Source organism: Mytilus trossulus, chromosome 9 (assembly GCF_036588685.1).
Source record: "Mytilus trossulus isolate FHL-02 chromosome 9, PNRI_Mtr1.1.1.hap1, whole genome shotgun sequence".
Taxonomy (NCBI): domain Eukaryota; kingdom Metazoa; phylum Mollusca; class Bivalvia; order Mytilida; family Mytilidae; genus Mytilus; species Mytilus trossulus.
This window is the reverse complement of record NC_086381.1, coordinates 37,673,155-37,726,090: the sequence shown is the minus strand read 5'-3', so window position 1 is coordinate 37,726,090 and position 52,936 is coordinate 37,673,155. Positions and strand designations below refer to the sequence as shown.

Sequence of the window (52,936 nt, the reverse complement as noted above, 5' to 3'; positions counted from 1 at the left end):
ACTGAAAGTTTGCCATTTCGTCGTATCTGACAGCATTTTCGAATTAAGCGTAAAGCAACTCCGTTGCATTTAGATAATTTGTTGGTGACGAAAAAACAAAATAGAGGAACATAAATTTATACAGAAATTTCGTTCTATAATTATTCACAAGAACAAATTGCAGCCTTTAAAGCTATTCGAGCAAATAAACATTTGGTTATTTTATCAAGTGACTATGTTAACACTATGCAGTTGAGTGCAACAACCTACCAAATACTTTAAGATCTTGGAAGACGCTTTTAGTTATATCATTAAAACGTATTAGAGAACAATTCTGTATTAAAATGACTGTAAACACACTTTAATTAGTTTCTCCTAATTCTGTTAAAATGACATTAACAATTTTAAAAGATGTTTTATGTCTATTGTCTAACTATAATGTATTATTAATGGTGAGACGTAAATGAACTACTATGGTTTTTTTTATGTTCGCTCATTAAATTAATATCGTCAAATTGATATCTTTCATGTAACATTTTTTTTCTCCTCCTCTATTAACGTTTTGTCTGTCCATTAATGTGTGAATCTTTTTGTAACTGAGAAGTAATGTTATCGACTACAATCGATACATCATATAAAAAGAAGATGTGGTATGATCGCCAGCTGTCCACAAGAGATCAAAATGACACAAAATTGACAACTATAGGTCACCGTACTGCCTTCAGCAATTAGCAAAGCCCATACCGCATAGTCAGCTACAAAAGGACCATAAATGAAAATGTAAAACAATTCAAACGAGAAAACCAACAGCCTTATTTATGTACAAAATATTAATCATACCTGAACGTTGAACCCTCCACAACCAATGAAACAGGAACATTGTACTGATGTGTACGAATTTAAAACGCGTTCAAGGACAGAGAGGTAGCCTGATCCCGAAACACCAAATGTTTTATATAAAAGAGTTTTAAATACTCAACATGCTTAAAGTCTACAGTTTGAGTATAACTCTTTTTCCAGCTGTAATCAAAATGGTACTTAATAAGAAAATTAGATAGATTATAATAAACTCTAACAAGACGATATGATTCACATGTTCAAATGTCCCTTACTCTTTTACTCTTACTATACAAGTGACAAGGGGTTGAATAAATAATACGTATCAATTTAACGTTTGTCAAGATGGTTTTTGTTAAATAATCGCAATATTTGAAGTACCATCATGATAGAATCTGTTTCACATTAGGGCTTATCAAACTTATAAAACCAAGAACGCCCAAATCCTAATATTTGCAAGCCAGCGTTTTATAATAACCAAAAACAGTAGACGAGCTATATAACCAAGAAGAATCTAAGAAAACGTCCAAATCAATATGAATCCAAATTTGATACAGAGCGTTAGCAGATCTTTCAATTTGTGTTTCCTGTATTATATAAAGAAAGATAGTGTATGCTTGTAGATAAATAGTACCAGTACTACTTTGTTTGCAGGTATCCTCTGAAAAAAGTAAAAACCCAATACGACATATGTATACTAAGTATTGTGATATTGCATTTGATCCAGCACAAACATTTACAAGTACTGAATAGTAAAAAGTATTCTATAATATCAATACACAACTTATTAGATATTTATGAGCTTTCAGCCCTACTCAAACTTTGTCAAACGTCGCCAGTGTCTTCGCAGAAAGTTGATGAACCAGGGGTATGTCAAAGAAAACCACGTCCTTTTCATAAAAAAAATCATCAGAAGGAACCACGACCTTGTTGATAAAAATTCCTAATGAACTTCACGAAGTGAATATATTCTGCGTACTGACGTTGTTTATCATCTTAACAACGTGTTGTATTGCTCTTTTATTTGTCTTTCTTCTATTATTGATATTACTTTTACTGTTTTGTCTGTTTTTTCTGTGATATCCATCTGACGTGGCTCGATACTTATAAACCCCGTCAATGTGTTTCATTCATTTTTGCTGGTGTGTTTTGTGTGTGCGACATATTGTGTTTCTTTTGTTCATATGAAGTGACTCTGTACTTTTGAAGATCCATTCGTTATGTTATTGTTCTTTTATATGTCATAATGATATTGTTTGAAACTTGAAAATGCTTTGAACTACAAAATTGTTTTACTCGCGTAGTGGTATTAACTATATGTCAATTGTGTTTAAAATATAAAAAACTTCTCGATAATTTTTAATCTAGGTTTGTTTCTGAAATTAGTTCTAACATTACTTTTGATTTTTTAACCCTGTATACCACCATTCCCCATGTGAAATTATACTTTTTTTTAAAATGCTTTGAACGACAAAATTATCATATATTTTTTCCTATGTGAGATTTATATTTCTTTACGTCATACACGAGAAACAAAGCATGTGGTTTTTAAATTGATAAACATTTCATGTTCATTTTAGTTAAATTTTGTTTGTTTTGAGATATTGTGACACAATGATGACTGCTGTACCCATTCTGTGACACCTTTACCTATTATGTCTGTTTTTTCACACATCGTTGTAAATTTAATGGAATTTGATGCGACTGTCATACAAGTGAGATGTTCAAAACCAGGTTCAATCCACCATTTTCTACATAAGATAGTGCCTGTTTCAAATCAGGCATATGGCAGTTGATCTCCATTCGTTTGATTTTTTTTAGCTTTTGATTTTGTTAACATGTTAACTATGTTAACATTGAATTTAACAAACAAAAGTTTTTTCTTGGTTTAATAGAAGAAAGCTTATTTTTAAATTGTCTTGTAATTTTTGCCAAAAAAATACATCTATAAATACAAGCTAGAAGAAAAGCTTCCAAATGCAATTGAATTAAAAAATAGACTGAAAAACTTTTATAACTTAGAGTTATAAACAGCAAGAAAATACAACAAAGTATTTGAACTTGAAAAACTTTGGGCCCCTGTGCTAATTATTTATCCTGAATGGTAATCTTAAACAACAAAATGTATATCAATATATATATCTTTTTCACCTATTTATGGAACAGAGCAAACAACATGTAATATATGCATAGCACATGTAAATCTTTTTTTTCTATTATATAATCTATAGATATTTCTATATGAAGAGATTGTGAAAAGAGAGAGAGAGAGAAACAGAGAGAGAAACAGAGATAAAAAAGAGATTTAAAAAAATATATTTTAGATTGTGTAATAGTCCTTTGTTGTTAAATATTTAAAAACCTGTAACACATTAGTCAAGGTGGTGCTGTAAGGGTGATGTTAAATCCTGATTATTGAAAAAAAAAAGAAAAAAAAAAAAAAAAATGATTCAGAAAGAGATTTATTCAAGAGAACAAAAAAGTTATATCGTTATAATTTGACTGGAAATAATTTTGGGTTTCAAATAAAATTTGTTGATGTAGCTATATGTATCAAGTTGTAATTCCTCTTGGAATACCAGAGAACATTTATTACACAATATTGTTTAGAGTTGTTCTCCTCTTATATTTAATGCGTTTCCCTCGGTTTTGGTTTGTTGCCCCGATTTTGTTTTTTGTCCATGGATTTATGAGTTTTGAACAGCGGTATACTACTGTTGCCTTTATTTAACATAAGACTCTATTAGCACATACCAGAATATATTTTCTACTTCTTTAATTATGTTTTTATATCGAATAGACTTTTGAAGTTGAATAAATATTTCAGTAAACTTTCCATTAAGTAAAAGCTGAAAACTTGTTTTTAATTTTTCAACGCTATTTCAATGAATAAATTGCATATTTATGCACATATTTTTTATTGATCCAACAGTTAACAATGGCATTTCCGACGGCAGAACCTTGTCTTATATTTTTAGATTATTGATGTTTTATTCAAAAAGAGAGGACGTTTCTAAGATCTTAGCCGAAACATATTCTCGAGTTTGAAAGATCAGTGATAATTTATTTATCACTATTTTTCTATACGACGTCGTTTACGGTAAACATGACAACATTACGTGCGGCCTTAGTTGCGGACGATAATTTTCATCTGAAGCAAGTAGCATGATTATTTAAAAGACAATAACAGCTGTAAGTCACTTACGGGGCAGTAAGGGCTTATAAAGCTGAGTTAACATTTGCAGAATTCAGTACAGATAAAAAAGAAAAAGACTCATAGGCAAATTATGTTCTCTCGTTGTACAAAAAACTTTTATGCCAATAGTTTGTGGTATTTAATTGATATTGCAGCCTATCTAAAAGCTAATAATGCTTAATTTACAAAAATAAATCAATTCAAGCTCATTATGCAATGCGATACGGCAACTAATAAAACCTGGTATCCTTTATTTCAAAACAAATATATTACTCACATTAATTTAATTAAGATGCTACTGTTATAATTAAGAGGGTTTGGCCCTTGAAATTTGAAGTTTCATTGTCAAAGAATTTTAAACTTGACATTGTACAGCAGTAGCTTAATTAAACATAGTGCAGATATGCAACAAAGCTACAATTAATATTCATTCCCGGAATTAGGATTTAAACGAAAAATGTTATTGAAGGTTCCATACATTGTATATTGCCCTTTTAAACGAGAAAAAATAAATAGGAGGACAACTTAATCACAAGTGAAGGGATATATTTTGGAATTTATTGTCTTCATCAATAATGCGATACGGCAATTTATGTAATTGATGTAAACTAAGAATCCATTACAGAAGATTCGTATATATCCTTTTTATTGAAATAGACATGCGTATAATAAATGTGAGTTCCAAGAATGCCATCTGAAATTTGTGATATTATTTAAGGAATGTTGCATTCTTTAAATGTAAACTTTAAATATGACAACATGACCTACATATACTGGGATATTTATTATGTCTCATGGAATTTATTTTTTTAATTCCTGTACAAATTCGTTTATAGAAAAGACAAGTTTGCATATTTACATCTCTTTAAGAATCTAAGAGAATGTATGAAGAAGCTATATTTTAGCCCCGTCATTTAGAAACCAAAACTATATTATAAGTTCACCAAAAAGCCTTTTTCAAATGTCCATAGGGCAACAATTGGCCAGACAGCAGTAATTATATAATTGAATAATGCAAAACATATTGGAAAATAGGTTTTAAATCTATCATATTTAGTGCAAAAATGCAATAGTTTGCTTTATACTGAGCTCTTGATATTTATAATTAGATATAAACAACAGGTTTATCCAAAACTGTATTTGCTATAAAAAAAATACATATTATTTGACAACGACGTTAATGCATGTAATATTGCTTTGTGTCTTAAGCTGTTGTTCACAAACACTTGTCTTTGATTTAACTGCTCGGTCTGTAATAACGTAATCCGATTATATTTACCATTTCATGTTTTAATGAAACAAACATATTTTGAAAAGGGTCGAATATGCTTATCATTCTTTCAATTTCAGGGGCCATTGTACCTTCTCTTAGCACTGGATTTGCCTGTGAATACTTGATTCTTGTTATAACATATTAATGGTTGTCTTAAGAAAATCAGAAGATGGAACTCATAAATAAAGTCAACAGTAGTATGCCGCTGTAAAATAGTATTAATCGATCAAGAGAAAACAAATTCGGGTCTAAAAAAAACCCACAAAAGAGGACAATTATATTATCTAAACCAAAATATATATAATCATGTTTTTTAGCTAAGTGTATATAGACGAACATAAGTACTAAATATAGGTCAGGTATGAAAACGTTGTTAGTTCTAAACTATTGAAAACTGAGAACTTTTACTGCAACATTTCAATAATAAACAATAAAACGAGAATAATAACAAAATGGATAGAAAAGAAAAGATAAATTTGATTAAAATCCTAGCTCGTCGTGGAATTTCAAATAAATTGAAATTTATTTGTGTCTGGCTTAAATTTCACATGTCAATTTGTACCATTAGTCATCTCACTCAACTCATGATTAAATCCTGCATTCAAAAAACTGCATGTGATACTAACCTATCCATTAATGATGAATAAACGGCAAACATTACTCAAATGATACAATTGTATTACTTAACAATATATATTTGAAGCTTTATAAATACAAATTTGCATCTCCAATTGATTATCCCATTGCACAAATTGGAATATTTAATATGCATAACCTTGGATATAACTATGCAGCATTACAACTATGAACTTGTTGAGAGTGCAAAGATCTATTCACACAAGTGATCTTTTTGACGTGCCCCAGTATGTGTCACATGTATTTTATTCAGATTACTAGTATACAGTTATAGAACTTTAACACTTTAGAGCGCTATCATATGAAAATAATCACAATGAAAAACTACACCAAATAAATCTTTGTAGATTTGTCTCCGTCTAAAGTAAGGTTAGTATTGTATAAAAATCTTAATTAAGTGACATTTTTTTTCCCAGAAAAAGAAACATGAATAAATACTACTCTGTCGAAACGGACATGGATTTAATTTCCTTTTGCAACCAGTAATTGTCAGAGGTTGTTTTTCTTCCGTTATGATACCTTCTTTTTCCAACTGAAAGGTTATTGATTCACACTACTTATTTGCTAAACACTTTCTAAATATGTTTATGTTTTCACAAATGCCTGTTAAAAATAAATGCTCAAAATGGAGATTTAATCTACTGCTTATAATGGTTCTCGACCTTGACAAGCAATGAGAGTCTCGTGCAGTCCATTATTTCTTATTTTAGCAATGGACTAAGATGCACATATTGACATTTTTTTTAATAATTTATACTTTGCAATACCAGTGTCGTCAAGGACATTGGCAATTATCATCTGCAGATTACCAAAGAAAATATAAAAACGCTGGTGACAATATTTTAGGTAGATTCATAGCTTCGTGTTTTCATCGCCTATAATAGTACGAATCACTCCATACCATTTAAGAAACGCAAATTTTGTTTAGGTTTTTTAAATTGAGAAAAAGAAGAGTAATGCTATGTTTAAAAGATCCATAAAATACCGTGCATATGTCGAAATGTTAGGCAACTTGTGTGGAGAAGTCATAATACGTTTTGATATCTAAAGATTGTGGATTCAACTCATATTTAAAATCAATATTCGAAAATTATGTTACTTACGAAAGATAGGAAAATATTAATTACAGTATAGGTATTTCAGATTCACACAAGTTTTATAACTATGGTTAATTATTGTGAAATGTTTCAACAAATTGTAATAACGGTTCTAGGAGTATACACAATACGTACACCCAAATAACCTAAGGACAAATTCCATGATTTGGTAAGGGTGACATTAAATGATTCTTTAATTTGGATAACTTAGAATCACTCTCGTTATTAATATACATTTTTACAAAATTGAATCACACCTCACATAAACAGGTTCTTCAAAATCAAATTAATCTTTTACCTTTTGACAAACATATCATCAAATAATATCATTAAAAAAACGATCCTAGATTCCGTCCGTAAGATTCGTATTTCTGTTCAACCTAAGAGTAATAACAACAAAAGCCAATTAAAAAGGAGAAGTATCAAACAAGTCAATACTATAGGTTGAGTTTAGAATGCAATTAAATAAAGGTATAATTATATTGTCGAGGCTTACCATATACAAATTTTAACTAAAGTTTTTAAAAAGTTGTTCGTGAGAATCAATAAAACGCATACATTAATCAGTACAACTGATCAATCAGCTTTTACGGCTTTCAATAGAAGGTTAAGGCCAATTATCACAAAGTTTTATTCATAATAAACAGGTACGGACAAACCCGTACACTTTCCGTTATCATGAAACAATATTTTTTTCTTTCAAATGTATGTCTCAGATGTATGTAACACCTGTGAATTGTAAAACTAACAAACTTCCTATAGATATGAATTCACAGGGATACTCGGCCAACTGCTGTAGGTCGAGTAATTTGTCAAAACAGCAAAGAAAAGTGTAATAAAGATATAATTTTAGAAAAAAAAGAGTTGAGAATACATCCTTATTGTTTTAACATTATCTACATTCAATAGTTTAAAACATGTAAACCTGCAAAATTGGCTGCAAAATAACAAACAAAAAAATAGTCTATATATGTGTGTCATTTGGTTGCCGTCTTATCAATAATGTTAGCATTATTCAACCTACAAAATTATAGTTTTTGATCGCATTGTTAGATTGATATTGGATACGCTCTGTGTACCTGTATGCTAATTAGTAGTATTTGATAGCAAGGAATTGATTGAGAAATGTTTGATGTTTCTGAAGACACAAGACATTGACGAATAATTTGAATTAATGTGTAGATGAAGATTACATAAGATTTGGTTATTAGCTGTCACTATATCTACTCTGAGGAAATATGGAGTAAAAGACAATGTCAAGCATTAATAAGGTTTAAAAGATATAGACGTTATGTCAGTAATAGATATAACAGTTCTTTAATTCTGACTATTTGTTCCATATGGCAAGATACACTGCAAATGATCTATAGAAAGTATCAACGTATTACAGTTAAGATAAAAGTATTGGATACAATGTACATCTTGTAACTCGAAAATTCCAATATTGAATCTTACGTTAACAAGTTCATTTGGGAGAAGACATATCACCTATAGCTAAAGACATATATTGTCGTCTGAATCAATTATAGATCACTTAAGTCAAAGTCGTTTTACTTTAGCATATAATTCAAAGAAAGAGGCTGAAGATTAATGATATAGATATAAACCATCACCATGATTTCTTTTTACTTTTTTCTGTTTTTTAAAATAAACCCTTGAAGCAACGTAATTTCTATTTCTGTACTTCAAGAGGCATAAAAACATGTCAATATATGATTTTAAACTGTCTGTATATTTCGGTAGTAATTTGATATGTCATTTCTTACTTCCATGAGACATTTGTCATTGGAATTGATACCGTCAGAGGAAGTTGTTTTGGAAGTATTTTTCTATAATTGCAATATCAATTACGTTAATTTAAGAATATTCATTTCTTTATCCTATGGTTATAAAATTGGTTGTCCAGAATTATTCACAGAAATAATTGTATTTCTAAAATATAAAACGGAAATTAAGGTCGGGATGAAGCATTTCTCTTAGCATTTACGTTTGAAACATCCTTGTCAACGTTAATTAAGGCTGTATCCAAAGGGGGAAATCATTTTTATCCATTTATATTTTCAATACAAATAATGGTAATTGTAATTGTGTATGTAAGAAAAGTTTATGTGGGTTATTTGCCTAATTGCTAATTATTCCATTTATAACATATTTATTTTTCTTGATAGAATTAACCGCCTTGTTTGTCTCGTGAAAGTGTGTACATCTGAAAAATATGTCTGATCCTGTCAAATCAAAAGCATTTCATTGGTTTTGTTGCTTCTCCTAAAAGTAGGAGTAATTAATTAGCCAAAGCAACGGGCGCACGTTTTTCTTATTCAAATTGTTTTACATTTGTAAATTCGGGGCCTTTTATAGCTGTATATGTTGTATAGGATTTTCTCATTCTTGAAGATTAAATGGTGTCAAATAGTCGTTAATTTTTGCATTTGGTCGTCTTTGGAGAGTTGTCTCGTTGATAATTATACCACATCTTCTTATTGGTATAATCTACAGTTTAGTGTGACCGTTATTTTGACCAATCAACCAAAACTGTGTAACCCTACATCACAGACATACAAAACAACTGATTTGAAAATTCAAACTTACATAGAAATAAACTAACAAAGACTTCAACAAAGAATTTAAGTAGTTTATAGCAAATTTGACAAAGACACCAACAAAAATGTTATGGAGTTATCAGTAAGACTTAGAAAAATATGAAGTACACACTTTCTCAATTAAGTGCAAAATAGTAAAATATAAGTACATAGGTGAATGAAATGAAAACAACACTGCTAAAAAAGATATGGTAAGAACGCTAATGAGACAAATATCAAAAAGTAACAGAGGATAAAGCGGTGAAGTATTAAAGTTCACTTCACTGCTTTCGATCATCAACAATACCAACGACATTTAGTAAGCTACAACAGCCCCCGTACGACAAAAAAAGAAGGATCTGATTTATGTTTTAAATACAACGCATACCATTATAGCTCACAACAACAACTTGATTAAAGGTTCATGTATTTTAACAGGCAGACAAAGAGTATAGGAGAATTGAGCAATTTTGTGATCGGTCAACATTAAGCACAGTCTGTCAAAAAGCAAGGTTGGGAAGATTTTGGTTCACCAATTCACCTTTAAGCAACAACAACAGAAAATTGAAAAACAAACACAAATACTGATATAATAGTTCTCCCAGTAAGTTAAAGCTAGTGCAAAGCAATTTCATGTAACCATTTTCCCTCAGACTAAAATGTCAATCAGTACACACACAACAGATTAAGTGTAAAGACGTCATAAGCAGTCTGAGTAAAACATGACCATGTACAATTATCGACTGGACGTACAAATGTATGACCATACGTGTTAAAATCTGGACAGCATTTAATGTTTACAATCGGACTAACATCTATCAAACTTATAAAACTGTTAATACCTTAGAATTGATAAAGACAACATCCTAAGAACTTACAACAATGATTAACTGTTCGTGTTTTTTATATATACACATGAAAAAAAGTATTGCAACACCAAATTGAAAATGAAATTAAAAAAACACTTTTCATTTTTTTGTGATATAATTTGGTAAAATAGAACTAGTTAAACATCATTTAAGCATCACCTGAATTTAATCAATAAATATCGACTCGATAAGTTTTTTCTGCACATGCAGCTACTGTACCCGTAAACAGCAAAACAGATGTGTGTATCCTTATTGTTTCCAACACTTTAAATAACTAAGTTTTTAAAGTTATGTGATGGGCCCTCGACAACTCTTAACTGCAGCAAGATGGTAGATTATCCGCATGAGAGAAGCAGATATGTCGCTGTAACAACTGCACGTATTGTTGGTCATACCCATTCCACTATAAGTCGTTTGGAGATGAAAACCAGGCAATGAACGATGTTAAAGACCTTCCTGGATAAAGAAGACCTCCTATACCATTTGCTAGGGAAAATCAAGCATAATTAAGGTTGGTCAGAAGGAAATCTATTGCATACAGTACAATCCTAAAGAGAGAGTGATGGGCATAGAAGAGCCTTTAAACAAGAACTGTTCGAGATCGTCTCATCGCTACTGGTTATCGTGTGATAATACTATTTCGGAGATCTTTGCTTACGAACAGGCACAGAGTTTTCCGTGTCCAATTTAGTGCAGAGCTCGCCAAAGTTAGAAATTAGCATCGTGAAGGAAATCCATTGTTCCAATGGAATTCGGTTCATCTTCCTTGGCCCGATTGTAGCCCGGATTTGAACCATATCGAGCATATATGGGACACTATTGGGCGGTAGGTGCGCGAAAGGACACCCCTGTTCAAACACATCATGAAATAAACAATGCCCTTCATGATAAATGGTTATTGCTGCCTTAGCAACAAAGTAGTCGATTTATGGCAGGAATCAAAAGACGTTTAGATGCGGTTATCCGTTTGAATAGAGGCTGCGCACAAAGTACTAATTCTTTGGCGTAAAAACGATCAACCATGATGTGAACAGTCATCTGAAGATTAATTTTAAAATGTCTGACATTGTAACGTTCGACTACAGTAAAAGTTGTAAAATGCATTTTTTGGTACAAAAAACACTTCATTTGTTATTAAAATTGTCGTTATATAAATCATTTTTTTTCAAACATTTTTTGTTTCTTTCAATGCCAATGTTATCATAAACTATGTTTCGATGATATTATACAAATATTTTATCATATTTCATCCAAAAAAAGAGGCTGATTTTTCAAGTTTTAAAAAATCAAGGTGTTGCAATACTTTTTCCATGTGTATATATACAAAATGTAATATTACAAAAATACTGAACTCCGAGGAAAATTCAAAACGGAAAGTCCCCAATCAAATAGCAAAATAAAATGATAAAACACATCGAACGAATGAACAACAAATGTCATATTCCTGACTTGGTACAGGAATTTTCAAATGTAGAAAATAGTGGATTGAACCTGGTTTCATAGTAACGTATCATTTACAAAATTAAAATATTAAAGTTTCAAAATACATATGCTGCCAGATATGCATATTTCAACAGATCACATTAGAAATGGTTGACTGCTGACTGGACATTGTCGATGAAAATAAAATAAATTGTTAAATAACACTAAAATGCTCAGGATGATATTGAACAAAGATATCAAATAGAGAAATACTATATACTTTACATATAATGCATCTATATTATTGTCTACGCCAACATAGAATCAACATGTATAAGACAACTTAAAACTCATAATGGATTCTGCCTAGGATCATATAGAAAAGTGGAGTCAATATGAAATAGAGAAATGTGGAATTTAATGCGACTGTCATACACGTTGAGGGGTAGCTATAAACCAAGTTCAACCCACCATGTTCTACCTAAGATAATGTCTGTGCCAAATTAGAATATATATAGTTATCAAAGGTACCAGAATTACAATTTAGTACGCCAGACGCACGTTTCATCTACATAAGACTCATCAGTGACGCTCATATCAAAATAGTTATAAAACCAAACAGTTACAAAGTGATATAAGAGTTGTTATTCATTCGTTCGATGTGTTTAAGCTTATGATTGTGCCATTTCATCACGGACTTCGTTATTTTTTATTATTTTACTTTTTACCTTATATTCACACATAGCATATGTAACTTTCCATTCTAAGAATTCAGGCAGTAGTTCGTGTATGTGTGTGTGTGTATAAATCACATGATTATTTAAAGAATATTGTACATATATTACCTTGGAACCAAACGTAAACTTTCATTGGATCGTTTGAATCATATATCTGTTGTTTGACAGCGAAAAACAAAATATATCTTTATTTGCTTTATGTACTCGATTGTAATTTTCTTGTATATCGCTCTGTCAAAGCTAATGCTTTTTATCGAACTGGTTAACTACTTGTAGGTATTCTTATAAACTTTTCAATGATGGAGTTGAGATCGAACACCACATTCTAAATGGTTCTTTCAGGAACATTAGCAGTTTAAAAGTTAATCGAAAATTGGATGTGCCAGTTCCTTTTTTTAATTCTATTTTATCTTTTTGTAATTTTTTGGTTGTCCCATCCGTAATCATTAGAAACATAATAATCTTTATGAAGGAACAAATATATATGCTATTTTTTTTTAGTTTTGAAGGCCGGCTTTTGGTGAACATGTTGACAACTCTATATAGACCTGAAATAAAGCATAACTGCGTGTGAAACCGTTAACAGGCAGGACATGTTATTATTAACCTAAAAACAAGTTAGGTTCATTAAAAGCATTATTTCATATTTATCAGTATAGCATTTTGCATACTAAGCCTGTGCTTCAGAATTGTCATTTTGTGCTTTATTTGATAGTCATTTTCTGCTTTATTTGATAGTCATTTTCTGCTTTATTTGATAGTCATTTTCTGCTTTATTTGATAGTCATTTTCTGCTTTATTTGATAGTCATTTTATACTAATGATTTATTGAAATATTCAATAAGTAAATATAGGAAGATGCGGTGTGAGTGCCGATGAGACAACACTCCATCCAAGTCATAATTTATAAAAGTAAATCATTATAGGTCAAGGTATGGTCTTCTTCACGGAGCCCTGGCTCACACCGAACAGCAAGCTATAAGTAGCCTAAAAGTAGGACAAGTGTAAAACCATTCAAACGGGAAAACCAACGGTCTAATCTACGTAATGAAAACGAGAAACGAAAACACTTCAGAATCGCATAAACAAACGACAATTACTGAACATCAGATTTCTGGCTTAGGAAAAGTGCAAACAATTGTAGCAGTTAAACGTTTTAATGGTACCAAATTAAACCTTTGACTTATCGGAAACAATAGTGAAACATCACAACAAAGAAAGACAAACTATAAAACATCCATTGGAATGGCTTGACTTAAACAAAAAACGTAGTAAAACAAAGAGCAGGGAACATACAATACTTTCATCTTATTGTTTTTTTTGTATCCACTAAGAAACTTTCAACTAGACGCTTTCGCGGCACACGTGTTGTGCACATGAAAGAGGGACGAAAGATACCAGCGGGACAGTCAAACTCATAAATCGAAAATAAACTGACAACGCCATGGCTAAAAATGACAAACAGACAAACAATTGTACACATGACACAACATAGAAAACTACTAAATAAACAACACGAACCTCACCAAAAACTAAGGGTGATATCAGGTGCTCCGGAAGGGTAAAGTGTTGCTTATGTGATAACAAATCCGGTAAATAGTCTAATTCGGTAGGTCACTCATATATTTATACATATATCTTTGTTAATTGGTTAAACACTTTTCTCTAGACTATTCAGTATACAACAATATTTAGTAACCCCTATATTGTTTTCAATAATTCAATTAAAGCTTTAGCATTTTAAAGTTTAACTTATTTTTATATTTTTCAATAGAATTAAACATTTTTAAATTGAAATGCTAGTGACATTTTTTTCTATCCATTGTTAGTTTTTTAATCGTTATATTTATTAAAAAAAATATAGACCTATCCATTCTTTCATCACTTTAAAGAGTTGTACATTTTCTATAGAAAAGACGTCACTTATGACCATGTTGTTATTCTGTGTGATATCCTTAAAAACAAATTGCAAGATAAAGTTAGTGTAATTGAAAAAGTGTATAAAACGTATTGTTATGCGTTTAATTTTCTACATTGGTTAGAGGTATAGGGGGAGGGTTGAGATCTCACAAACATGTTTAACCCCGCCGCATTTTTGCGCCTGTCCCAAGTTAGGAGCCTCTGGCCTTTGTTAGTCTTGTATTATTTTAATTTTATTTTCTTGTGTACAATTTGGAAATTAGTATGGCGTTCATTATCACTGAACTAGTATATATGTGTTAAGGGGCCAGCCGAAGGACGCCTCCGGGTGCGGGAATTTCTCGCTACATTGAAGACCTGTTGGTGACCTTCTGCTGTTGTTTTTTTATTTGGTCGGGTTGTTGTCTCTTTGACACATTCCCCATTTCCATTCTCAATTTTATTTAGATCAACCTTGGAAACTAAACACCGAGTTTAATTTCAGTGCCAATTTTGTTTTTGCAATAGCTACAAGGTCAGCAGTTCTTTTCTATGAGATATTTCGGTCTCTCAGTATTTTGTTTAAATAAGGCTCATCCAGGGAAAAACGAATGATGCATTGTGTATGATCACAAATGAAATCATCAATTGAAATAATTATTATCTTTTGTATTCTAGTCTTTCATTGTTGCTGTTGTGCTTTCTATGTATAGTGTCTACATTTCGTTTTGATTTGTTTTTTAATAGTGATAAACTTCTAACACGCGGTTGACTGCAGTTCCCATTTTTTGACATTTTTATGTATTATGCTCGTCTGTTCTCTCCACACATTGTTGTTAATTTTCATATTTGTAACCCGGATATGCCATATCTTATATGGTAAAATTGAAATCATTACTTTATAAATTTTACGGACGCCATCACGAGTTTGTTGACCGTTATGGAATAACCGTTTCACAGATGATATCGGATATGTTTCGTATGTCGTTACTACAATCCACTTTCCTTTTCATGAATGTGACTTACCAAATAAAACTAGTTACCGGGTTTGTAATAACATGCGCAACACGACGGGTGCCACCGGTGTAGCAGGATCTGCTTATTCATCTGGAGCACCTGCGATCACCCCAAGTTTTAAATGGAATTCGTGTTGCTCAGTCTTTAGTTTTTTATGTTGTTTCTTGTGTACTTGTTTTTGTCTGTTTATCTTTTTTCATATTAAGCCATGCCGTTGTCAGTTTATTTTCGATTTATGCGTTTGATTGTTCCTCTGGTATCTTTTGCCCTTCTTTTATAGAACAATCAATAACGATAATATCATAGAAGAAGTACAACACAAATTTTGATACATACATAATCTATTCTCAACTTCATACTTTATATTCTTTGAAATTACCCTGATTTGAATGTAATATGTGAGACTTTATCTGACCATTCGGTTCATTAGATGAGCTCCTACGAAGTTTAAGTACACTTGTGCCACAGGTAATTGAATGTCGTCTATCTTTCTGAAACTCGTTTGATTTTACTTTTAGATCATCAGTTTGAAGGTGGTCATGTTGACTATCATATCCCAAGTCTGTTGACAGGCTAAGCATTGATTTTCGAGGAGCACTACCAAAAATACCACTGGAAAAGTCAAATTCTTCGAATGATGAGGTTTTCTGTACATCATATAAAGAACCGCTAATTTTCCTCCTGGCTGCTTTCGTCTGAAATAGTATAAGGATTATTCAAATATACCATCGTTACTAAAACTATGCAAAGTTTAATAGTCTAAATGAAATCATTAATTTGTTTCTGCGGAGTGCATGTACTCATATATTTATACATATACAGATTTAAAATATAATGTTTTATAGATAACAAACGTACAAATATGGTATGCACATTTATTTAGAATAAGTAAACAAACAACAAAGCATTATATGCCGTTCATCTAGATTCACTTTCATATACTGAACGGAATTGCAACTCGAAAATCATTTAAATCCAAGTAATACACATGCAAGTTATCATACTTATTGCGCTGATCAAAAGATAGCAAATGGGACCTTCTTTAAAAATATATGTTCTTCATAAAGAAGTGTAAAGAAGTTAACCACTTCTGAAAAAAACAAAATAAGCACCTCTCCGAATCCGAATATAATACACACTAGTTAAGATATTTGAAATGATGTACATTAAAACGTTGTGATCGGTAAGCAACAACCAACGAGGTGAATATTATTTAATTTTGATACAAACAATAAAAATTGCCATAGTCTGAAAATTTTCAAATGTGATTCAGGATGCAAACAGAAAGATATTTGGGAAAAACAATTCAAATTGCCTAAACTAAAACGAGATTTAAAACGACTTATTGATAGGTTATACATGCAGGTATAATACAGGATAAATTAATGTTTGAAATCTAAGAATAGGTGAATGGAAAGGTAATTGTTCGATGACAGGGATACCTTTTATGATAAAGGTCATGTCTATATCTTTATTACTATTTGTAGTGGTTGCTTAAATCTCAGATTAGGAAAGGTAAGTTATAGAATACAGGTGTTAATAGTTGGAGGGTATATACCTGGAGAGGCGAATCAAACTCACTGTCAGGTAAAACATGAGACACTGTTTCTGTGTTTAAGTTTTCATTCTTGTGAGGCAGGTTCAAGGATCTTCTGAAATTTTAAATGTTGAATGAAACACAATGGTATACCGTATAGCGGGTTATTTTCGCGGGGTGTAAATTTTCGCTTATTTTCGCGGATAGAACAAAATCGCCAAAATAAATTCCGCTAATTTAAAAGTATACATGCAAAGGTAATGTTAAAAATGTTGAATCCGCCAAAATAATAACCGCCAAAAATTTTCGTATACCTTATTCAATGAAAATCGCGAAATTTTACACCCGCGAAAATAACCCGCTATACGGTATATTGGGCGATATATGTTTACCGCTATTCTAATCTCATAAACAAAATCGACTAACAATAGAAAGTTAAGCTAACAAACAGTAACCAGGGGATTTACATGAATCCGAAAAGAATAGAGATCAGCTCCATATGAATATTTATTATTTATCAACTATTATATTTTATTCACAAAGGTTTATTAGCAAATGCACTTAATACTCAGAAAATCAAATCAAGGAAGTCCTACTATTTAATTCGTGTCATTGTTAAACAATAATTTCCTTCCAATTATGTATTTGTTTAGCAATAATACATTCAAGCAAACAATAAAGTAATTTAATGCTCTAAACATAAATAACATATTATAATGTAATAACACTAATAAAATCCATGATTCCTTATTATCTGTATGATATTATATCGTACAACAGAAGCTGATTATCAGTATATTGGAGGATAAAATATTTATGCTTGTGAAAACATTAATTGAAGATTTTAATTTGGAGATTTCATGGTTGGTAAATAATACATCCATACCTATTTTTATACATACTAGCAATCCGAGTCACTGACTTCCGCTTAAAATTCTCTTGTGACTCTTCGGTTAATCTCTTGTTATCATCACTCTGAATATGATTATCAGTTTGTATAAATTCTTTATTTAAATCTTCACTTGTGTTTTCTTTTGGAAAACAATCGATGCTTCTTTCTCTCGAATGCTTATGAAATATAATGTAGGATCCTGAATTGGCTTGTAAGCTTTGAGTGTCGTCTACCTGATAGCTGGGACATTCTGGCGGGGTTTTTCTTCCATCAGACGAATCATGCATATTTTGTTGGGTCGTAATGAGTCGAGATGAACCTCCATCTGTTACTATTGAATCTATGCTTTCTTTTGAAGACATTTCGCTGGTTTCAGGAACATCACTAAACCCATGGCCATTTTTGATATATGCTCTACTTAAATGATGATCATTGGGGATATGAAACATGGACTTGGATTGATCTAATCTGTCTTGATGATTGTTGAATGAATCTAAATCTATATCAAGAATATTATCGAGGGATCGACATAAACGTCGATTTAGCTCGGATATTTCTTCAGCAGGTTTTTTGTCTGTCGCAGAACCTTTTCTTGATATCTTTCTAATGATTTTTGCTGAAGGTGAGTATCGTCTTCGTGACATTTTTGGGAGATGATTGCCATCATCATTGTCAAGTTCTAAATTAAGGATTAGTTCTGAGACATAGTGCAACTTTTTGTCACTGCTCATTGACCTTGAAGATGTTAACTTTTGAATAAACTGTACAACATTGTCAATATCAGTATTATTGACTTGTCGTGGTGAATGATTAAGCGAAAATTCACTTGAACATTTATATTTTGATTTCCCAAGCCCTTGACTGTCAAAAGAATTTAGTAACTGTTTATCGGCATCAGCTGATGACGTGCGACGCAACATATGATGCTGTTGTTGTGTTCTACGGTCCATTACTGAAGCTGCTTCACGTCGATGGAGTCTTGGTCTATCGAGATTACCATATACCTTGCCAGTACGTCTTTTCGGCACAATATTCCCATGTCGAAACTTTCTACCAGACATTATGTTCACACATTCTAACTGCTCATCCTCTTCTTCTGTTGTAAGTAATTCACCCGTGTTGGACATACTCTCTATTTTCCATTCATACACGTGACACAATAAATTAGCCTCAAGTCTGTTACCCCGTAATATTGATATCAACAAACGCAACCTGAAATAAAAGAAGTGATCACAATGATTACTACTAGTTTCAACATAGTTTTTTTGGATCTTACGACAAGGATTATACTTGTTTTTCAGTTTAAAAGCTTTTCTTTCTTAAATTAGTCATGATGCGATGGTGTAGACATGTATGGGTTTTTTTTTAACTCACAGTTCCACAAACCGACAATGCGATCGCTTGCACTCGTTTTGCGTAATTCTTTGTTAAATGCCATTTATCGTTTTATCATTGAACAATGCAAACCAACCGTAAAATTCATCAAAATTATTGTCAAATTTAATGCTAATTTCAATGTTAATACGGATCAGGACATTTGTCGAGACATTATCCCTTTGAATTTCAGAAACAATGTCTTAGTTCGAAAAAAAAAAAATTTTGAATGAATGGTTTTTAATTATGAAAAATCTAATTTTCTCAAATTAATTAGGCTGAAAACATGTCAAATTTAATCCTTTAATTATATAAATCAAGTTTTGTCCGAATTACAATATAACAGATCGATCAAAGTACATGAGATCTGATGGTCTTTATTAATTTATCTCGTAGATTATGTGTATGTTCTATTGTTGAAGAGTACCACGTGGTCTTTATCAATTTATCTCGTAGATTATGTGTATGTTCTGTTGTTGAAGAGTACCACGATAGAACACGACAACAGAAAATTTATCTGTCATTTCAGGTATTGATTTTCACAATTAAATTGAACTTGAAACATGAAAGATGTCTTTTCTTCAACTTGTTTCTTGGTGCAAGTTAATTGGATTATTTAAATATGAGTCTCTTATTAATATTTATGATTTATTCAAAAGCATCGGTTTATTCATAAAATCGCCGACAACAGTATAGATATTCTATTGTTTTATACAATACCTTGCGGCAATTTTCATATAAATTTCATTTGTTTGTGATTAAGATATAAAGTTCACAACGAATCACTTATTGGATGCTTTGCCATTTAATATCTAAATATCTGACCAGCGGGAAGATGTTCTAATAAACAATTCCCAGCTTACCCACAGGTGTATAACATAATTGTCAATATACATTGTACAAATGAACGATTGTATTTGAAAAAAAAATTAAAAAAACTTTTCCTTGTGTTATATATCTTTGTGATAGATACATTTGCATTTGCACACATTCGGCTCTCATTTGTTTGATTTGGAGACTTACAAAAATATACTTATGACACTAAAATTGAGATTGGAAATGGGGAATGGGTTAAAGAGACAACAACCCGACAAAAGAGTACAAATAAGCTGAATGCCACCAATGGGTCTTCAATATAGCGAGAAAAAATCCGCACCTAGAGGTGTGCTTCAGTTGGCCCCTACACAAAACTGTTACAATAAATATAAAATTGAGACATGGCCATGTACGATATATGGATGGGGTAGACTTTCGTAGTTTTACGTAAATACATAGTAACATTTATTGGTCACAATCCATGTTATATTCAGATTTAAAATTTACTCTTCATTTAAAGATGTTAATCATACTTTTAAATAAGATCATGTATATGAAAATGCTTCTGATTTCAAACATATGTATCGAAAACTAATATTCAGACAAAGTGTTTCCTCTCCTTCGACCATTTAAAGATACGTAGAGTGGTAGGTTAAATATCAAAATGGAAAGGACGTGTTGCAAAAAAAATATATATATTTTCTGAAATTCACTCGAAAACCAGTAACTTTAAAGAGAAGTTTCGGATACAACTTGGCTATCGTCTTATTTTATAAACAATACAGACTTTGTGCCACGTTTTTGTAAGACATTACTGGCCGAAAACTTCATCAAAACATTGACAATGATAACGAGGATACGGGAGATAGAGGGTTAGTGAATGTAAAGTTATCTATTAATCTTAGCGGATGCTCTTTAAAGTTAGGTACGGAATTGACATTCAATAATTCTTGTCGATTCTTTCACTTCATTATCAAAATTTCTTGCTTGATTGTTTTCTTCAATGAAAATTTATTTCTTGCCATTAAATGACAGCAGTTGTGATCTTTATGGGAAGTTTTTATCGTTAAAAATTTGTATCAAATAAAGGATTATTTGCATCATTTAAGTTGACTTAATGCCTATGTCTGCATACTCCGATCCTTTATTTGAACGAACAATTCTATGACTTCTATGTTTTATACACACTGTTGTCCGTAGTGTACCTGACGAGTATAATTAAAATAAGCATGTCAATTTTCTAAAATAGGTATTCCATTTTATCTCAGATTGAAAATAGAAAAACCTTCTTGATCTCGTAGAATTGAATATGTCTAAAACTGATTATTCTTTTTCTTTTCACTTGTTGACTCCGAAAATAATGTGGAGTGTTTCAATTAAAATGATTAATTATAAAAAAGAAGATGATTGCCAGTGAGACAATTCACCACAAAGAGATTGAAATGACACAGAAATTCACAACTATAGGTCACCGTTTCTTTACTTTCTTTGCAGGTTACTCGTACTATCACGTATACATTGAGTACATTCACATTGGTTTGCATTATACAATTTTTTAGTTAGCATTTCGTTTACAGTAAGACTAAGCCTTGCGAGACGGAGGTTGTACATTTAGGTGTAGGTTTACACACTATTAGATCAGACACGAAGTAAAGAAGTAAAATGTAACCGCATTACTGATTTAGAGTTACTGTTAAAAAAAACAAATATACTTATGATGTGTCTTTAAGATCCTGTCCCGAGCTGAGAGACAAGTTCTAATTAATTAATTAATTTTATGTCGATAGGATTAACAGTAGCAATCAATTTACTGGACAATTGATCTGTCAAATTAATAACCAAGATGACAATTTTTAAATAAAACCTAACTATTTAAGGATTTCAATACAATTTTACATAAAATCTGTCAAAATTGAAAAAAAAATCCGGTTAACCGGTTAACGATTTTTGTATTAGGTATTCGGTCGTTCGACCGATTAACCGGTTAACCGGTTAACCGTTGACAACACTAATGTTAATATAACTTTTTATACGCTTCAGAATGTATCAAAATTAAAAAAGCTTGTATTTCAATGATAGAATTGATTGATGTCTGTCATGTTTTCTATTCGTTATCATAACATAACACTATTCCCTGGTTGTTTTCATTTTTAATGTGCGTACCCTTTTTTTGGTAAACTTACAACCTTGTATATTTGAAACTATTACCTGTCAGCTAGTAGTTGCGCCTGGTTCACAGTTGTACGATCAACAATGTCAGGTATGTTTACATCAATATGCGCAATGTGATCATCACGTGGTGCAGGGTGTTTTCGTAGAAAAGCCTGTACTGAGTTTCTCCATCCAGGTGGCGTGCTTAAAATGTTACTGTCACCATTAGCAGCTCGACTACATAGCGATGTTGGAATGATATCCAAAGCTTTCTTGTACCATACAAGTGCCTGTGGAAGATACCAGTTTTATTAGAGCTGTGTTTTAATGAGAGTGGTAAAACAATTTTTGGTTAATATTTTTAAGCACCTTTGAGCTTGCTTTATGTAGCAAAAGATGTCTAAATGAAACCAATGTAAAACATATTGAACTGTTATTGATAAAAATGGAAATGTTAAATGCTGAAATGCTGAGATCATGCATATTTTTTAAAGTTTAAAAAGGAAATATTATAAGATAAGAAAATTAAAAAAATGAAGGTTTAATAATCAAAGCATTGACCAGAGTCTTAATTGTTAAAATAATACGCAATACATATAACAGTCATATATGCATCTTAATACTAGATGTAGTTGTTTGAAAAACATTGCTTCCATGCAATATATTTGTTATAATTTTGGTTCGTCTTGTCTCAGTCTGTAGTTTGCTATAGTATGTTTTGTGTACCAATGTTTGTCAGTTGGTATTTTTTTTCCTTTTTAGCCATGGCGTTGGCAGTTTTATTTTTACTTAAGTTTGAATGTCCAATATGCATCTCTCGTCTCTCTTTTGTGAACTTTCAAGACATGAAAAGTAGTATAATCTGTATTGTATTTAGTACCTGTATACCTAATAACGTAATAAAGTTTTCAAAAAATAAAGGAAACGTTTAGGTAAAAATTAAAATAAACAAGTGACTATTTTTGTCGTTTCATCAAATCACATTAATTTTTGAAATTGAAATTGGTGCCTAATTAGCAAAAAGGAATTTAATCATGAAGTCGGTTGACAAAGTTGTTCATGTTTAAATTTGTCACATGATCTGGTATAATTATGACTTCAAATGTTATCATATTATCCAACTTGCATCAATGAATACTTAACGCGTTCATTCTACAGCTGTAAGTGATGGCTTTGGTCATAATGTTATATGTAATTGATTATGAAATATAAATTATTAAACAATATAACATAGTCTAAGCTCTCGTGTTAACTTTTAAATGTCAATCGCAATAAAAGTCTCCCAAAAGAAGATGTTTATGGACAATTTATTGACGCAAATAAGTCGAAATCCTTAAAATAAATAATGAAGGTGCATTTTAAAATGATGAATTAGAATTTGTAGCGAAATCATGACGTACACCACAACGGTTTTTTTTTCAAATAGAAAGTAAAAGAGAGATGGAAGGTTTTTACGTGGAATTTCTTTTAGTTTTCAATAAGTTAATAGTCTTCTACAAATGAAATCCAACAGTCTTAATTAAAGATAAACATTAGTGTAGCATGTAAAAAGCGCATCATGTAAAAGTGCATCATGAAAACATAAGGGCAAGTAAGTTTCTTATCGGAGAAAAGTCGAAAGGTAGTAGACGAACATCACTTGAACTACTTTGTTGTCCTTTGACCAAATGAATGATAGTTGTTGTAAGGATAAGATAATTTTCAATAATTTTTCGGTTGATTATTTAATTTATATGTGTTGAACGTCTTTCGGGTATATGTGTTATTTCTTTGCGGTCGTTAGGTATTGATGGAGGACGCCAGAGTGCCCAGAGAGACCACTGAACATCGATAAAAAAAACTGGTAGTTCTTGCCAATTAAGATGGAAGTCCCACGTGCGGGATTCGAACTCACAACCTAATCTTACGACTTGTTTGTCATTTTGCACACGAGAGTAACTTTCTCACTCTTTGCTTTGCATCAAAACCAGCTTTTTTTACGTAATACCACATCAGAATGAAAAATAACTTTTCTCAAATATAAATCAACTTAATCAACAAAAACAATTTTATTTTTCTCTATCCTTAAGAATACTTTGACAACATTGAATATTCTTTCAGAAGTTGACAAAGCAAATATTAAAAGTAGACACACATGCAATCTTCCAATTTTAATATCGCTCATTGCGAGGGTGTCTGCAATAACTTTCATTAGTTCGATAAATATAAATAAAAAAACATTATTTAAAGTTTACTGTACTTGTCGTAAGTCAAGGATATTGTACGTGATTATGTGCGATAAATGTATTTGCTTGAAATAGTTCGTGTTAACGGCATATCCCTGTAAGTCTCTCTTAAATTATTTACAACCTGTTTAAAGTCGAGACATTTTAAAGGTTGTCATTGTGTTTTAAAATTTATGGATCCATAAAGTCATTTACTTAATGCAGTAATATAATTCCCGTTTGACTTTGTCAGGTTTTATAGATCTCATACTTTTCAAATGTACATAGGAGGTCGGTGTTTTTGTTAATATTTTTAATATGTATAAGTACATACCTTTTCATAAACTAGAAAAAAGACGTGCATTTCTACATAAATCTGATTTATTTCATTAAGCTGAGTGGCAAAGGGGTGAATTGTATTTGTCAGTCTCTCGACAATTGTTTTGATGCCATCTTGTTGGGCAATATCTCTAACGTCCATTCGTTGTAGTGTTTCCAAAATTCCTGTAGCATCTGCTATAATTTCCTGAAATGTCATTTTAACCATTGTATTGTATACCATCATGGTAGAAATTATCAAACTGCATGAACAAGTTCATATAACTAATAATGTTTGATTATTTTTCAAATATTCTTGGCTTACTGTTGTTTTTCAATTAGCGATGTATCGTGAATTTTACATCCTGATAAAAGGTATTTTTACCTTCTTTTTTTTTATATTTTCTTCATTTTTATATGTTTATACGGTCTAGATAAACACGAGGTGTTAGTTATTGGTGTAATGGTCGAACGACAGAATATGTTGGTGTTTACTGTTATTTTAAATTATAATTAAATAAACGATGTGTGTTTTGACAATATATACCACCAATGTCATTTGCAGCATAATGCATTTCAATATCAATAAAGGCAACAGTAGTATACTTCTATTCAAAACTCAAAAATCCATGGACAAAAAATAAAATCGGGGTAACAAACTAAAACTGAGGGAAACGCATTAAATATAAGAGGAGAACAACGACACAACATTAAAATGTAACACACAAACAGAAATGGACTAAGCATTAGATAAAATCCTATGAGAATAACAAATATAACATCAAAACCGAATACATGAATTTGGGATAGATAAGTAAGTCTTCAATTGAGTCATTACGAGACGGATGTATTAGCCGATATTATTATGGTCAATTTACAATGTCTCTCAAATGTTTAAGTCGACACGGCATACAGACCACGGTATACTTTTCATAGCTTATAAATGCTATTTATGTTTATCATTCTTACCTTGGCTGGGTCATACAGTAAGGATTTAAAATGCGTTCTGTAGAGTTCTGCTTGGCTTAGATTTGTGCCTATATTAGGATGTTGAGCCATCAAAGGCCAGTACCTCTCTGTTATTTCCATACATAACTAGAAAACAGAATTTCAATATAGCATATTTCATTCAAATAAACATTCCTTCTCCGTTATATAATACACCCCCCCCCCCCCCCAAAACCCCCAGTACGGATGTACGTTAAAAAATAGAAACTAAATTAAACAAAGAAGCAACCAGTTGGAGATATTTTCTATAAGAGGAAATTTCGAAAAGAAATATAAATGTTCAGTACTGATATCAACACGTCTGATCATAGTGATGACGTAAGCAAATACCATTAGAAAACACAATTATTACCTTGTCTGCTTCTTCTTTTTTTTCTTTTAAGCTGATTTGTTTTCTTATTCCTTCTTCAACAGATTTCCAAATGGCCTCTAATTCTATCTGGGTTGAAGAGAGATCAGTAAATGCATTTCTGATCTGTGTTACTATTTGTGTTCTTAGTGAAGGGTGAACATTTGCGATTGGACTTTCTTCGTCTGGGTCATCAAGATGGTGTAAAGTCTGCTTGCATTTTTCAACTGTTAAATCAATGTCACTGTGTCTGAAAAGAACAAAGACAACATCTTCAAAAACGTGTTAAAATAGCTTGTGAGGTCATTTTTATAAAATTTCAAGTAATAAGTTTTTTATTTATTATTTAAAGATAGCAACATTAATTACATGCTGTTTATTGGTTCAAGTTTTTTCTATAGCAGTCTTTTGTGTTTTGGTGTTTTTTGGATTTTATTTATTCTCCTTTTGTATAACCCTGATCACGAGGAATTTGAAAAGGAGTATACTTGTTTTGAACTGTCTGTCGGACCGGTACGTATTTTTGACAGAGCAACTTCAAACCATAACTTCTTGGAAATATGATAAAGATTCATCTGATTACTTAGTCACTAGTTGTTGTTCTTTCGATGTTCTAATTCCTGTTATCCGAAGCGTTATATTTTTAAAATATCGCGCATAAATGATTTTTTGTATCATTTTGGCAGCAACTAAAATTCATAGCTTCTTGGTATAATATAGCTCCATGCTTTATCTGTTCGTTCGTTGTTTTAAAACTAAGATACTGTGGATTCATTTATTTTCGTGGGTACTAAATTTCGTGGTTTAAGGGAAATTTACCTATTTGGGGATATTAAATTTCGTGGTTTTGGCAAAGTCTATATACATTCCTTTAGAATTTGCAATTCGTTCATTATTTGAATTTGTGGTTTCCTTGTACATATGAAAATGATATACAACGAATATTTATGAATCCGCAGTATATGGAAAGTTGTAAGTTTGTCCTGTAATATCAATATGTTGAAATGGTCGACTAGTTTGGATTCACTTCTGTTTTGCTGTTTTTATTATTTCATTTAGATCTTCTTTGTTCGTTTAGAATGTGTTGTTACTTTCAGATCAGTGATAACCGCTGTTGTGTTGTTTCACATGTCTAGCCAAGGTCAGATTTGTTTTTTAGTGTAATGTTTTAATGTCTTGTTGTGACCTATTAAAATATATCTAGTATTCTTATATATATGTATATTAATTGCTGTTGTTTCGATAAATGTTTACTGGTAACTTTCTGCTAATTCTTTAACAACCATTATATATCTTTCAATCTTTATATGGTATTTTATCAACCAGTATGACTAAACTTTCAGTAAACTCGGTGTTTTACGTGTTCTGTAATTGCAAAATGCATAAAGACATGTTATACTGAATGAATAACTAAATCAGCTTACGATAAAAACTAAATACGTTTAATACATATAACGGATGCGGAGTCTTGTATTTAATTCATTTTTTGATGAATAGCGTTTAATTATTTGAAAATTAATCTACTTGATTATTTTTATTGCTTAACTATGCCTGCATTGAATTGTTTTACAAGGATGGGTTTAGACTACTCTCATCAATTATATAGAGCAACATAATAACGCGGCACTATGATGTAGAATCCACACAAGCATGTACAATTTGCACCTACAGTCACAGGGTAAGGAAAGAAATCACAAAGCAAGTAAAAAGATATGGTTCAGATAGTCCCATTAGCAATGTGACGCAATGAAGTGGATTTACAGATTTACCAAGATTGATGCAACCATCCATTTAAGTCGACATTACTCTGGTGTTGTTAACTAATATCTGAGACTGCAATGATGGTTGGATGATCAGTTTCATTCGGAAGGTCTCCAATGGGGAAAAGGGGACGGGGCTGTAGCTGGTAATTTATATGTTGTCACCTGAAAACGGATGGTACATAACGGTCTCGGGGGAGGGTACGCTTCAATATTTAATTGAGATGGATGTTGCTGGGGTTCATTTACCACACCCTTTTCATGTTATTTTTATCTTTAAAATGTATACCTATTCTAAAGTGTATTGCCTTAGTAAAAATGTAACCTTTTCATAATTTTGGTTGGATTTGGTGTGGTTTGTTAGAAAAGCAGAAAAGCAGAATATTTAAAGCTAAGATTCTGTATGTAGTGTTTACTTACGGCGAGACTTGATACATTATTTTCAGAAAAAATAAAAGATTAATGCATAATTTTGTCGACTTTAATTTATATACCAAACAGCAAAATCGTACGCATACTTGTACCGGAATTTAATATAGCCCGTTTTACGTTTACCTTATTTATTTGTTTACTAGTATTTTAAATGTGTTTAAGACACGTAATAGTTTGCATATGGCCTGTAAACTACAAAGTTATGTTTTCTGAAACGTTTAACTAAGACATATGACAGGCAGATTAAGGTGGAAAACAAAATTAAACTTTCCAAAGAGGGCATGTTGTCATGGAACAATTACGGACAAAATAAACGGTCGTGGCAAAGATTATTTTACGCGTAGGAGGAGTGGTACTTTCCTAACACGAGACAGCAGATTATTTCACGCTTAGCAGGAGTGGTACTTTCCTCACACGAGACATCAGAATATTTCACGCTGAGGAGGAGTGGTACTTTTCTCAAACGAGACATCAGATTATTTCACGTTTAGGAGGACTGGTACTTTCCTCACACGAGACATCAGATTATTTCACGCTTAGGAGGACTGGTACTTTCCTCACACGAGACATCAGATTATTTCACGCTTAGGAGAGTGGTACTTTCCTCACACGAGATATCAGATTATTTCACGCTTAGCAGGTGTGGTACTTTCCTCACACGAGACATCAGATTATTTCACGCTTAGCAGGAGTGGTACTTTCCTCACACGAGACATCAAATTATTTCACGCTTAGGAGGAGTGGTACTTTCCCCACACGAGACATCATATTATTTCACGCTTAGGAGGAGTGGTACTTTCCTCACACGAGACATCTGATTATTTCACGCTTAGGAGGAGTGGTACTTTCGTCACACGAGACATCTGATTATTTCACGCTTAGGAGGAGTGGTAAGGAATGGTACTTTAATAATAATAATAATAATAATAATAATAGCTTTATTCAAAGAGAGTAACTTATTTGGATTAAACCAATTTTCAATAAGGCTCTCTATATATACATACAATGTTAACAATATGAATAAAACATAACTAATCTACTATTACACACTTGTAAAGAATAGACGTATAGAAAGTAATATAACAACAACAACAACACCTATGGTATACATTGTGGCTTAACTTAAAAATTTAACACTTTTCAAAATAAAATGACTTGTAAAAGTTTTTAAATGCAGATATCCTTTTTGATTTTTTAATTTCACTTGACAATGAATTCCACACTTTTGGACCACTAAAAGAAAAACTTGATTTGTATAATTCTGTATTCGATTTAGGGACAATGAAATTATCCGATGATGAAAGTTGAGTATTGTACGATTGTTTACTACTTGTAGGCACAATAAGATTTGATAAATACTTTCCACACACGAGACATCAAATTATTTCACGCTTAGAAGGAGTTGTTCTTTCTAAACACGAAACATCAGATTATGTCACGCTTAGAAGGAGTGGTACTTTCCTCACACGAGACAGCAGATTATTTCACGCTTAGGAGGAGTGGTACTTTCCTCACACGAGACAGCAGATTATTTCACGCTTAGGAGGAGTGGTACTTTCCTCACACGAGACATCAGATTATTTCACGCTCGGGAGGACTGGTACTTTCCCGACACGAGACATCAGATTATTTCATGCTTAGGAGGAGTGGTACTTTCCTCACACGAGACATCAGATTATTTTACGCTAAGGAGGAGTGGAACTTTCCTCACACGAGACATCTGATTATTTTACGCTTAGGAGGAGTGGTACTTTCCTCACACGAGACATCTGATTATTTCACACTTAGGAGGAGTGGTATTTTCCTCACACGAGACATCGGATTATTTCACGCTTAGCAGGAGTGGTACTTTCCTCACACGAGACATCAGATTATTTCACACTTAGGAGGAGTGGTACTTCCATCACACGAGACATCAGATTATTTCACGTTTAGGAGGAGTGGTACTTTCCTCACACGAGACATCAGATTATTTCACGCTTAGGAGGAGTGGTACTTTTCTCACACGAAACATCAAATTATTTCACGCTTAGGAGGAGTGGTACTTTCCTCACACGAGACATCAGATTATTTCACGCTTAGGAGGAGTGGTACTTTCCCCACACGAGACATCAGATTGTTTCATGCTTAGGAGTAGTGGTACTTTCCCCACACGAGACATCAGATTATTTCACGCTTAGAAGGAGTGGTAATTTCCTCAAACGAGACATCAGATTATTTCACGCTGAGGAGGAGTGGCACTTTTCTCACACGAAATATCAGATTATTTCACGCTTAGGAAAAGTGGTACTTTCCTCACACGAGACATCAGATTATTTCACGCTTAGGAGGAGTGGTACTTTCCTCACACGAAACATCAGATTATTTCACGCTTAGGAGGAGTGGTACTTTCCTCACACGAGACATCAGATTATTTCACGCTTAGGAGGAGTGGTACTTATCTCACACGAGAAATCGGATTCTTTCACGCTTAGGAGGAGTGGTACTTTCCTCACACGAGACAACAGATTTGTTCACGCTTAGGAGGAGGGGTACTTTCCTCACACGAAACATCAGATTATTTCACGCTTAGGAGAATGGTACTTTCCTCACACGAGACATTAGATTATTTCACGCTTAGGAGGAGTGGTACCTTCCTCACACGAGACATCAGATTATTTCACGCTTAGGAGGAGTGGTACTTTCCTCACACGAGACATCAGATTATTTCACGCTCAGAAGGAGTGGTACTTTCCTCACACGAGACAACAGATTATAACACGCTTAGGAGGAGTGGTACTTTCCTCACACGAAACATCAGATTATTTCACGCTTAGGAGCAGTGGTACTTCCCTCACACGAGACATCAGATAATCTCACGCTTAGGAGGAGAGGTACTTTCCTCACACGAGATATCAAATTATTTCACGCTTAGGAGGAATGGTACTTTCCTCTCAAGAGACATCAGATTATTTCACGCTTAGGAAGAATGGTACTTTCCTCACACGAGACATCAGATTATTTCACGCTTAGGAGGTGTGGTACTTTCCTAACACGGGACATCTGATTATATCACGCTTAGAAGTAGTGGTACTTTCCTAACACGAGACATCTGATTATTTCACGCTTAGGAGAATTGGTACTTTCCCCACACGAGACATCAGATTATTTCACGCTTAGGAGGAGTGGTACTTTCCCCACACGAGACATCAGATTATTTCACGCTTAGGAGGTCTGGTACTTTCCTCACACGAGACATCATATTATTTCACGCTTAGGAGGAGTGGTACTTTCCTCACACGAGACATCTGATTATTTCACGCTTAGGAGGAGTGGTACTTTCCTCACACGAGACATCTGATTATTTCACGCTTAGGAGGAGTGGTAAGGAATGGTACTTTAATAATAATAATAATAATAATAATAATAGCTTTATTTAAAGAGAGTAACTTATTTGGATTAAACCAATTTTCAATAAGGCTCTCTATATATACATACAATGTTAACAATATAAATAAAACATAATTAATCTACTATTACACACTTGTAATGAATAGACGTATAGAAAGTAATATAAAAACAACAACAACGCCTATGGTATACATTGTGGCTTAACATAAAAATTTAACACTTTTCAAAACAAAATGACTTGTAATAGTTTTTAAATGCAGATTCCTTTTTGATTTTTTAATTTCACCGGACAATGAATTCCACACTTTTGGACCACTAAAAGAAAACTTGATTTGTATAATTCTGTATTCGATTTAGGGACAATGAAATTATCCGATGATGAAAGTTGAGTATTGTACGATTGTTTACTTCTTGTAGGCACAATAAGATTTGATAAATACTTTCCACACACGAGACATCAGATTATTTCACGCTTAGGAGGAGTGGTACTTTTCTCACACGAGACATCAGATTATTTTACGCTTAGGAGGAGTGGAACTTTCCTCACAGGAGACATCTGATTATTTTACGCTTAGGAGGAGTGGTACTTTCCTCACACGAGACATCTGATTATTTCACGCTTAGGAGGAGTGGTTCTTTCCTCACACGAGACATCAGATTATTTCATGCTTAGGAGGAGTGGTACTTTCCTCACACGAAACATCAGATTAGTTTACGCTTAGGAGGAGTAGAACTTTCCTCACACGAGACATCTGATTATTTTACGCTTAGGAGGAGTGGTACTTTCCTCACAGGAGACATCTGATTATTTCACGCTTAGGAGGAGTGGTATTTTCCTCATACGAGACATCAGATTATTTCACGCTTAGGAGGAGTGGTACTTTCCTCACACAAGACATCAGATTATTTCACGCTTAGGAGGAGTGGTACTTTCCTCACACGAGACATCAGATTATTTCACGCTTAGGAGGACTGGTACTTTCCTCCCACGAGACATCAGATTATTTCACGCTTAGGAGGAGTGGTACTTTCCTCACATGAGACATCAGATTATTTCACGCTTGGGGGCAGTGGTACTTCCCTCACACGAGACATCAGATTATTTCACGCTTAGGAGGAGTGGTACTTTCCTCACACGAGACATCAGATTATTTCACGCTTAGGAGGAGTGGTACTTTTCTCACACGAAACATCAGATTACTTCACGCTTAGGAGGAGTGGTACTTTCCTCACACGAGACATCAGATTGTTTCATGCTTAGTGTAGTGGTTCTTTCTCCACACGAGACATCAGATTATTTCACGCTTAGAAGGAGTGATAATTACCTCACACGAGACATCAGATTATTTCACACTTAGGAGGAGTGGTACTTTTCTCACACGAAACATCAGATAATTTCACGCTTAGGAGAAGTGGTACTTTCCTCACACGAGACATCAGATTATTTAACGCTTAGGAGGAGTGGTACTTTTCTCACACGAAACATCAGATTATTTCACGCTTAGGAGGAGTGGTACTTTCCCCACACGAGACATCAGATTGTTTCATGCTTAGTGTAGTGGTACTTTCCCCACACGAGACATCAGATTATTTCACGCTTAGAAGGATTAGTAATTTCCTCACACGAGACATCAGATTATTTCACGCTTAAGAGGTGGAACTTTTCTCACACGAAACATCAGATAATTTCACGCTTAGGAGAAGTGGTACTTTCCTCACACGAGACATCAGATTATTTCACGCTTAGGAGGAGTGGTACTTTCCTCACACGAAACATCAGATTATTTCATGCTTAGGAGGAGTGGTACTTTCCTCACACGAGACATCAGATTATTTCACGCTGAGGAGGAGTGGTACTTTCCTCACACGAGACATCGGATTATTTAACGCTTAGGAGGAGTGGTACTTTCCTCACACGAGACAACAGATTTGTTCACGCTAAGGAGGACTGGTACTTTCTTTACACGAAACATCAGATTATTTCACGCTTAGGAGGAGTGGAACTTTCCTCACACGAGACATCTGATTATTTTACGCTTAGGAGGAGTGGTACTTTCCTCACACGAGACATCAGATTATTTCACACTTAGGAGCAGTGGTACTTCCCTCACACGAGACATCAGATTATTTCACGCTTAGGAGGAGTGGTACTTTCCTAGAACCAGACATCAGATTATTTCACGCTTAGGAGGAGTGGTACTTTTCTCACACAAAACATCAGATTATTTCACGCTTAGGAGGAGTGGTACTTTCCTCACACGAGACATCAGATTATTTCACGCTTAGGAGGAGTGGTACTTTCCCCACACGAGACATCAGATTGTTTCATGCTTAGAGTAGTGGTACTTTCCTTACACGAGATATCAGATTATTTCACGCTTAGAAGGAGTGGTAATTTCCTCACACGAGACATCAGATTATTTCACGCTTAGGAGGAGTGGTACTTTTCTCACACGAAACATCAGATTATTTCACGCTTAGGAGAAGTGGTACTTTCCACACACGAGACATCAGATTATTTCACGCTTAGGAGGAGTGGTACTTTCCTCACACGAAACATCAGATTATTTCACGCTTAGGAGGCGTGGTACTTTCCTCACACGAGACATCAGATTATTTCACGCTTAGGAGGAGTGGTACTTTCCTAACACGAGACATCAGATTATTTCACGCTTAGGAGGAGTGGTACTTTCCTCACACGAGACATCGGATTATTTCACGCTAAGGAGGAGTGGTACTTTCCTCACACGAGACAACAGATTTGTTCACGCTAAGGAGGAGTGGTACTTTCCTCACACGAAACATCAGATTATTTCACGCTTAGGAGAATGGTACTTTCCTCACACGAGACATCAGATTATTTCACGCTTAGGAGGAGTGGTACTTTCCTCACACGAGACAACAGATTAGTTCACGCTTAAGAGGAGTGGTACCTTCTTCAAACGAGACATCAGATTATTTCACGCTTAGGAGGAGTGGTACTTTCCTCACACGAGACAACAGATTATTTCACGCTTAGGAGAAGTGGTACTTTCCACACACGAGACATCAGATTATTTCACGCTTAGGAGGAGTGGTACTTTCCTCACACGAAACATCAGATTATTTCACGCTTAGGAGGCGTGGTACTTTCCTCACACGAGACATCAGATTATTTCACGCTTAGGAGGAGTGGTACTTTCCTCACACGAGACATCAGATTATTTCACGCTTAGGAGGAGTGGTACTTTCCCCACACGAGACATCAGATTGTTTCATGCTTAGAGTAGTGGTACTTTCCTTACACGAGATATCAGATTATTTCACGCTTAGAAGGAGTGGTAATTTCCTCACACGAGACATCAGATTATTTCACGCTTAGGAGGAGTGGTACTTTTCTCACACGAAACATCAGATTATTTCACGCTTAGGAGAAGTGGTACTTTCCACACGAGACATCAGATTATTTCACGCTTAGGAGGAGTGGTACTTTCCTCACACGAAACATCAGATTATTTCACGCTTAGGAGGCGTGGTACTTTCCTCACACGAGACATCAGATTATTTCACGCTTAGGAGGAGTGGTACTTTCCTCACACGAGACATCAGATTATTTCAAGCTTAGGAGGAGTGGTACTTTCCGCACACGAGACATCGGATTATTTCACGCTAAGGAGGAGTGGTACTTTCCTCACACGAGACAACAGATTTGTTCACGCTAAGGAGGAGTGGTACTTTCCTCACACGAAACATCAGATTATTTCACGCTTAGGAGAATGGTACTTTCCTCACACGAGACATCAGATTATTTCACGCTTAGGAGGAGTGGTACTTTCCTCACACGAGACAACAGATTATTTCACGCTTAAGAGGAGTGGTACCTTCTTCAAACGAGACATCAGATTATTTCACGCTTAGGAGGAGTGGTACTTTCCTCACACGAGACAACAGATTATTTCACGCTTAGGAGGAGTGGTACTTTCCTCACACGAGACATCAGATTATTTCACGCTAAGGAGCAGTGATACTTCCCTCGCACGAGAAATCAGATTATTTCACGCTTAGGAGGAGTGGTACTTTCCCCACACGAGACATCAGATTATTCAGCATCTTGATCGTACCTTAGTGCTTATGTACTTAGGGTTATAACTGAGGTTCTAGCTGTTCAAAGACGTTTCCAGGTTTCTGACTTTAAAAGCAGCTCTGGAACGATTTAGACTACAATTTACGGCGAATTCGTTTTTGAACAGACATGTTGAAATGACATGTTTTGATTAATATGCAAAAAATATGTTGATAATTATTACAATTATTGTTTCCTTAGAAAACACTTCAAATCCACAAACTATATAAAGTGTTCTTTTCACATCGGACTCAGACTTCATTAAACTGATTTTTATTGTGCGTTTTGTTGTGGGCTTGTTTATTCCACATTGGCTAAAATATGGCGGAGGGTTAAACAAAACATGTCGAACCCCGCTACATGTTCGCGCCCGCCGATGTCATGAGTCTCTGGGCTTTGTAAGACTTGTATTTTTTTCTAAATTTTAATTAAATGTAATTGATTGACCCCATTTATATCGTATTAGGTCAGTAGCATACTAGCACATTGTGTAACTAATAATATTTTATTCTGAAAATTTGCAACAACATGACTTACCGTATCAATGCATTGAATTGCTCTTCAAGTTCACAATGGAGTGTCTTCAACAGATCAGCTGTGTGACTAATTGTGTCATAATCTGCCATTAACAGAGCCTTGTCTTTGACACTATGGAGTCTGTCCTTAACATCTTCAGACTGAGCGAGTGTGGGCAGAATTTTCTACAAAATATTAATGACCATGAAATCAAACAAAATTAAGACAGATAATCATTATCTATAGACAAGTGAACGGAATCATTTTATTATTACTTACGAAGTCACTTGTACTTTATTTAAATGTTTATATATGTTTTATTATTTCTACCAATAAATCAATTTAAGTTCTGTAAGAGACTGAGTGCAAAATCTGAAGAGTTCACGGTTACGAAGTAGAAGGTTTCTGTTCGTGAACAAAATGCAGATTTGTTTTAGTACACAACAATAATCCTAGTAATTCAAACAGTGATCATTTATTTTCTTTGCTATCGGACAATATTCGTTATTTAACCGTTACACTTTTGGCTAAATTTACTTCGGTCAAAGTATACATAGTTTTTTATACTGAGGAATCGACCTTGAATACTATCAATATTTTCCGGGAATATATTTTCATTGATAATAAAAATAGAGATAAATCAATATATCTGCAAATAATCAAAAACAAACACTCAGTGGTACATGTAGGTCGTTCGTAAAATAAAAACAAATCACAAATATGTAGGTGGTTCTCTTCCGGATAAACAAGGAATCTGACAACGGAAGTTCGGGCGGGCAATTAAAAGAGACATAAATCGAACAACTAATGTTTACACATAAAAATCACATCACAACAAGGTTTTCCTACTTTGTAGATGAAAAAGAAAGAAAATACAATGGAGATCAGGAAGAAATGGTACGTCAGAGAACAACCTTCATTCAAAGATAAGGAAATAAAATTCCTAATATATTTCACAGGAAACATACCATTGAGTACCATTAACCGAATAAAAATAATAACAATATATAGGAGTCTCGTGACTGAAGGACGAGACCAAGACGAAGTAACGTGACTTATACTTTAGTTTTTAAGATTACTAATTTCAATTGCAGAAGGACCGCTGTTTTGGGAGAGAAAACAAATCGCAGCACAGTTTTGATACGATACCCGCCAACGGTTATTGATGATGTGTCATCGAGTACACATGACTGCGACTTTATATGAGACAGTTACCTTGTGAAGAAAGATCCAAGCATCATGGTCGTATGTGAGGTGGCCGCCATAATCTGTTGTTAATTCCTTTGGTTCAATTTGTGTATAAAGTTCAACAAGTGTTTTAACAACAACAGTCTGTAAAAGATAACGTTGTAACTATTTTACTTTGTGTACTAGTAATATTTACCTTCCATGGTTCTCTATCGGTGAACCTATGATTATCATAAAAATTATATCAATGAAACTAAAATGTATGTACCAACAATGTATCAATCTTTAAAAAACATCTTAAAGTATAATGTACGGTTTGGTTTTGATGTAGAAACAATGTATCAATCTTAAAAAAAACATCTTAAAGTACAATGTACGGTCTGGTTGTTGGAGATTTTATTAATTTAAGGCATTTGATATCAATTTAACATGGTTCATTTTCAACGGTACACCTATTACGAAGTAATAATTTATTCATTGAAAAAGAAAAAAAAAAGATCAATTGATTTCTGTTCGATTTTTAGTAAAAGTTTGACATACAACACTTGTATGAATGAGAAATCATAACATGACCTTTAGTTACAAACTACGTCTATCAAAAGTTAATTTTAGATTTCATTTTAACTCAGTTGAAAACTCGGATAATTATCTCATAGACAATCATACCCCATCTTCTCATTTGTTTTTACGATATTTAGTGTTTCTGGACATTTTATGTGGGTTTTTTTCTCCAAACTTTGATCACGATCATATTATTCCAGCAAAACCTCACACAGTTTATATAAACATTTGAATCAAATATTTATATTGCCAAGACCCAAATGCCAAATTAGAAAACAATTTTTAAAAAAAACTTCTTTATGATTATAATCAATGTATAATCATCATTAAATCTAACCTTTTCTGCATGTAGTTTACTATAACTTATAAGTTTAACAATCCCTTAATAAAATTTAGAATGGAAACGGGGAATGTTTAAAACATGCGGCAACCAAACAAAAGAGCAGAAAACAGTTAAGTTGCTTCCGCCACTTTTTTACTGTACAGTAAAAGCTATAAATTTATGGTCTTTCCGTTTAAAACCGATACGTTTTGGTCGCGTTTAGTTTTTCAAAACAATAATAATACAATGTACTGAATATTCCGTTACTTAACATGATAGGTTTTGGCATACTTATATTTCTTACTAGAAGCTACAACAAAACACAAATTAAAGCAATTATGATACACATGCGGTCATGCAAATACCATAAACTAGAAATATAACAGAACTTTAGATATAATATAGCCATCGTATAGTGTTCATAGATCATTAGACGAACTTTGACATTTCCAACCTGGAAGTATAGGCGTATAATAAACTGTGGAAAATATCAAAGTGTCAAAGAATGAAAGAAAGTTGCAATATCATAATGCCAGGAAATCGAATGTATTAGCGCTACCGACTCTATCGTGTACTTTCAAACGACAGAAAATGTAAGAACATGTAGCCATGTAGGATGCAAGGTTAATTCCTCAATTTGATTTTTATTAAAATGATAAAAGTTCTATATGCTCTTGGTATTCGAATTAAAACACGAACATGTGATATTTTATTTTCTGCCAAAGCGCGATAACTCTAAATAAACTCAGAAACTAAATTGAAGTATTATATTACTGTAACAATTAAAAAAAAAGCGGTCTTTTATTATGTTGATTGCGTTATCTGCAACCTGGTCTATGTGTTGCCCTTTTGTTTCCTTCTAATCGTCGAACAGTTTATTCTTGTATATTATTAGTTCATTTCATTATATTTTATACTTTCTTTTACAAATGAACCTCAAATGGTGTTATACAATGTAAGTCTTACTTTAAACTGATTTCCAAACGTAACGACATCTTTCCTCTGTGATTTCAGACCTAGTAGCCTTTTCAGAAGTCTTGTTTTGCTTCGTGACTTTGGTTTGACAATATAAAACGCTGCTACGGCTCCTCGACGTTCAATCTGTAAAATAAACTATAGCTACAAGACTTTTGACAAGAATATCAACTCTTGTGATATTCAGTTTGAATGTTCCTGAGGCACTTGTTAGCACGAAAACAGTCACAAAAGTTTCAATATTGGCATATAAAGGTTTACTTTTTTTTACATTGTTATTTGGATAGAGAGTTGTCTCATTGGCACTCACACCACATCTTCCTATATATCTATTTGTAGTAAATGTTATAATTGCATGCAGATTGCTAAACTGTTTCTAAGGTACAAATATAGGAATATACTTAATATTCTAGTATACGTTTTTCTTTTTGCTAATAAATCAATGTTTAGTTTCCTTTTCCCATATCTATATACAAAGTGGATATACCTGTATATCTATATCTATTTGGAAAAAAAGTTGACGAAGTAGACCAACACAAAAAGTAAACCTGGACCAATAGATGAGACAGATTACACAATGTTGCAGAATGACATATTTTTTAGATTAAAACAAAAATATTTAATAGTACACGGATGCCCCACTCGCACTATCAATTTCTGTGTTTTGTGGACCGTGATATTATGGTAAAAACTCTAATTTGGCATTTGAATTAGGAAGATCATATCACAGAGGACATGTATACTGAGTTTTAAGTTGATTGGACTTCAACTTCATCAAAAACTACCTTGACCAAAAACTTTAACCTGAAGCGGGACCAACGGACGGAAGAACAGACGGAAGGACGAACGAACAGAGACACAGACCAGAAAACATAATGCCCCTCTTCTATCGTAGGTGAGGCATATCAAATCACTATAATATTCACCTCTAGATGTTCCAAAGCTTTAACCACCTCAGTTATAACAGTCTCATTACATCCCTGTCTAAAATTAGCCACAAAAGCCGCACTTTTCCTCTTCATTACTAAGAAAATAACATCCTGTAGATATACAAGATATTTACATGCACCCTCGAGTTCCCAGTCTTTGTTGTCTGTGGCACTATGTACAGGAAATGTAATTAAAGGATTCCCAGCTAAATCTGTACCCCCTGTGAAACAAATAAGAGTAAGTATATATCGCGAATAATTAAACAGCAATCCAACAACACAGTATACCCAAATATTTATTACAAAACTGGGATGTCAATGGTACTGTGGATTCATTATTATTCGTTGGATACCAATTTTCCTGGGTTTCGTGGGTACAGATGAACAGCGAATTCAAATGTTCCACAAATTAAAAATATCCCATAGCCTGTGTATGCAGAGATTTGCAAAATCACGTTATCAAATATCCACAAAAAATGATTGCCAACGAAAATAAATGAATCTACAGTATATGGTAAACAACAATTGTTAGGGTCAATATTACAGTATATTAAGTTCTATATTGTCCATTGTTGAGACAATTTATAAATAAGCATTGTTTAAGGTCTGTCCAAACTAAGATAGGAGTTCAAGTACTGTAAATTCAGAAATTATTGCGAGGTTTTTATTATTGCGAAAAATGTGACAGAGTTGTAATCGCAATACTTTAAACTCGCATAATTACTAGTATATGAATATAACAGGATTGTTCTCAAATTCGCAAAAATTAAAATCTCATTTTGGTTTAAAATGACAAAATCGCAATAATAAATGCACGCAATAATTTCTTAATTTACAGTATCACTCTGTTCATTTGCAAAATTGTATTAGAGGACAGAAAAGCATTCTCTTATATATAAAATGCATTGAATATGTATACATTGGTTTTATTATCTAATAATATTATTTTTTTCTACAATAAGCTTTTTTTTGGTGTAAATGGGTTGCAAGGTCCTTTTTTCAATTCATGTTTCTATTTTTCATTTACCTGTAAATATTATTAAAACCGGGTTTTTTTCAAAAGTGATTATTTTCGAAGGGTTATATATTTCGCAGTGGAGTCTTGTCATGGCTTTGTTTGGACTGTTTGCTTTTTAGCCTTGAATGTTTGACCCTAATGTTTTATTAACTGTACAATTTGCATTCAGATATCGCAGATAAAATTTATTCGTTCATAGTGTGTTAATTTGCGTTTTTTGATTGAGTTAAGCCTTCCAATTGATCGTCTTGTTTTCTATGTTGTGATGTTATGCTATTGTTTCAGAAAAAGGGAGAAGATTTGGAACCATTAAAACGTTTAATCCCTCTGCAAATGTTTGCACCTGTCCTAAGTGAGGTATCTGATGTACAGTAGTTGTCGTTTGTTCATGTAATTTATATGTGTTTCTCGTTTCTCATTTTTTTATATAGATTAGACCATTGCTTTCCCCGTTTGAATGGTTTTACACTAGTTATTTTGGGGCCCTTTATAGATTTTTGTTCGGCGTGAGCCAAGGCTCCATGTTGAAGGCCGTACATTGACCTATAATGGTTTACTTTTATAAATTGCCACATCTTCCTATATCTACTTGCCATGATGAGTATTTATCGTGCGTTTAGCATGTCTCTAAAGCAAGAAGAACATAAATTAAGGGGGTTGATGTCTCACAACACCGTGAATAATAACAAAACATAGTAAAGTAGAATAGAACCTCTCAAAGGGTTGTTGTAGTTTGATGTTTTTTTCTCAATTTTTAAATTTGATGTCTACATAATGCAGGCGCGTAGCTGCGTTTATGTCAAAACGCCTGGGCGTACACTTGAATTTTGGTAAAAAAAAATAATAATCTATATAAATTAAAAATATCTAGTTTAAAGCACTCTTTCTTCAATGAATAGCTGTAATTGCTTATAAAAGTAACGAAATTTACTTTCGATCACATGATACAGTACAAGATTATTTTTTTTATTTTCTGTCAGTCAAAGTCTGAATCTATTTCGATTTTTTTTTACTTTCCTTTTGTTCAAAGCAATTCATAATCAGCTGTGATTTGATATGGGGCTTGACTTTTAGCCGAGCCTGTGACATTCATGTTGCGAAAGCAAGAAACAGCGGACCTTTATTTTGTTGGCAGTGTCAACATTTAGGTTCAAAATGTGGTTAATTTTGTTTTATATCAAAAAATTTCCAACCTTCATGAAATTTTCTCTAAAAAGTATCCAGAGCTATAATGACGAATTCATATTTTTGATTTTCCCGTATTTTACTGATGAAAGGACATCATGGTGTTTGCAGTTAACACTAGATGCAGTCTGTGGTTAAAGTTGGATCAATTACTTTGTCAACCCTTCAACGAATTTTATGAAATTATGGCAGAAGCTTTGTTTTGTGATTAATATCTGAAGCAAAATTTTGAAAGAACTTTTTTTCATTTTTTCAATTTACATACATGTACATACTAATCTTTAAACAGTTAACAGCCGGTCTGTGATTGATATTTTACATGAGAATATTGTAAACCTCAGTCAGATCATGATTGTCATGAAAATTGGGCCGAACTTAATATTCCACATCAAGAAAAAAAATCTCTAAAGGAAATCCTGTAATGGACAAATTAATGGATTCAATTTTCGCAGGAAGCAGAAGTTCTAGGCGAGAACCCTTTACGAATTTTCATAATGCACCTAAACATCTAAGCAAATTTATCATTTCTTATTCATTAAAGACATTTGCACCAAAAAGGGGTTATAGTCCAGTAATTGCTTAACCCTACGGTTCCTTTTAAACATATGTTAAAGTAACTGGTTTTGGATATTTTCTCTAAAACCAATGACCACTAAATTCCAAATCAACACAATGAATTATATATTAAACATAAACGATTTAGAAAGAAATATTCTCTACGGGGGCCCTCTCTAAGGTATGTTCAACTTGCTATTGGTTAGTTTTTAATGAAAGGAATTGGCTTTCACCTCGAACCTACTACTTGCAGTAGGTGTTACAATCTGGGTCCAATTGGGGCTCTTAAACCGCTCGGCAAGGTTTGGGCGTACACTTAAAAATAGCCTAGCTACGCCACTGACATATATATCAAATTCTAGTCATTTTGTTGAATTCTTTCACAAGTTGTCAGTATTAGTTTGGTTGATTTATAATTTGGCATATATTTTGACATTTTGACTTTCGTGAGTACCGTGTATTAATTTTAAGATGTTTTTATGATAAAGTTTTCATAATTAAAAACAAACAAAAACAAAAATTAACGAAGCATACGTTGTTCTGCAAAAACAAAATAACAATTTCACTGTATTTACCGCAGTCAGAAGCGCTTAGTCTAGTAAAAAAAAGATGAGCTGTTAAAATGAACACTGGAAATTACCGTCAAACAACTATTATACAAAATATCTTCCAGATAAAATACAATTCGTTATAGTGTATGTGGTCAGTATACTTAAATTGACCTGTGTCCACTGCATATTTCAGTTGAAGATGTTGTTATCATAATCATATTAAATTGTCGTTATCAATCATCTAGTTTGGCTAACTAGACAAGACTTTACCGTGGAATGAATAAATATTTACTTGTTTTGAACTTATTTCACCTTAATGTGGAAATAAATAGGTATATCACATTCAAATATTTATTCGTGTTATTCTTCTTACATAACAAATTACATCCCGGATAAGAAAGTCAAAATTCTAAATTCCAATTACATAACCAACTAGATGATAAATCTAAAAACTGTTGCCCGCAAACGCTTAGAAATGGGGAATATCTACATTTTTACATTTTTTCGTTACTTTTTTTTGGTTGCCGATAATGAAAATGCCTTATTGTTTAAATCAAAGTAATTGTATAGGAACAATACGTATGCATGACTAAAAATAGGCAATGTTTTGTGTTTAACTTATACATCTTGTATTGCTGGGTAAACAAAATATTTACATTTTTTTTTAATACAATATAGATAAGTATGCGAAGAATGCCATTTTTTTTTTATAAAAGATATGTATTTACCTGAAAGGATGGCGATCTGAGATTTGAGTAGTTCTGGTTCTATTGCCCCGTTCTCTCGCTGCATCCTCTTTGTGGAGGCTTTCCTGTATTAAAAATTGTTGGTTTACATATAAGTTTACATGAATCATATATTTCATAGCAATTAATTAACCACCTTTTTGCAGATTGTAAACATGGTTTTGCTTATGCTTAAAAAGAAACTATCAGAACAGGGTAAAAAGGCTGTGTTTAGTATATTCAATAAAATACATGATGATTATTATAATCCTGAAACTTTGTTGTCATTATTTGATACTTATGTAGCAAGTATACTGAATTATTGCTCGGAAATATGGGGATTTCATATGGCACCAAATATTGAAAAAGTTCATTTGTATTTTTTAAAACGTATTCTTAAAGTCAAAATGAGTGCTGTAACTAATATGGTTTATTGTGAATTAGGTAGATTGCCAATGTACATTGAAAGGCAGTATAGAATGGTCAAATATTGGATTAAGATTTTGAGTACAGAAAATTGTATATTAAAGAATAGCTATGATGAGATGTATGACAGAAGTTTTATTAAAAAGAACGATAAACACAACTGGTGTTGTACAATTAGAGATATTTTGTTAAGATATGGATTTAATTATGTTAGGTTGAACCAAAGTGTAGATTGTAAAGATATTTTTCTATCGCAATTAAAAGAAAGAATGCTTGGTGCATTCATTAGTGAAGCAACTATGTTTTTTGAGAATTCAAATAAATGTCATTTGTATAGATACATGTATTGTACACACACATTGCAATTTTATTTAGATAGACCTGTAAATTATATATACAAACCATACATTTGTAAATATCGTATATCAGCTCATATATTAAGTATAGAAACAGGTAGATATTATAATGTTGATAAAAATAATAGACTATGTACAAATTGTAATACTAGCTCTATTGAAGATGAATACCATTTTATACTTGAATGTAAAAAATATAGTCAGATTCGAGAAAAGTATATAAAACAGTATTATTGGAGAAATCCTTCTACATTCAAACTTATCCAGTTGTTATCTGTCAGAAATATTAAAGAATTGAATAACTTAGGTATATTTCTAAAATCTGCTGAAAAACTTAGAATTTAATTGCAGTAAATAATATTTTTGTTCTCACTTTATTTAAGTATCATATCATTCTCCGCTCGTATTTTGTATTTTGTATTATGTATTATGTATTATATGTTCTTTCATGCACACCTTATATTTATATTTACTATATATCTCTTGTGAAATTCTTATATTGGTGTAAAATTGTGTATATGTATCCTATAAGCTGTATTGCTTTCGGAATAAAGTATTATTATTATTAACCCTTTGTAGGGGTATGAGTCATATACACAATTATCTCGGTTTTTGTTTAAGTATAACTATAATTGGTTAACAATATATTCTAGAGAATCCAGACCGAAACAAGCCATATAATAAGGTTATTGCATGAATATTGGAGAATATTGTCCCGATTAGAATTTTATATCGCACGAGCTTGCGAGTGCAATATATGTTCTACGAAGGACAACATTCCCCAATATTCATTGCAATAACCCTTTTATTGTATAGCAATATAATATTTGAATGTAAAAATTGGTTTCAACTAAGATTTTGTTGTTGATGAAGTCATGCATTTTTAAGATTTATTGCACTAGTGCAATATAAGAATTTATTGCACGCTAACTTTTGGTTACTTTCTATGGGAAATATTATATTGCTATGCAATAATATCATATACACGCAGTATTTTTGGTAGTCATAACGAATTCGAAGTTACAATTAAAATTTGTTTTAATGGAGACGCAAAATACCAAAGGGACAATCGCAATTTATAGTCGAATAGAAACACAAAGACGAAAAAACACTGTAGGACAAACAAAAGTCTTTAACAGAAAAATAAAAGTAAACAACACACATCTTACATTAGTACCTCAAAAGGGGTGGTATGATGTGCTCTGGATGGGTAAACAGATCCTACCCAATATGTGCAGCTAATCATGTTGATTTGAAAAGAAAAATTTAAAAAAAATGTGAACATAATTGATAATAGGTTCAATTAGGAGATGTCCAAATCGATGAAAATTAACATTTGTAAATCTGCTTTTGGCGGCAGATCCGTTGCTATTTTAAAAGTGAAATAGTATTCCCATAAAACCACTTCATAAAGCACACAGAGCTGAAAACACATTATGTGTATATAATTCATCTTAATATCAGCCCAACAATGTTAGATATGAATATTTTTTGTTCTTTCCTGGACGGGATTTGAACTCCGGCTACTGAGATATCGTGACACCAAATGGCTTTACAAAATATATGCCCGACGCACTAGACCACTCGACCACCTAGGCTATATACTTTGACATTACACAGTGTAAAAAAAACTATACAATTTTCAAAATTACATATCGAACATGTCAAGGATATAGTAGATGAATTACATTCTTATTTAGCACGTCATATTTTGGCCCCAAGGATCACTGGATATAGATTAATAGCCGAAATCCGCACCTGGTGTAGTGAAATGGGTACCGTGAATGTTATATCAATAACTTCCGAAACCTAGCAATCGACCAATTTAAAAGGCTCTTTGTGTGTGGGTATCTCATTAATTCTTTAGTAATACTATGTTGAAATTAAGGTATATAACTGTTCACTGTTAGATGCTTCTAAAATTATCTGAATATATCTTTGGAACTAATTGTAGATCAAAGGTATATACACTTACACTGAGAGATCATGATACTCGGAACAAATATCATTATGACATACATATCTATATGCACAAGATCTGATGCACCACAATCATGTTAACCATTTGAAAAATGGCTAACAAAAAACTATCTCTTTTTAAAATTAAGTTGGAATCGTAAGATGCCAAATAAATATATTTATGATTGGGTCAACCACTTTTTCGTTTCAATCCTCATTACTCTATAGCTAAGTTAATTCGCCAGTAATGCTATGACAATTCCATGCCTATTGTTAAGCGTTGTACAGTGTCAGTTTTAAAAGTTAAGGGGTAAATATATTGATATTCAGGATGCACGTTTTTTTTTATATTGAAAACGTCTAAATACGGTATTTGGGAAGTGCATATTTCAAGCAACCAGTAACTGTTCTTCTATACACGTGAACTTAATTCAATGATTGCTTTTTTTCAAATGTTGTAAATTAAGTTCCAGTTTTGTATATAATATTCATGTACTAAGGATATATCATATGTTATTCGGGAACTTCAGTGTTATAACCTCTGTGAAACCCGAATTATGTTTACTTTATACTGGATTTCAACAAGGGATTGAGGCATTAACTGCCATGCAGGTCTTCGTTTTGGGGCACAGAAAATATTGGTTCGCGAACACTGACAGCGTTTCCAATCATGTTGCAGGAATAAGCTGAGAAATGTCACTCCACTATAATAATGTAGCATACATGTATTGTGTAAAAATGTTTGAAGCATGATTCATAAGGTATACTGGGTATTTGTGGAAATATCGTGGTTTACCTTTGGCAATCATGGTCATATCTGTTTAGATGCCAAAAAAATACAAAAATTAAAAAAAATTGTATTAACATGCTTTTTCTCTTATTTTTTAGGTGTTTTAGGGAGATGTTGGCGGGTGCTTTTCATTCAAATCACCAAATGTTACTTTTGGTCTCTCAATATATGTGTTTACGCGCTTGTTTCGTTAAATTTAGCTCGGAGACAAAAAGTGTACTTTTCACGCATAGGCAGATGATAATTAAACTTGACGTTATGGTCTCGTTTTGTTTTAAACGACAAATGATTAATTAAACCATTTCACACTATCCCCTGAAGGATAGGCAACAAAAACTCTTCTTTTTAAGAAATAGATTTATGAGTGACGTAAAACTGTAAACTATTTCGACAATTTGTGTATTCATTCATATTATCTGTCAAATAACAATTTAATAGACGCGTTAGGCTTACAAATGCGTTGTAAAAAGGTGTCAATGCGTTAAAAAATATAAAATAAGTGTGCATTTAGACTTTTTAAACGATATTATGACTTTCGCACATTTGCATAAATCTAAATATTCAGAGGAATTTATAAACATTGATAGAAAATATACCATGAAGTTTAACAAAAATAACCAATGGTTAACGCTAGAAGCTGTCAAATACTCTTTATGGAAGGTATGCTTTGATAATCGCAATGTTTCCATTATCCACTCTTACCGAATTATCAGAGCCGAATTATTTACGTTTCATGAAAACAACCGAAACGCATTTGAAGAATACAACGACAAAGTAAGACTTCGGTGCATTTTTAATGTATAATGAGAAGTATCCCGTATTTTAAAGTTCTAATTGTCAGTTTAAAACAAACGTTTATATCATTTATGTAACAGTGTGCCATTAAACTTGATGAAAGCTTATAGCTATCTATTATTATAATTATAAAGTGTGTACATTTATCATCATGATGCAAGGAATTTAAAACTAATGAAGACAAAAGATAGAGTATCTGATATAAAGGTTTAGGGAAAGGAAACGAATAATTATCAGATAGTGTAGTATGTCCCAGTCAGAGTGATTTTCAAATATATGTAGTCTAATTCTTGCTTTTAATTCTAATTGTTTTAACAATATCAAGTGGTTTAAATTCCAGGAAAAATCAAATTAAAAATATTTTAAAGTCCATACCTGCTTCCACGCTTCATATCTCTCCTATTTTATTTCCACTAAATATTTCATATCTTCCTGATCCAAATTTTACGTAGTACAAACCACCGCAAACATGACAAAAATCGCCCCAATGGTTACAGATTATTATTTGATGGTAGTAAATAATTGTCCCTACGGGCACCTGTAGTTATTACCTGTAAACACTAATTTTATTACCTGCTAAGACAATATACATGTGTATATGATGTGTATTAGCATAAACAAAAATGACCACAATAATTTTTATAATTATAGCTCACATGAAAAGCAATGTGATAGGGAAATAACAGCTTCTTTTTATATATTTCTTTTGTTGCTAAATATAATGAGATGTGGTATTATTGCCATTGTTCAAAATTTTCACCAGAGTCCAAATAACGTTGGCGAACTTGAAGCAACAATAGGTCACCGTATATATAATTCATCCCTAGACACGATTTTTTAGTAAATAAACTCATCATAGATACCAGGACTAAATTTTGTATATACGCCAGACGCGCATTTCGTCTTCAAAAGACTCATCAGTGACGCTCGAATCCAATAAATGTTAAAAAAGCCAAATAAAGTACGAAGTTGAAGAGCATTGAGGACCAAAATTCCTAAAAGTTTTGCCAAATACAGCTAAGTTAATCTATGCATGAGATAGAAAAACCTAGTAAAACATTGTGATTATTTGCGTGTGCTACTTATAGTGGGTCTCATTGGGGTCTAAGCGTGACGCGGGATTGCCGATTTTTTGTAAGCGTGACGCGTGAAAGTCAAATTTTTGTGGCGTGAAAACGGGAAATGAGGTCTTGCGGGACCACGGAAATAACAAAAAAATGAGAATTGCTTGCGTACATAGTGTAAGCAGGATACGGGAATCTGACAAAACAGTAAGCGGGATCCGGGATCAGAACCCCCAAGCTAAATATACAAATTGTAGACAAATACCAGTATTAGTGCCGCTTCCATGTATGATGATATATAGTAATATTATTAATTCGTATTATTTAACAAATTTGATTAGTTTAGGCATAGTCACATGTAAAACTATATTTTCAAAGGTAGAGAGAAAACGGCATATAGCAAAAAGCATATTGACCGGCAAAATGCATATCGCACGGTTATTTTTAGAATATCTAAAAACCGATATACTTTGTGACGTCATGTAATGAATTTCAGGATATTGTTTATCGTTTTGAAGCACATGATATCTGTGATCAATAATTTGACGGAAAAAATCTTCAAATACATAAGATGTCAAAAAAAAAGTAAATTAAATAACAACTAATATGTTGTTACTGTCAAGGAGACAAATTGATGTAATATTTATAAAATTCCAACAAACCTAAATGACGATTTGATACAAATATGGTCGGAAATTAATAATATAACAAATATAGCCTTTGTATGAGGTCAATACAGGATATATCGACCCAAAGAAGTATATCGACCTCGGACTTCGTCCTCAGTCAATATACTTCTTTCAGGTCAATATATCCTTGTATCGACCTCATACAAAGGCTATATTTGTATATTATTGAACAACGAATTATTAAGACATTAAGGTTCAGCATAATTAACCATCATAAATTTGGCTTCTTTTGTTTATATGCCTTAGGTTGTTTTTACATGATATTATTTATATATTCAAAACATCCGTCTTTCAAATATTTAGGGTTTACTGGTCCCACTGTATATCTCAAGAAAAGATTCATACTCGTACTTTTCAATTGCTTGCGAGGCGCGAAACTCGAAGTAAGAACATATATTGTTAAAGTTTCCATTGCGATTATCGGCCAATGAGTCTCGCTTCACACTTGGTAATGCATGCCCGCGTCACAATGTCCCGATTTTTACGCTGATTATGGAAATTTTCAAAATCGGGAGTTATCGTATCCATATCGGGCTATTCGTAGTGCCGTCTTTAACCATCGTAGAACCATCGGCCACTTTTTCTAGCTTTCGGGGACAACTTCGGGAAGGGATCTTAATTTTTGAACATGTTAAAAAATCCCCGAAGGTGTGTCCGATGTTGAGGGTTCGTATTGAGTTCGTATCATCATCCTCACCATCGTAATGTCACCGGGAATGCATCTTTGAACATCGTATTGCATTCGTGTTTCCATCGTTTCCATCGGGCAGTTTTGACATTACGATGTCTACACGAATGAATCACGAAACTGCCCGAAGGTATTACGATGACAACACGACTACGTGAAGACCTCGTAATCCCGTCGTGTTGCCATCGAATAAAAGTACGAAGGCGACAAGATGGAACTGCGACGGCAATAAATCCAGCTAAATGCAAGTTAATTTTCTCGCTAAAATACATTTAAAGTGCAATGCGCGATATGCACTGGCCAGTCTAATACGACAGTTAAGAAAGACGTTCACAAAACATGGAGCATTAATATATGAGTCTATGAGATCAAGAAAGGCGACAGCGTTGTTTTTATTAATTCAAATGGAACAAGAAGAGCAGCTATTATAGGCTCAGAATTTACTTTTACAAGTCAAATATCATTTTTGTCAATTTTTCATATCAACTAACATAATGAAAATCATAAACGCGCCTTGTCCACCAACACTGCAGGTACACGTATATAGGGAAACCAACTTTTTCTTCATTATTCTGATTTTTTTATGTATCGTCTGAGTTGTTGTCACACGAATGTTTACTTCATAACCATTTTGTTTTCTATATGTCATATTTTGCCGCATTTGCTTTCTCAACATCCTTCCTTTTGTCTATATTATTATGATATTCTCAAGGAAAGCGCTCTTTTTGAATAAAAGGGATCAACGAACCCATTAACTTACCTTTAAGATAGATCAGTAAACATGGGCATAATTATGGGTGATTATTAAGACTAGTCCACACATTTTACAGTTCAAACAAGGCAATTCCGAGCGTGGCATCCCCTCGTATGTAACATATTGGGGACAAATATTGCCCTTATGTGTGTATATGACACATGCAGAAAATGGTAAATTGAATATGCATATTTGATACATAAACTATATTTTTAGAAATCAACCAAAACATTCAGTAACTGGAAATACCTTTAATATTGTCTTTAGAACCAGCAGGTAAACAGTTGAGCAACCAATTTCCTGTGTATTATGCTATTTCAAGGAGAAAAAACAAGTCCATCTGCATGACCTTGATCTTTGGCCTTGAACGTAAAAAATGTCAGATCATTACAAAAGGGAAACAATATACCAAATGTGGTTAAAATCTTTTGAAGCATATTGGTTTTAGAGTGTCCTCAAGGGTGATATTGCCTTGTATCACAATTGCAACTGTGACCTTGGCTGTTGAACTTTAAAGTCAATAGCGCTTAAGATATTCTTAACGATTAACACCATACCAAGTTTTGAGCATTTTGGTTCAAGAATGTCCATAACAATTTTTCTACACGCAACTTACATGTGGTAGGCAAGGGGATAATAAAGTAAGTTTTATAAGAATTAGACAAAAAGATCGATTTCCCGCCATGCAGACAGAAGCGATATGTTGTCGAAATTTTGTTCGTATCATAAAAAAGTTTAAAACAGGTAGAACGCATTTTAGACATCGTATGGCCATCGCGCCATCATCGTAATCCATCGTGTAACCTTCGTAATCCATCGTGTAGCCTTCGTGATCCAAAGTGTAGGCTTCGGCTGAGATATGAAGGTTAAATACCAGTCTTCGGTTAACCTTCGTATGTCTATCTTTTGCTATCGTATATCATTTCGGCACCATCGTATAGACTTCGTTATTCATCGTACTTGCTTCGGCCACTTTTTGGTATTTTAACGAGATCGGGACCAACTCCGTACGAACT

General features: G+C 33.0%; 1 protein-coding gene across 2 annotated transcripts; it reads right to left on the bottom strand.

Annotated features, from left to right (window-relative positions):
- Nucleotides 1-15,367: 15,367 nt before the first annotated feature.
- Nucleotides 15,368-49,270, bottom strand: LOC134685669 (uncharacterized). Of its 2 annotated transcripts, none has more exons than XM_063545629.1 (13): nucleotides 49,101-49,270; nucleotides 44,403-44,485; nucleotides 40,363-40,586; nucleotides 39,428-39,562; nucleotides 37,606-37,722; nucleotides 36,412-36,575; nucleotides 26,194-26,440; nucleotides 25,803-25,928; nucleotides 24,850-25,041; nucleotides 22,369-22,601; nucleotides 17,965-19,182; nucleotides 17,100-17,193; nucleotides 15,368-16,236 (listed from the first exon to the last, which is right to left on the bottom strand). In XM_063545629.1, the coding sequence occupies exons 1-13, from the start codon at nucleotides 49,115-49,117 to the stop codon at nucleotides 15,895-15,897; spliced, it is 3,192 nt and encodes a 1,063-aa protein (XP_063401699.1). In that variant the 5' UTR covers nucleotides 49,118-49,270; the 3' UTR covers nucleotides 15,368-15,894. The 2 variants fall into 2 exon arrangements, with proteins under 2 accessions (XP_063401699.1, XP_063401700.1); XM_063545630.1 differs by having other exon boundaries at nucleotides 15,983-16,236; nucleotides 17,123-17,193.
- Between the last annotated feature and the right edge of the window lie 3,666 nt (nucleotides 49,271-52,936).

Excerpts from the sequence above, each read along its gene's own strand:
- LOC134685669 (XM_063545629.1), bottom strand. Across the intron at positions 39,563-40,362 it reads AAGCTTTGGAACATCTAGAG|ATTGAACGTCGAGGAGCCGT; the intron begins GTGAATATTATA and ends TTTATTTTACAG. Across the intron at positions 26,441-36,411 it reads CAATTCAATGCATTGATACG|ACACAGTGACATTGATTTAA; the intron begins GTAAGTCATGTT and ends TGTTCTTTTCAG.